The 72089-nt window shown below is 41.9% G+C and overlaps 2 protein-coding genes across 2 annotated transcripts; one reads left to right on the forward strand and one right to left on the reverse strand.

Annotated features, from left to right (window-relative positions):
* Positions 1-17445: 17445 nt before the first annotated feature.
* Positions 17446-20894, reverse strand: LOC121797599 (ubiquitin carboxyl-terminal hydrolase 2-like). Its single transcript, XM_042196253.1, has 6 exons — positions 20813-20894; positions 20538-20586; positions 19337-19383; positions 18747-18793; positions 18504-18606; positions 17446-18421 (listed from the first exon to the last, which is right to left on the reverse strand). Exons 2-6 carry the CDS (start codon positions 20566-20568, stop codon positions 17648-17650), a joined length of 1002 nt encoding a protein of 333 aa, XP_042052187.1. The 5' UTR covers positions 20569-20586; positions 20813-20894; the 3' UTR covers positions 17446-17647.
* Positions 20895-51015: 30121 nt separating this feature from the next.
* Positions 51016-59784, forward strand: LOC121760232. Its single transcript, XM_042155909.1, has 4 exons — positions 51016-51021; positions 51134-51742; positions 51911-52226; positions 59750-59784. The coding sequence occupies exons 1-4, from the start codon at positions 51016-51018 to the stop codon at positions 59782-59784; spliced, it is 966 nt and encodes a 321-aa protein (XP_042011843.1).
* The last annotated feature ends 12305 nt before the right edge of the window (positions 59785-72089 follow it).

The following is a 72089-nucleotide window of genomic DNA, read 5'->3' on the forward strand; positions in this document are numbered from 1 at the left end:
TCGCGCTCCTTCTCACTCTCTAGCTAACCATTCTAACTCTCTAATAGAAACGGAACTAAAACTATTGATAAAGAAAGGAAAAAGATAGATAAAAAGATCCTCTGGGCTATGGCGATTGATAAGTCTTATTCTAGGCCTTGGTTACTAGTCGGTATAACGTGGGTAATTGGATTATATCTGCAAAACAGTTGCTAAAGTGTGCAGGAAAAGGGTACCAGTCAGTATGAAAGGGGTCGGATAACTCAGGTGAAAAGAGCGCCAGAAGGGTGCAATACTGACCAGGATGCATGCCAAAAAGGCTCGAGACGGAGAAGAAGGATTGCTGGGAAGGATCAACCACAAACACGGGCAAAAGAGTCATTTCACGAAGAGAGTCTACCCTAAAAATCAAGGGCAGGCCTCCCTATAAAAGGAAGCCACTTGGAGAGAAGGATCATTATCTACATTCGCACTTAGTTAGAGTATTCTCTCTCGGTAGATCAGTTCCTTCAGCATCGTCCAACCATTCTCATTCCTCGCCACAACCATGGTCACTTGAAGTTCCCTCAGTCCACCGGAGAATCGTCTTCCATCGTTCCAACCAGTTCACTTCGTAGTCATAGCAGTTTCATCGCCCGGAGTGGCAAAACAATCTTTATTTGCTTTCCTAGTTAATCTTTACTTGTTTCCTTTCGTTGGATCTGTTGCATTTTCAGTACTTGTGATCTTTTGAAGTGTTTCGTTTAGATCCAAACGTTTTATGCAATGAAGTTATTTTTATGTGTCTCTTTCGGTTTGAATCTGTTTCATTCTGCCTAGGTAGCTTAGATCTAGTTGTAGCGGTCATATCTAACTGTTGAAGACATGATTTCATTTGGAGTTGCTTGATCTATGATTGTTAGTTAAGTTGCTGTTTAGATTTATTTTCTGAAGTGATTAAGTGCGAAATCTGAGTTTACGTGATTTTGCCATCTTGCATGTCGTCCAGTATGTGTAGTTCTTGATTTCTCTTGTTTAATCTTCGAATTTTAGTGAGTTAATTTGTGGATCTGAATTGTGGAGTTGTTAATCTGTAATTTCATCTATGGAATCTGAGTTTGTTTGATTTTGTTCATGCTTGTTGAAGAAGACAACATCCACATCCAAGTTTGAGACCACTTTTACTTTTTAGTTGCTTTTTGCTTTTGTCCTTTACTTTTTCTGCTGGTGCCCTACAGATCTGACAGTGTAGCCACCCAACCACCATTTTTTCTCTGATATTCCGTTTAGCCTTTTATAGTAACTACCTACTTTCCACATGTCCCTGAAACACCTTGTCCCCCACTCTCACGTACACAGCCACATGTCGATCACTTTCACACCACCCAGTCAGTAGAGTACCACCTTTAATTCCTGTCTAGGTAGAATCTCAACCCAAGCTAGGTAGCTAACCAAACCCCTCCAGATTATCACCACAATTACCAAAGCGTATCCATCTCTGTGGGATTCGACCCTTTCCTCCACTATACTAGCCAGTAGAAGTGGGTTGAGGAATTTCTTTGATGTCAGGTTCAGGTTGGCTTGGAATTCTATCCTTATCAGTAGGATACATCCTTTCTTAACACGACACCTGCAAGCCAGCGAGCTCTTTCAAATGGCGCCGTTGCCGGGGATGAATGGCGTGATTTACTATTCTTGTGTGTGATACTTTGGCGTATATATTGTGTATAACTCTTCTCTTTTCTTTTTCTTTCAGTTTATGAGAAGCAGTTCGGCTCCTGACCATTGGAGACCGAAGATACTTAAACGATGGACTATACTCGTGACCACTCGTTCTGGTCTGTCGACAGCCCTGTCTGACCTAGGCACGAGTAGTGACGAAGAGCAAGACACAATAGAAGGAGGAATACCAGAACAGGTGCTACAGTTGGAGGGTAACCTAAGGATAATGGTTGCCCATATAGATGAAGACCCGGAGATAGGGACGCTGAATGCGCATACCGAAGGAGAACCGCTGCAAGCTATAGTTGTCACCCCAGGACAGACGGCTTGTGATGTGAAGCCCCATGTTATTGCAATCCTGCCCACGTACTGTGGGAAGAGCTATGAAGGCCCTTACGAATTCCTTCACGAGTTCTGTAAAATTGGTAGGGCACAGAGAAGGCCAGCGGGGGCAACCGATGAAGACTACAGATTGAAAGCTTTGCCGTTCATCCTAAAAGGGGAGGCCAACACATGGTTCATGCGTCTGCCACCCGACTCCATTGAGAGTTGGGCCGATTTCATGTCAGCCTTCTTAGGTGAATTTTTTCCGTCATCTAAGACGAGTGCGCTGAAGAGAGAGATAACCAGGGTGAAGCAAGGTTACGATGAACCCTTGAGTGATTATTGGGCGAAGTATATGAGTTTTTTGGATGCATGTCGGAGCCATTGTATTGACGATATAGAGATACATCATACCTTTTATGAGGGGATGAACAAGGCAACAAAAGACTTAGCAAACTCCTCGTCAGGAGGAAGTTTCACGCAATTAAGGGTCAGTGAAGCTAAAAGGGTCCTAGGGAAGCTTTTGAGTGCAAAGAAGGAATACAACAATTCAAGGGACGGCTACAGCAGAGAATGAATTGCGATTGCTTCGTCTACTGATCAGGAGCAGAAGATAGAGCAGAAGATAGATTTGAAAATGGAAGAGCTGAAAAAGACACTCCTGAGCGCAATCGAAAAGAACGCACCACCACCTTCCCCCACTAGGAGCTATAAGGATGCAGAGCAGGGAAGTCAAGGGCCAGCCTACGATCAGCCGAATGACTTCGTCAACATGGAGCAAGTCAATGCTGCAGGGTACTATAACTCTAGTGGGAATTGGATCCAGGGGAGACAGTGGGACACACCATGGAGGGACCATCCAAATTTTCGATGGGGAGATGGAAACCAAAATCAGAACCAAAGTTAAGGTCAGAACCAATACAACCCCCACCCGAACCAGAATTCCAACCGTGGCCCAGCAAATCCCGACCACCAATCCAACTGGTCAGGAAAGAACCAACAACCACATAACCAGAACCCGCAAAACCAAAACTCAAACTCTATCTATGTATCACCCCACCAGAGAAACTTCCAAAATTACCAGAGTCAGCATAATCAAGGTTCCCAACATCAGCAGAACCAAAACCAGTTCCAAAACTAGAACCATTTCCAAGGCCAGAACCAGAATCAATATCACCACGACCAGTACAACCCTCCTGCCCAGTATAACTAATACCCACCTAACCAGAACCAGCAAAACATCCAAAATTTCTAGCCCAACCAAAACCCCCCAGTATAACCAGCACCAAGGGCCAAATCAATCCCAATATCCTAACAGGTCAAGGCAAGCTATGGAGGACATGATGGGAGAATTGCTCGCTTCGCAGCAGAGTATCAAAGGTGAGTTGCAGTCCAATAATGAAGTATGCAAGGGATGCAGAATGCCCAGAAGGAGCATAAGGCGAACATCAATATGACGAATAGACAATTGGCCCAGCTGGTAAATTCGATGGGTGAATTGAAAGGGAACTCAGGGACACTCTCGTCTACAGTCCATGTACCCGAAAAGGCAAACGTGAGCAAGGTCACGTTGCGGTCCGGTACTGCCTATGAGGGGATCCAACCGAAGAAGTCCAACGGAGAGCCTAGTGGGACGAATATACTGAAAGAAGTCGTCTCGGAAGAAGAGCTCAACAGACCTCTGCCCCAGATGCAGGATCCGTTTTTCTTGGACGAAACACCAGTGGAAAAGGATGAAACCAAGGGCATACAACCCAGGGAAGACCAGCCTAAAAAAGCAGAATCCATGCAAGAAACTCCAGCTCAGAATGTGCCCAAGAAAGATTCCGGAAAGACTGTCGGGGAACCGGTTGAAGAGGAGAAAGGAAAAAAACCATTCCTTTACCGTTTCGTGACCAAGAGGAAGAAGGAAAACCCAGTGGATTACATGTCAATTTTTGGGAAGCTGGATGTCACCATACCATTCCTCCAAGCCATGAAGCTACCCCCACTTGGAAAATTTATCAAGGAATTTATAGTCGGGAAGGCCCCGAAGGATGGAAAGATCATGGTGGAAGGAATAGCGTCAGCAATTGTGTAGGAAATGCTACCGCCCAAGAGAGCTGATCCAGGTATGTTCACTTTGCCTATAACTATAGGAGATTTAAAAATCGAGCATGCAATGTGTGATCTGGGAGCTTCTATAAATGTTATGCCATTGTCAGTTTATAATCGGCTGAAGGGAGTAGCATTATCGAGCACTAGGGTATTAATCCAACTGGCTGATAGGTCATGCATAAATCCTGAAGGTGTGTTAGAAAATGTGTTGGTGAGAGTGCATGATTTTACTTATCCTGCTGACTTTTATGTGATCAAGATGAGTGAGTCTGAAGCTAGGGAGTCTAGTGGTATTTTGCTAGGGAGACCATTTTTTAGAACAACTAAGACAATCGTGGACATGGCTGAAGGGACAATTTGCATTGATTTTCATGGGGAGAAATTCACATTTGATATCAATGAGGCCATGAAAAAGCCTATTGATTCTGAAAAACTATGCTATGTTGATGTAATTGACCCCCTAGTCCAAGATTTTCTTGAGACCGAATTATTACAGGAAAAACTCCAAGCATTGGAAGTGTATGGGCAGGCTAAGGTAGAAGCGGCTGCATGGTACGATCTGATCAGTAGCCAAGGGTTAACTGACGAAGAGATAGATGGAGCAATTAAGGATTTCTGTCAGAAATCAGAATTTATTGGAGCCGCAGGGGCTCAGCTACCAGCCAGTACAGATGAACTTTCAGATGCAGAGTTAGAGAAGGTGGGGGATGCTGCAAGGAGCATTCTACCAGCTGACACACTTCCTCCACAAGTTGAATTGAAGAAACTACCAGCAACACTGAAGTATGCTTTCTTAGGGGAGGAAAACTCGTACCCGGTGATCATTAGCAGCAGCCTTACGAAAGAACAAGAGGCAAGGCTACTGACCGTTCTAGGCAAGAACAAAAAAGTAATTGGATGGAGCCTTACAGATAGGGATAAGTCCCGATGTCTGTATGCATCATACCAGGCTAGAAGAAGGAGCGAAAGCACATCGATATTCATAGAGGAAGGTGAAGCCCAACATGCGGGAAGAAATATTGAAAGAAATCTTGAAGTTGCTGTCATTGGGAATTATCTATTCGGTACCCGATAGCGAGTGGGTCAGCCCCGTCCACATGGTCCCAAAGAAGTCAGGGATTCAAGTGGTTCAGAATGAGAGAAATGAGCTGATACCAACAAGGCTAGTCACTGGTTGGCGGATGTGCATTGACTACCGCAAACTGAACGCCGCAACCAGGAAAGACCACTTCCCCCTACCATTCATCGACCAGATGTTGGAGCGACTGGCTGGGAAGAAGTACTTTTGTTTTTTAGATGGGTACAGCGGGTATTTTCAAATCTACGTGGACCCTGAAGACCAGGAGAAAACCACCTTTACCTGCCCATTTGGAACTTACGCGTACAGACGCATGCCATTTGGTCTTTGCAACGCTCCAGGAACATTCCAACGATGCATGATGAGCATATTTTCTGATCTGATCGAGGAGTGCATAGAGATATTCATGGATGACTTTACAGTCTACGGGGACTCTTTCGACTCATGCCTTCATCACTTGGGCATAGTTTTAGGGATGTGTCAAGCAAAGAGCCTAGTTTTGAATTTTGAGAAGTGCCATTTCATGGTCACAGAAGGGATCGTCCTAGGACACGTGGTGTTAGAGAGAGGTATACATGTGGATCAAGCCAAAGTGGACGTTATTTCCAAACTGTCATTCCCTACTGACCAGAAGGGAATAAGGGGTTTTCTAGGGCATGCAGGATTTTATCGACGATTTATAAAGGACTTCGCCAAAATCGCCCAACCCCTTACTAGACTTCTTCAAAATGAAGTGGAGTTCGGTTTTTATGAACAGTGCAAGTCTGCTTTCAACCTTCTCAAGGAAAAGCTGATATCCGCACCAATCATCCGAGCCCCTGGCTGGGAGCATCCTTTCGAAGTGATGTGTGATGCCAGCGATTATGCAGTGGGAGCTGTTCTAGGTCAGAAGATCGAGGGAAAAAGGTATGTGATCTTCAATGCATCTAAAACATTGAATCAAGCTCAAAGGAATTACGACACCACTGAGAAGGAGATGCTAGCCGTGGTGTACTCATTCGAAAAGTTTCGGCAGTACCTGTTGGGATCCAAGGTCATCGTCTATACTGACCATGCGGCCATTAAGTACCTGATTACCAAGAAAGAGTCAAAACCCCACTTAATCCGATGGGTACTTCTGTGACAAAAGTTCGATACGGAGGTGGAAGACAAGAAAGGGGTCGAGAATAAAGTCGCGGATCATTTGAGCAGGATAGTGCAAGATGGGAGCAGCGAGGAGGTACACGACCGATTTCCGGAGGAACACTTATGTGAAGTGATTTTCGCCGTTAGAAAAATTGATTGGGAGGAAGTGATGAAGCTTACTGGCCAGGATGTGACAGAAAAAAGGGAAAGAAAAAGTAGGGCAGGAGCTATGGTATGAGGACTTAGCCAACTACCTAGTTTCGGGAGAGCTTCCAGAAGTGCCAAACGTCACCGAGGCTCAAAGAATAAAGATCAGAAGTGAGTCAAAATACTACTTTTGGGACGACCCATACCTGTGGAAAGTAGGAGTATATCAAGTGATAAGAAGATGCGTTCCTGACTGGGAGCAAAGGGGCATACTTACGCATTGCCATTCCTTGGCATTGGGAGGACACTTCGGTCCCAAGAAAACGGCAAGAAAGATTCTGGACAGTGGATTTTATTGGCCAACTCTCAACAAAGATGCTTATGATTTCTGTAGAAGTTGTGAACGTTGCCAACTGACCGGTGGGATCTCTACACGAGATGAAATGCCACAAGTTCCGGTTATTGTTTATGAGTTGTTCGACATATGGGGGATGGACTTCTTGTGTCCTTTTCCCTTATCTTATGGAAACTTGTATATTTTAGTCGTAGTTGATTACGTCTCTAAGTGGGTAGAAGCCAAAGCCACTAGCACGTGTGAAGCGAAAGAGGTGGCCAAGTTCCTCAAGAGTAATATTTTCAGTCAGTTCGGGGTACCAAGGGCCATCATATCCGATCAGGGAACCCACTTCTGTAACCGCACCATCGAAGCCTTGATGAAGAAGTACGGTGTTCACCATAAATTATCTAGCCCCTACTACCCACAAGCGAATGGCCAAGCGGAGATCTCTAACCGAGAGATAAAGAACATTCTGAAAAAAACTGTCAACCCTTCCAGGAAGGACTGGAGTGTGAGGTTAGAGGATGCTCTGTGGGCATATCGGACAACCTACAAACCTCCCATAGGAATGTCCCAATACCGAATCGTTTTTGGGAAGATGTGCCACTTACCAATGGGGATCGAACATCAAGCATACTGGGCAGTACAACAAGTTAATATGGATGCTAAGGCCTGTGAAGAGGAAAGGAAGCTGCAGCTACAGGAGTTAGAGGAACTTCGATTAGAGTCGTTCGATTCTGCCATGTGGTATAAAGAGAGAACTAAATTGTGGCACGACAGAAATCTAAGGACCAAAGACCTCCATGTTGGCCAGAAAGTACTACTCTTCCAGTCTAGATTGAAGCTAATGCCTGGGAAGCTCAAGTCGAAGTGGATCGGACCATATGTCATAACTGCACTCCGTTCTAATGGAGCAGTGGAGATTTCAGGGAGTACTCCTAACTCTGAATCCTTTATCGTAAATGGACATATGCTGAAAGTGTTTAGGGATAATAGTGATGTGGGTGTAGTGGAAGAGATTCCACTACAACCACATACTGGGGTTGCGTAATGATCAGTAGGATGAGAATTTAGAGTTCCACTGGGCTAGTTTTCTTTTAGTGAAGTTTGCATATGCTGGCCAAGTAGAATTCCAAATTACCTAGAGTAAAATGTAAATATTGTAAATACGTGATAATTAAAAGTTAAATTTTTGCATGCTTTTAAAAAATTAAAATCCAAAAATATTTTCTGGATCTTAAATATTAATTTGGAGTACGTACTGACCACAAGAATACCAATTCGGTGAAACTCCTAATTGTAGTGTCCTTTTTACTTTATTTCCATACTGAGAAAATAGGGGGGGGGGGGAAATGCTAAGGGGGAGATTTGAAAATGATAGGGTGAAATTTGAATTTGGTGTTAGGTGCAGCTTTGCAGGAGAGGACAGCGACTGGGAGGGCGCGTGGTGCAGAGACCGGGCAGGCGATGTCCAATCATAAGGAAGCGCTCCCAACCGTCTCCCACACGAAGCGGCGCGACCTGGAAACCGCCTATTGCCGGTTAAAACCCTCAACTGCTCCATTCCACTCTAAAAAGCCAACTGTCCATTCCCCTTCACCTCACAAACCCTTACCTGCATTCTCTCTTCCAAAATTCCCACCGTTATCACCCGAAATCAACACCCATACTACCACCAAAAATCAATGATTCAGACCATGGGGAAGATGAAAATGGCAAGAAAACAAACCACGGAGAAACCCCCTTCAATCCTCCGAGATGAATCCCCAGAATTACAACCGCAGACTAAAGAGCGACCGCCGAACCCACAACCACAACCACAAGAGCCAATTCCTCAAGCTCCGGCGATGGTTCCCTTGAACGTACTGGCAGAGTTCCTCAGGCAGCAAGACCCGAACAAAGATTGGGCAGCTGTGTTGGCGGGGTTTAGCCAAATCGGAGGTAGTAGATCAAGCATGACCGAAGAAACCCCCGGTAGTACTAACCCGAGAAATAAATGTTCGGCCCACGGTGCACCTACCAACCTCCATTCCGACTTCCTCAACAACCCTACCAGAAAATAAATCTCCCTCGACGACTGCACCATCAGAATCCTCGAAATCCCCAACTCACCAACAAATCGAACCAATGGATGTTGACCCCCTTTCTGCCTATTATGACTCGGACCTAGAGGAAACCGAAGGGAAACAAAGCGAAGGGAAGAAGAGCCGGGAGGAAGGAGATGAATCGGAGAGAACACCGGTAGCGGAACCCGTTCCCCAAGGAATGGGAAGAGAGGAGATAGATCTGAACGAAACGGCTAGAAAGCAGGGCCTTATGACTGATGATGAGTTTGAGGCGCTTTTAGATGAGGTGACCAGGATGGAAGATGGCACTGCCGAGATGGCTGAGGGTCTGGACCTCGCATCAAAGGTAGTAGGAGGAGATGAAGAAGCTAGCACGGTAAGCGACTCAGAAAGCATAGCCCACCAACCAGGAGACGAGGTGGAAGAGAAGCAGACCGAAGATGAAGAGCCGAAGTCAGTGACTCCCCAGCCAGAAGCAGGGGAGAGTGATACACACATCGAGGAGAAGGAGACCGAGGTACAACCAGCGGAACCAAATCAGGTAGTACCACCAGTATCGAAACCGAAAGAAGTTAAAACAAAATTGGTGTTGAAGGATGATCCGAAGGCAGAACGGCCAAAGCCAAAGACAGTGTCGCAAAGATGCCTCGGGAAATGGACATCCAACAAGGCAGGAGCAAACACGACAGCAAGTGCAGTGGAGATCTCTAGTGAAGAAGAAAGGACTATTCCTACAAAACCTAGGGAGGAATCCTTGTCGGCTACCAACTTGAAAGATGCCTCGACAGTGACGGAAGTGGTCTCGTCTCACCCACACCGAGTGACCAGAGAGAAAGAACTGACCAGATGGCTGAGGGTCTGGACCTCACATCGGAGTCAGTAGGTCACACAGAGCCAGTAGATGACAGTACCCATATTCGCGTGGAGACCCAGCCTGCTGCCCAGAAGGAGCCTTCAACACCAACAGAGGAGAGACTAGAGGGAAATGAAGACAAAGAAGAGAATAGATACCGCCAAGAAAGGAAATGGAAGGGGAAAGCCCCTGTTACGTAGAAGCGAAGCAGCAAGAAGCAACACACGGTCAACACCGGCGTAGTCATCAAGGAACGAGACCAGAGAGCCCCACCGCGCCGAAGGGAGCCGAGTGACAGTGAGTATACCGCAAGTGAAGAATCGGGGTCAGAAAGCGACGTCTCCCTAGAGGACGAGGAGTATGGCGAAAAGCAGCTCCCACACAACCATCGTGAGTTGATGCATCCTCCGGTGGAAAGATTAAAGTACCGGCGTTGGAAGGTGGAGCTCACTGATGAGCTAATAGAAGACATAAAGCACTTCAGCACTAAAAAGCTTCAGGATGCGTTTGATGACAAGGACGACGGCAGCAAGCAGATTAAGAGCGGGAAGGTACTCTATTTCCCATCACTTGATGAATTGAATGCCCGTGAACCATTCTTGTTGCATTTGCGTGCGTTGGGTTTTGATTGGTTGTTGGAGAATAGGGATCTGAGTATACCTATAAGGTTGGCAAAGGAGTTTTTCACTACCTTTAGATTCAAGGTCACTACGGATCTGCATGAAGAGTCCATAACCTTTAGGGTATTCGGGAGAGATGTGAGCATGAGCTTGATTGAGTGGACGGTCAGACTGGGAATGTGTAGTTTATGTTTTCAACTCTCCCACTTAGCCTATTGCATAGTCTAAGTGTGAGAAGTTTTTGACCTAAGTATGTTTTGTTCTTGTTTTGTTGCGTCTGTATGTCGGCTATACTAGCCATTCTCATTTTCTACTTCACAGCCATATCTGAGGGCAGACACTTGTGAAGTAGGAGGGGGGAGACAATGGCCAGTATGACATGTATATATGTGTGGTTTGTGTTAACTGTGTGTGCTAGTGTTTGTTTAGGTCTAGGATTTGTATATATGTGTTTATGAATGGGCTTAAAAACTCAATTGCCTCGAACTTACGGTGAGGGGAATTGAGGGAGATAAGGCATGCTGGACAATGGAAACCACCCCCCTAGTATCTCCTAGTCAGTATAGATGATGCAAGTATGAGAGAAAAACCCATCCTTAGAGCCAGATACAAAATCCCTCTTAAATGGTGAGTTACAAGCCTATGTGGAACAACTTTCCACCAATTCAGAAAAGAAAAGAGTGGCTGCCACATGATGCCTAGGGTAAGGTGACCGCGTGTAGCAAGTCCTGAAGGCAGTAGGAAACCCCCATCCAAAAAAAAACATCCCTTAGAACCCCTCTTTCTAGCCAAATCTATACCCAGATATAACCCACTAGCCACTAGGACTGTGTGTGTGCGAGGCATAAGGCAAGAAGGCGACTGGCCAGGAGGACATACAGGAAAAACCAACTGGAGAAAAAAGTCGAGGGGCAAGGAGAAAATCGACCAGGAAAAATCCCAGGTCCAAAAAAAATAAGAAGGAATAAGGGTGGCGAAGACACATATAAAAAATTAAAAAAAAATGTTGAAGAAAATGGTCGAAAACACTTGACCACAAAAAAGAAGGAAGAAGGAATAAGGGTGGCGAAGCCACAAAGAAGCTACTGACCAGTTGGAGTCCAATATCAGGAAACGTCCTGCCAAAAAGAAGCAACAGCCAAGAGCCCAAATGCACACAGTTCCCCCACATCAAAATAAAGTAATAGTTTTTGAACCTTAGAGCTTTAGGAACATCCACCCCAAGCACTACAAACCAATAGCCCCATTACAAGCCTTAAATCCCTTCAGGAGCCGCATGTGAGATCTAATCCGAAGCATTTGTGGTTCAGCATTTTGAGAGAAAGACAGTCCTAACATCCCCGGTGAGGAATGAGTGACTGAGCGAATCTGGTGTTTGGCCGAGAGTTTGGGTGTTCTTGACGAGCAGATATACTGACTAGGAAGAAAAGGGGGCGGCAGAAGTTCAAGGTTGTCTAAGGCCGGATTGCACTTGATCCCAAGGGGAGGGATGGTTGAAAATATAGCCCGTTCAATGTGTTTAAGTGCTTGTGTGTCTGTTTATATGTGTTCATCCGTCGTGTATGTTTTTTTTCTTTGCGTCATGGTTTAGAGTCTAGTTTAGGATAGAGTCGGTCATGGGTGTAACTAGGCTAGAATTCGACTATTTTCCTTTTGTTTGTTCTTCACGCTTGAGGACAAGCATGTGGTAAGTGTGAACAGTTTGATAAGTCGCATTCTAGGCCTTGGTTACTAGTCAGTATAACGTGGGTAATTGGATTATATCTGCAAAACAACTGCTAAACTGTGCAGGAAAAGGGTACCAGTCAGTATGAAAGTGGTCGGATAACTCAGGTGAAAAGAGCGCCAGAAGGGTGCAATACTGACCAGGATGCATGCCAAAAAGGCTCGAGATAGAGAAGAAGGATTGCTGGGAAGGATCAACCACAAACAAGGGCAAAAGAGTCATTTCACGAAGAGAGTCTACCCTAAAAATCAAGGGCAGACCTCCCTATAAAAGGAAGCCACTTGGAGAGAAGGATTATCATCTACATTCGCACTTAGTTAGAGTATTCTCTCTCGGTAGATCAGTTCCTTCAGCATCGTCCAACCATTCTCATTCCTTGCCACAGCCATGGTCACCTGAAGTTCCCTCAGTCCACCGGAGAATCGTCTTCCATCGTTCCAACCAGTTCACTTCGTAGTCGTAGCAGTTTCATCGCCCAGAGTGGCAAAACAATCTTTATTTGCTTTCCTAGTTAATCTTTACTTGTTTTCTTTCGTTGGATCTGTTGCATTTTCAATACTTGTGATCTTTTGAAGTGTTTCGTTTAGATCCAAACGTTTTATGCAATTAAGTTATTTTTATGTGTCTCTTTCGGTTTGAATCTGTTTCATTCTGCCTAGGTAGCTTAGATCTAGTTGTAGCGGTCATATCTAACTGTTGAAGACATGTTTTCATTTGGAGTTGCTTGATCTATGATTGTTAGTTAAGTTGCTGTTTAGATTTATTTTCTGAAGTGATTAAGTGCGAAATCTGAGTTTACGTGATTCTGCCACCTTTCATGTCGTTCAGTATGTGTAGTTCTTGATTTCGCTTGTTTAATCTTCGAATTTTAGTGAGTTAATTTGTGGATCTGAATTGTGGAGTTGTTAATCTGTAATTTCATTTATGGAATCTGAGTTTGTTTGATTTTGTTCATGCTTGTTGAAGAAGACAACATCCACATCCAAGTTTGGGACCACTTTTACTTTTTAGTTGCTTTTTGCTTTTGTCCTTTACTTTTTCTGCTGGTGCCCTACAGATCTGACAGTGTAGCCACCCAACCACCATTTTTTCTCTGATATTCCGTTTAGCCTTTTATAGTAACTACCTACTTTCCACATGTCCCTGAAACACCTTGTCCCCCACTCTCACGTACACAGCCACATGTCGATCACTTTCACACCACCCAGTCAGTAGAGTACCACCTTTAATTCCTGTCTAGGTAGAATCTCAACAAAGCGTGGTAGCTAACCAAACCCCTCCAGATTATCACCACAATTACCAAAGCGTATCCATCTATGTGAGATTCGACCCTTACCTCCACTATACTAGCCAGTAGAAGTGGGTTGAGGAATTTCTTTGATGTCAGGTTCAGGTTGACTGGGACTTCTATCCTGATCAGTAGGATACATCCTTGCTTAACACGACACCTGCAAGCCTGCGAGCTCATCAGCGATGCGTCATCTATTTATAGGCTCTTCATAACAACCTCCAGCTGTGATAACAACTTTGGCAGCGAATCTTCGTCCTTGCTGGAATTGCGCGTCTTATCAGTCGATACGTGTCCCCTTTTCTGTTTCACTGTGCTCCTTGGATTACTGATTGAGGATCGCTTTCCAGCGCATCGGCTATACGTGCCCTCTTTCTGTTTTGCAGTGGTCCCCGGCTAACTGCTTGACCATCAACTTGATCAACCCACACTGTTTTGGATCTTTTTCGCATTCTGCGCCAACATGATCAGTTTGGCCTTGTTGCCTTGGTCAAGCAGCATTCCTGCACAATTAACACTCGTTTTCCGCGTAAAACTGATCAAGTAGCCTACATTTTACCCTCTAAACCAATGCATGAAATAGGCCTTATCACCCATTCACATTCTCTTCTTCTTCAAAGGGTTCATCTTCCTCATCCTCCCCTAGAGGTGATGTGATGGTCATGAGCTCATTCTCGAACTCCTTGTCCACCTTTGGAGGATTTGAGGGAATCCCGAGCCTTTGCTCTTTTGGGAGCGCGGGAGTGATGTGTCTCCATATCATACCGAAACTTCCAGAGACGAGCTTGACCACGCGGTTGGGTCAGCGGTGCAGGGTAGGGTGGCTGCCCGTCGAGCCAAGACAATAGTGTCGGAATAAGGACCCCTAGTAGGCCGCCCAAGTCTCCTCGCGGAGTGTACTTTGGCGGGCTATGTCATATGTAGGGCTCTGCCGCCTTCTCGAGCCATTGGCTCCATGGTGTCGGTAAGGTGTGGATGAGTTTCATGATATCCGTGTAGTGGGTGGCTCCCCCACACGCATATGCGTCCATCCAATATTCAACGAACAAGGATATACGTATATGCATGTGGTCGCCACCCACTACGCGGGCATCATGAAACTCATCCACACCTTCCCGACCCATGGAGCCAGTGGGTTGAGAAGGAGGCGGAGCCCTACTTATGGCATAGCCCGCCAGAGTACACTCCGCGAGGAGACTTGGGCGCCCTATTAGGGGTCCTTATTCCGGCATTATTGGCTTCGCTCGACGGGCGCCACCCTACCTGCACCGCTGACCCGACCGTCTGGTCAAGCTCATCTCCGGAAGTTTCGGTATAATATGGACCACATCGCACCCAAAAGAGCAAGGCTTCGGATTCGACCCTCAACTCCTCCAAAGGTGGACAAGGAGTTCGAGAATGAGCTCATGGCCATCACATCATCTGTAGGGGAGGATGAGGAACCATTCGAAGAAAAAGGGAACACAAATTGGGAGAGTGTTGGACAAACCGAAGAAGATGGATAGATCTAGAGGCTATAGTTCGTGGAAGTGATTGTTTTTTTTTGTTTCCTATGTTTTGCTACTATATTTTTCACTTGACATTATTACCATTGTCTTTCCACATTTTGTATTTCCCTTTTCTTCGATGTGTTGATACTAAGACCTCTTTTGAGGTAAAGTTTTTGACCTGCTATGAGAAGTTTTTATCTTTTACTATCATTTAGCGCATTTGTCCTTGATCCCTATTTATGATATGATGCATGAATATTTCAACTGTATGACATAACAATTAATGGATATGAACAACTGTAATGACTTGTACGATAATGAATCAGAATGCCGCCAAGGCGTGATGAAAGACGTGAGGGCAGGGTGGCTACACCTCAACCTTAGATAGATGAAAGTATAGCACAACCAATTCCGCCACCATCACCTCCTTCACTTCAGGCAGAACGACGCATTAAAGAGTTGTTCCTAAAACAAAATCTTCCTGTCTTCGATGATATGGGAATCCAGTGAGAAGCAACATTGCTTTGCACCCACTTTGCGCAGTCAGGTCAGTAGGTTTGACTGCGGTCGCTGACCTCCCACCGTTTCCTCTTGCTCACCGGCAGCTCCGATTTATTCCGAGCAGTCCCGATTCACCCCCGTGCAGCCTTGAACAGCCCCGATGGTAAGTTCTTAAGTTCCAATTCTTTAAAAATTTGTTCTTTAATTCAGTTTTCGACGCGGGGTTGTTCGATTTACTCGATTAATAGTTGGTTTCATTTACTACAAAAGATAGTATGCACACTTGTATGAAAAATATATTGAGACCAAAGGTTATACCTCAATAATTTGCTTGGTTGGATTAGGAGTTCAATCTGTGACTGATCTTTTATTTGTTCACACGTTTCTGTCAAAAGAAAAGTACCAGAGATTGATTGGTAGGAAGAAACAGTATTAGGCGAGGCAGATCGTGGAGAATGGTAGCGTACATGGATGCGGTGGTATGAAATTGGAATTTGGTGTTGGGAGTGAGGAGTGTATACTTCAGCTTGCAGATTGTGAATGAACAAATGATATCTTCCTCCTTTGAGTTTGATTCTCGGTTTCAGACAAAGAAGTTTAATGAGTTACTTCTAGACTTGTAGGATGTAGAGGGAAGATTATGCGTACGAAGTTACCTTGAATTCAATTGGATTGGACAAGGAAGAAAATTAAGAAGCTTGAGTTCGGTTCTAATATTTGAACTTGGGATTGCAGCTTGTATAGAAATAGAAGTTTATAAGTACATAGAATTCGGTATGGATTAAGAGGAATCAGCCTTGTTCTTGTGAGAGTCTTGAAAGTGGATTGCATAACTGAGAGTGAATTTGCGTGTGTATTTAGAGCATGTAATTGAAAGCTGATTGAGGTTTAACATTGGAAGAGGTTTTGCAGATTGAGGTTTAGAATTAACTTCTGATTGACTGTTTTTATTTTTTGGGACTTTAGAGAGAAATAGATTTGATTATGGTGCATATCATATTGAAAGAAGTCTTTGTATTTAGATAGTGTAGGATTAAATTAATATGGGCTCAAGACTCCTTTCTATTTTATTTAAATTGTGTAGCCCACATTTTGTATTTCACAATATTGGACTTCTATTATTTATTAAATTTCTCGTACACAACACGGAATTAGGTACAATAAATAATTCTCAAGGAAAGAGATTATTAAATTTTAAATTTTAATTTTCTCATCACAATTCAAAATGGTAAAACAATTCATCGTTGGTGTTATCGCAAGCACTTAAGCCACAATTAAAATCTATTTTGTTCGAAACACAAAAGCACCAAATTATTCGATATGCCTCATCGCAAAATTGAAGAAATTAATTTGGTCAATCACACAATCAACCATCAATCGATTTAGGTCACAATACACCAAATAAACATTTTACTCGTCATTTAAGTCACATGCATGACATTAAAAGCATTAAATGCAAAAAATTGGATTCGAAAATTAGGATTCAAAAAGCGGGACGTTACAAAACACTAGTAATTCAAGATTTAATGATTTATGTGTGTATTTGATTATTTGTCTTGCGGCACTATACATAATTCTGGAGGCACATCTAGTGTTAATTATCAATAACGAGATCGAGATTATTATGGGTGTCGAAACGGGTTCCGGCGGGTATCGTAATTTGCATTTTTTTAATCACGGATTTGGGAGATTCACTAAAACGATATTGTTTCATCCACAGAAGCATTTCAATGTTTTTTTAATCACAGATTTAGCGGAAGATGGGAGTTTTACCAAACGATGTTGTATGATGGAAGAAAAAACGTCACTGTTTCAACCACAACTTCTGCTATATGTTTTAATCACAAAAGAGGATCCACTCCCACAAAATGACCGAAGATTGATACTTTGGAATCAGGCATTTAAAATTTAATTGATAAATACTTAGTTTTGCCTCAAATTTGATATCTACCAATAGTCCAACATATATATTGCCTACGGGAAGACTGATTTCTACAATTTCTAAAAGAAGTGTTCTTTTTCACCTATTTTCCTAGTCCACTCAAATGTAACACTCTATAGTAGATAGAGTAGTCTGGTTATATTAATACACAGTAGTCTTGAGCCAACTAAGTAATCAATTTTGAAAGAAATAGGTTTCAATGTATTAAATAGAATCTGTAGGTAACATCCATAAAAATCTAATACTGTAGTACATAACCACATAAATAAAAGTCATGCATGCAAAAAAAAAAAGCAAAACCATAAACAGTGAATAAACTTAAGAGTTAACATTAGCAGCTTTTTCCAAAGTTCACCTGTACGGATAGCCCCCCTCAAGATTTGGAGGATTTCTGTTTGGCCTTTTCTATGAGAGGTCTCAACTGCTTCTTTTCAGCAAGGATCTTTAAGAAGTTGAAGAGAAAGGGTATGTAATTGTGCTTTCGACGGATGTTTTCGGTTCTCCATTTCTTGAACTTCTCCTCCTCCATCACTATCTTCTCAGTCTCAGCTTCAATACCAGCGTTTATCTCTGAAAGCGACATGTTAAGCGCGTGCACAGTTCCTTCTACCATTGTCTCTGACTGCAACACACTAAGTTGTTGGAGGATTCGTTCCCTCTTCCTCTGGAGTTCTTTGAGCTCAGCTGTGTAAATTTCTTTCCTGTTCTTTATTATGGCCAACAGATTGAATCTTATTTCATTTTGGGAATACCTCTCGATGCGCTCCTGAATCACAGGTTGTACCAAGCGTAGCCATTCCATGTCGCCTTGTCCCCCAACAGGGCACGCCCCCAGGCTTATAGGTCCCTCTTTCAGCCCATCAAGCTCGTAAAGTACCCCATCAACTGGTATATAGCTTATGAAGTGATATACATCATCGTCTTTCCCAGATGCTCTCTGCTCTTCGGGTACAAAGGGCTCGGGTCTTGCGAAACTATTGTGCGCTGTGCGGATTGCTTCGCTGTTATTGATAGCCAACCCCTTAAGCTCGGGCGGAAAGTTTTTTGTGAATTCTTTCAGCGCTGACAGCTCTGGCCCAATATCAACATCAGAACTGTTCAGCAGAATTGACAGGATTGCTTGGGTTGCACATGCATTATTTATTACCTGCAGTTTTATATGCCTATATATATTGAAGCACTTACAAAAACTTTTTTGACTAGCTGAGATTCTCGTTATGGATACTAACCTGGCTGGCAAAAAACAAGTTCGGGTTTGGATCTTTTATTACAAGACGGTCATCCTTTTCTCCAGGGCGCCATTTAAAGAGGAATATTAATCCATAAACTGGCCTGAACACGCAAGAGACAGAAATGAAATTCAGAACCAATAACATAAAAGTGAAACTTTGAAAGCATTGCTTAACCAAAAGCAGGAGGATGAAAATAGAATCATGATATTAAATGAACAACTTCATAAGCACGATGTTTACCTTAAATTGTCTAGTGAATCCAGATCTAAAGAATACAACTCCTCAACCTGTTTGAACATAGCAATTGGAATAAAGACTTGATTGCTAAAAGAGTCTGCTATGTGAATTACAAAAGTGACAACAGCATCTAAACCCACTTCTCTGAGAGAACAAAATAAGACCAAAACTTCGGGCTAATGAGCAATACAACCTTGGGATAGGACAACAAGTGACAACAGTATCTAAACCTACTTCTACTGAGAGAACAGATAAGGCCAAAACTTTGGGCAAGTGAGCAATACAACCTGTGTGATAGGATAGCAAACATTATTATCAATTATCAAATATCCTAGAAACTGGAAATGACAAAGCATTAACTTACGTCATATAATTTAATTAGCCATTCTTCTTACCATTAGGAAAAGCTGGACAACCAGCTAACAAAATATGGCAAGTCATAAAGGACAATTAATCAATTGCCAAGCACGATCAGTTACAAATTGCTTGCATTCAAAACTCATTTGAAGTTATGAATTTGACACGTGGACGGTACACCATTAAATTCAATATAAATGAACCATGCCTGAATGCATTTATTGGCAGAATAATACCTGAACACCTTTCACTTGCATCTGCTGTATAAGTTCAGTGAAAACACCTGTAGTGCAAGACAAAATTTAATTTACTTCATGTACAGGTAAAAGAAATTGAAGAGCGTGAAAGTATTTAGTTTTCCATATTTCAGAATATCTCCTGAATGTACTCAAATATGTAACACATAAGAAGAGATAGAAATAACATATTCCCTCCGTCCCAAGGTAGTTGAGTCATATTCTTTTTTGGGTTGTTGCAAGGTAGTTGGGTCGTTTCCTTTGTTGACAAAAAACTTTATTCTCTTTTTCTCACTCATACTTTTATTCTCAACCATACTTTATTCTCTCTCCACTGTAACCTTTAAACATCAATTTCTTAAATCTAGTGCTCAACAGAAATGCCTCAATAACTTGGGGTGAAGGGAGTACATATACAAACACCTTAATAGATATGTACAATGCATAAGAAACTTTAACATACTTCATGAGCTTTTATTAAAGAACATCATACAAAATGGGGGTTATTTTCATAAATGTAAGCACTAAACTTTCAAATTAGTTACTGAACATTTATTTGTTTCAAATTAAGCACTAAACTTTCAACTTTATATTTGAGTTTGAATTCAATTTTCTTAATTAGTTTATTCCACATGGCAATTAAAATGCCTCATAATCTTTACTACTACTATTACTACTATTTAAGTTAATTTAACAACCTACTTAATAAACATAGTAGAATCCAAAAAAACTGAACAGTTCCAACATGTTTCGATCGATCACAATAATTAATTAATTAAGTAATAAGGGCCCCAAATCAAGGTGTTTTAATCCCATGACTATGATATGTGGCGGGGGCGGAGGTGGTGGCGGGAGGGCGTAGACATGGATACGGCCACAAGTTAAATGTATTTGAAAGTGGTGCCTCCAGAGACGACAGAACCATGGAAGACTGTCCCCCCCCCCCAAACAGCAATTATGCATAAAGAATAAAACCACAGTTGCATCTTCATCCAATCCATAAGCCTCAGATAAAAAACTTATTTTTCATATGATTCAGAAAGAAAAAGGAACGAATTGTTATCTTCGTTTCTACATGTGTTTTGATGAACCTAATGTATACAAGACGGGTTAAGGAAAGTAAGAAATGCCATGCTAGTCACAGTTCTCTTTCCAACATCATACAATGAGTTCGTCATTGAATTGCGAAATCAAAACATACCTGGATCGGATTCAATAGTGCACCAAGACATGATTGTATATCAAAATGACTGCAAAATAACAAAATAAAGTTAGAGGAACTCAAAAATTAGGTTTTCGAAAAAAAGCAATCACGGTGATTACATACAATTAACGAATCGCAAAACAAATTAAGGAGAGCAAAACATTATCCAAACTTTGACTCTAGCTAGAAAACAGTCCGTGCTAATATTTGGAATTTGTTTCAAGTGAGAACAAGGAGTGTAGTCGTGGTGAATTGGAGAAAAAGGAGCATACCTAAAGTCGGCGGAGGAGGTGCTTCGGCGACGACAATGAGCTTTACTCCTGTAGAAACAAACTAGTGTTGGCTTACCAACAAAAAAGTCGGGTCGGGTACGTCTTATCGGATCGGATCGGATCGGATGGGCTCTGGTTTCCTACTCGGGTTCGAATTTATTTTATACTTTTTTCTTTTTCCTTTTTTACCTTGCTCGTTATTGTGCATATTTGTGTAGCACACTCTATGTAATTTGAAAGCCTATTTTCATAAATAACTATCCATATTTTCAAGGTCCGACAACACATCCCAACGTATGTCAAGATATGCATGGATAAAATTTTTTTCATTGTTTGATAGAAAATAAATTATCTAAATTTGTATAGTATAAAATAAAAGTAACTTAATTTGACAAATTGATAGGTTACATAAACATGGTTAAAGTTATAATTTTGGCAAAAATAATGCAAGCATTTTTCTTATGTAGGCTTTAAGTTAAGCTTAAATATGATATCAAACAACTAATAATGTCCAAATATAATTCTCTATCTTGGTATTACTAGATAATATGGAAACTAAACCCAATTCGATATGGAATTTTTCTCAAACTTTTCAGCCTTTATTTATTTTACTGAAATTTTTTATGCATATAAAATTAAAGTTTTCTTCCATCTTTAATATTTTATTTTCTTATTTTGAAATTTACTTTGATATTTTTTCTGAAATAAAAAATATTAAAAATTATGATCAATTAATTTGCTAATATGCCAACAAAGTTTAAATTGTGGCCATACTTTATTATTTCTGCAGATTTTTTGTAATATTAAAGATAAAGTGTCATTTTCAGAATATTACCTTATTATATTGATAATTTAAATTCTCTTATCATATAATTGATTAATATGCATCGAAAAAAAAATCCACCTTTAATATTTAGTACTATGTTATTGAATATTTTATGTATATAAAAAATTCTTTTCCGTTGCAAAAAATAGAAGTTTTATTCCACCTTTAATATTTATTTAGGTAATATTATAGCGGATCCAGAATTTCAACTTTGGGAGCCCAAATTATTATTAACAATTAGGAGATCTTTTTGTGTCACCTAAAGTAGTTATGGCATGGGTGATATGAAGTAGCAAGAGATAGATGAACAAAGAATGACAAATAATAATAGGCTATTGATGGTAAATATATATATATAGGGGGCGTTAATCTCCTATGCCTCCCTTAGATTTATGTTTCTTCTTAATTAGGAGCGTTAGATTAGATGGATGGAGGGACTGGATGGAATCTTATTTTTTGACCTCGTGTTGCATTATAGGGGGGATTCTGTACATTATAAGGGTAAACTAGTAAAACCAAAAAACTGAAAAACCGCCCAAAACAAAAGGAGCGAAATTTCAGCGGGATTTTGATACAACCTTCCATCTACTCACCCCCTCTCTCACTCCAAACGTCTATCCCTCAATCCACGTCTCTACAAATCGTCTCCCCATATTCCACACTCTTCCAACCCTAGCCGCCACTGTTTTCGTCGGATATCTCCAGAAATTGGTCTTTTTTCGTCAGTTTCACCGTCCACATCTCACTCCGGTAGCGCGCGACCAAATTGTTGAAGGCGTCGACAAGGTAGGGTAGGAAAAAGTTGTTTTTTAGTAATAGCAACTAGTAGATGCCGATATTCACCGTCTACTAGTCGATTCCGAATTTTTCATCCAAAAAATCAATGTTTTTAACCTTGTCTTGGTCGCGATTTTATGTAATCACATATGGGTTTTCGTTTTGGTTAGGGTTTTGTCTTATATAGAATGTGTAATTATTATCTGGTTTACAAGTGTGTATTCGGCGATTATTTAGATGAAATGTTTCCGGGATTTGATTTGTGGTTCATCTCACATATTTAACATGATGAAAAGAGGCCGACCGTCAAGATCTCAACCTACCCTGGCTGCAGGTAACCAATCTATTTCAGTTGCATGTAGAATTCCTTGAGTAGTTGTACATCAATGTCTTCCTTTGTGCATTAATCGACAGATCTTGTAAATGGGTGGATGGGTAATTGTAAAACTCTTCTGTGCATTATTTGTCTGCTTTGGTACATGATTAATTAATGGTTATACATTATTTATCATGTAATATCCATTATTTGACTGCTTGTGTACACGAGAGATTTAGTCAATGCAGTATTCATGTGCGCATTATTTGATTGAAAATGTACACTATTTATCTGGTGGTATACATTATTTGTCAAGTATTTGACATTATTTGACTGCTTGCTGGGTGATGTGGGTGAAATGGTGAATGCAATATACCTATGTGCATTATTTGATTGAATCTGTACATTATGCAACTAGTAGTTTATATTATTTACCAGGTATTAGGCATTATGGGACTCATTGTGTACATGGGTGAATGGGTGAATGTAATATTCTTTTGTGCATTATTTGATTGCTTGTGTACATTATTTATCAAGGATTATACATTATTTATCATGCATTAAGCATTATTTGTATGCTTGTGTACATAGGTGAATGAGTGAATGTAATATTCCTTTGTGCATTATCTGATTGCTTGTGTACATAATTTATCTAGTATTATACATTATTTATCAACTATTATGCATTATTTGACTGCTTGTGTATATGAACCCAATGGGGGAATGTAATATTCCGTTGTGCATTATTTGATTGCTTCTGCACATTATTTAGCAACTTTTATACGTTATTTATCAAGTGTTATGCATTCATTGACTGCTTGTTTACATGGGTGAATGGTGCATTATCTAATGTAATTGCGACACAATATTGATAGCTTCGGTTATAATCATGTTATGATGTTGTATGTTGGACAGCAGCGAAGCAGCTTAGATTGGACATTGACGAACCGATCGATGATATAATTCCAGTTGCGATTGCCCAGAAATTCCAGGAGAGATTGGCCGAGGCCGAGACAAGTACCGCTCAGGAAGAGGCTGAGCATAGGAAACCGAGGGGGAAGAAGGTCGACCATCTATAATAATGTACATTGACAGATTCGTAATGCAATGTATAATATACAAAATGTGTTTAATAATGAATTCTACTTGGAAAAATTGTGTGCAGTAAGTTAAGTGCTAGTAACCAATAATGTACAAATTCAGTAATGATAATGTACGTCAACAGATTAATAATGCAATAATATTATGTATAAAATGTTGACAGTGGTAATACTAATAAGACTAAGACAATGAATTGAATCATAAGACTAATCCGTAAAAACAAAATCAAAAATGTTGTGAGGTGCAAAATACATCAAATTTTCCTCTTGCCCTTCAGCAACTCTTTCTCCATCGCCATCTCTTTAGCATTGGACAATCTGACCGACAACAGACTTCAATTCTGGAGAACATTCAGGTACAACCACCATTGTATAAAATCGCAAAAAAACGGCTCAGTAAACATTTACATTACAGATCATAAATCGTCCATTACTGAACATAAAAAAACCATTACAGAGTAATATATGTACGTTATGTGTATCAGTAAAAACTACTCCCTACCCGAGATGATATCTAAACCCTAGGTGAATGACTGAAACTCGTGGAATTTGGCGACGGTTTTGTTACTGAATACATACTACACCCTGGCCCCAAGGATTGTTAAACCCTTGGGGAAAACATGAAACGTGCGCCGAACAATCAAACACAGCCAACCTTAAACTAAACTGCTCAGCAAACATTTACATTACAGATAATAAATCATCCATTACTGAACATAAAAAAACCATTAAAGAGTAATATATGTACATTATGTGTATCAGTAAAAACTACTCCCTAGCCGAGATGATATATAAACCCTAGGTGAATGTCTGAAGCTCGTGGAGTTTGGCGACGGTTTTGTTACTGAATACATACTACACCATAACCCCAAGGATTGCTAACCCTTTAGGGAAAACATGAAACGTGCGCCGAACAATCAAACACAACCAACCTTAAACTAAATTGCTCAGCAAACATTTACATTTCAGATCACAAATCGTCTATCATTGAAAATAAAAAAACCATTACAGAGTAATATATGTACATTATGAGTATCGGTAAAAACTACTCCCTAGCCGAGATGATATCTAAACCCTATATGAATGCCTGAAACTCATGGACTGTGGCGACAGTTTTGTTATTGAATACATACTACACCCTAGCCCCAAGGATTGCTAAACCCTTGGGAAAAATATGAAACGTGCGCCGAACAGTCAAACACGGCCAACTGATAAGGCTCGTTTCATGCATCTATTTTAGATATAAATTCTGTGTTTTCTACAATGCTAACGCGCATTTATAAGTCTAGGTGCGTGAAAAATCTGCCAGACCCAGGAAGGAAGAGCAATCACCAGGGCAGATGAAATAGAAGAAAAAAAGTGAAGAAAAAGAGCGAAATCCTCAAGGGAACAATTGTCAATTCACGAAGTCTGTTGCCATAGGGATTTGAGCCACGTCTATAAATACAAGGAAGCTTGCGATAAGAAGGAGGCTCTTAGTTAGAAAATTTCCTTGGGTATTTCGGCCCGCTCTCTGAATTCACACACTTAGCTCGCGCACTCGGTTCTATGGGAGATCTGGGGTAGTATAGTGTGGTGTTTTTTTCAGTTTGGAAGTGTAACACCGCTCCGATAAGGAGCGAAGAAACAATTTACTTTTTGCACGTACTATCTTTCGCCGATTTCCTTGCCGGAAATTCGACGACTGTTTTGTGACTTGATTTGCAGTTTATGGTTAATCTAGTTTCGTTTTCAGTTTGTTTTGGATCTGATGCTTACTGTTCTGTTTACTGAGTTGGATGCTTTTCGCAATTGAATTATTGATCGGAGTTGATCTATTGAATTGAGGTTGAATCGGAGTCGGAATGGTATAGAACGTTGTGGATCGGGTTTAGTTGGTGATGAATCTGATAGATCTAGCTTATATTTTCTTCTGATTGTTCGAATCTGAGTACGTGAGTTTGGATCTGCATGGAAATCTCTATTGTCGCGGATTTACTTGGTCTAGTAGATTAGATCTGATAGTTCTTAGTTTAATTTTAGTGTTCGTTGTTTGATTTGAAGTATGCTCTGTTTTTATGTTCTGTTTTGTTCATTTCGTGCCCGCTTGTTGAAGAAGATGAAGTCGATCAGTAGTTATAGTCGAGTTTGCTTTAGTTTGTTAATTACAACTTTCTGTCAGTAGCTAGTTAGGGAAATCTGTTTTGTCGTTACTTTTGCATGTCTTGTGCCTAGCTATTTTAGGAACTCATTTACTTGACCTAGGAAGTTTGGTGAATATTCTAAATTGAATTTCGTTCAGAACCATGCATGCATTTATATTCTACATATTTTCAATTCTCCAGATCTGGTAGTTAGAATAGATTAGATTTAATTTCCCAGGCCTAGTAGTTAAAACTCAACCCTCATGTTGCGTGGCAGCAGACGAACCATCCAAAAGTTCCCTCAATGCATTCTAACCCTTTCGTTCTCGTGGATTCGATCCCGACTTTCCTATACTAGCCAATAGTGTAGAGGGTTGAGGTTTTGAAGCGGGGGTTGCTGCGACAACGACTGCATTCTGAAAGTTCATGATCTCCTAGACCCTGTGCTCTTGCGAATCCTCTGGACCTAGGAATTCACCATCAAAAGAATCATACAGTCAGCAAAAAACAGAGATGAAGTGAAGAATAAGAAAAGAAAAGGAAAAGAGAAAAAGAAGAAGTATGAGGCAGAAAAAAAAACAGACAAGGAAGAAAAAAAAGAAGAAAAAAGAGAAGAAGAAGAAGAAGAAGAAGAGAAGGAAGCACAAAAAGCAAGAAGGAAGTTGACGTGCGACAAAGCCACATTTGAAGTTCATAAGTTTGTCATATTTTGGTTTTGATTTTTGTGAGTGTGTACACGTTTCAAATGCATAGTTTCACTCTCTACATAAAGCTTAGGACCCCTAGGATCCATCCAATGCAATTCCAAAGGTCCGAAAGCCCCGCTACAACCCTCTCAAAGCCTCTTTCGAGCTATTTTGACTAAGTGATATCTTTTTGAGTGCTTGTGGTGAGTTTTGAGTGAAACACTTTACACTTTACACTTTGAGAGTTGACTTGAGGAAACTTGAACTTATGTGTAGTGCTTAACGATCTTGACAAAACTGACAACATGAACCATATTTTGAGAAAATTCAGTTGGGCTGCATTCTTGCTTGAATTTCGGGGAGGTTGAGTATTGTTTGTGTTTCATAAGCTTGACCCTTGTGTGTAGTTTTGTGCGTTTTCAACTGAGTCTTCTTATGTGTTTGTGTCTTGTACATGTTTGTATAGTGTTGTTTTAATTAGTATGTGTTGAGAGAGGGGGTGACTTAAGCTAGCATTGGAGTAAAAAGCTCAACCACATACTTGGGACAAGTATGAACCAAGTGTGAGGAGGTTTGATAGGCTAGCATTCGTCAGCATTTTAGAGTCACTTTTCATGCTATATTGTTGAAAATTTGCATATAAAGATGCATGTTTTGGCAGGAAATGAACAGAGTGGTACGACGAGCATGATAATGGAATGGATTCTAGACTACATGCAAAAGTAGAGGCAAATTGGATGCAAATTCAGTAGTTTGAGAAAGAAGGAATCCACAAGACACAAACTGCCCAGTTTGATGGATTGGCCAGTGTCCAAGCAATGTTGACAGCTCTTCAAAGTCACATTTCAAAGCTAAGTTGATGAGTCTTTGTGCTACCAACGCCCACAAGTGACACTTTTGAAGGCAAAAGAACCCAACTACCATCATGGGGAGTGGAGAAGACTTCCACCTCAGATTGGTTGGAAGATGTGTAATAAAAAACAACAAAACTTATCTTTTGGAAAAACTTTTCATTCACCACTCTTTAGCTAGCTTTAGTTAGTTTTATTTTCTCTCTCTAAGCTTAGTTTTCTGTCATCCTTGAAGCAAATTTCGAACCATAGGCAGCCATTGCCACTTTTGCTCACCATGGGGTGAAGCTTGTAGTTGTGTAGTGTTTTAATGCTTTGAATGTAACATCCCAAACTTTTGTGACTTCTTTTTATGTAATTGGAATTTTGGAATTTTAGAAACGTTTGCTTCTATGTGATTTAAGTGACCTTACGTGGAATGAATTATCGTGTTTAATGTGATTGATGAGCTTGAGTTTTATACTTTTCCAATGTGGGGAAATAATTAATAGGATCATGCATTTATCCTTTCTCGAGTCGATTCATTGAAATATTCGGCCCTTCCTAATTATTGAAATAATACTTCTTCTTGTGGATTTAATTAATTATTTTGGGATACTTATCCAAATTAAATCCAAACCAAATGACCCCTAAGTTGTACTACATGAAATTCGAACTCCATTTTATTTTTCCTTGGGAGTTTTCGAAAATTTCCTATAGGAGAAAGAATTAATTTCCTTTTGATTTAATTGGTGCTTTATTGACTCCCTTCCTTTGAATTTAATCCAATTAAATCATGTGATAATGTATTTCTTCACCCAAAATAAATAGAGAGTTGAGATATTTTTTCCTTGGCTATTTAGCCTAGCATTTTCGGCCCCCCTCCAATAAAATTGGAGAATATTTTAATTGTTTCCTAATTTGTGGGATCCCTTTTTATTCAAATAAATTCCTATGTCTAATTAATTGGGGATGTGAATATTTTTTTTCTATTGTTCCTCCATATCACACGCCCCTATGCATTATTTCCTTTGTGGGGATTTAATTAATTATTGCCTTTTTATGGGAGCCTTTTTCCATAAAGAAATTACCTAATTTAAATCCTATTCTATTTAATTGAGGATTTAAATAATTTCCTTGTACAAATTTCCTCTTGAAATTTTCGGCCCCCACCATATTAATTCCTACTTGGAGATTTAATTTATTTTGTTCCCTTGTTTATGGAATATTCACCTTTAATTCCTAATTTGTGAATATTCTCTCCAAGTAAATATTGCTATATCTCTTTGTAATTAAATTAACAAATTTTGACTTCCCCACCATTCAAACCACACGCCTACTTCTATACTTAATTGTGGGAATTTTATTCTTTTTTTATCTACCACAATTTAATTAATTCTTGAGGTGTGGATAATTTTTAACCTAGGCTATAAATATTAATAACATCAACCCTAGCCCCCATTACTCAAAAAAAATCGCCCACTCCCTTCTTCCCCTCTCCCACACGGTTTTGTCATCTCTCCCACTCTCCCATCTCCAAAAACCTTCCATTCAAGCTTTGATCTTGCTTCCGTTGAAGTTATCTTCGAGAAACTCCGACGAATCGCTCCATTCCACGTTGCTACCGTTTTCGTTTTGTCAAAAGGAAGGTATAATCGCACACTTTTCCTCCTCCTTCGTTTTTGAACCATGTTTTGAGTCCTACATGCATGTAGAGAGTGTAGGTTTGATAGATCGCGAGTTTTAACGGGGGAAATCGTGTGTCGTAAGAACTTGTTTGATTTTGCAATTGTAGGTTGAATTCACGTGTGATTGGATCGAAATAATTGTGAAAAATATGAGTTGGTATGCAAATATGTGTTTGAGGAATGTGTAAGCATGATGATGTGTTTTCGAGCATGAAGAATCGGTGTTTTCGTTGTGGAAATTTAAAAACCCTATTTTCGAATTTGAACCAGAATTCTGTGATGCTCGACCAGTGACTTATGATCTGTATTCGACCCATCAAACGAATGCATTTTGCTACGAAATATTTACTGAGTAAACTTCAAGATGTTTTCTGTGTCTCGTGTGAATTTCAGCCTGTTTTATCGAAAAATGAATTTTTAATAAATATTTGAAGTCGACTACGCAAATCTGCCAGAAACATGAGTTCTCGCCATGAATGTTTCGTTTTCTGTTTGACTGACCAAATGAACTCCGATTGATGTAACTCTTGAACTATATGAAAATTTGAAGTGTCTTCTGTGTTTTGTTAAATTTTCAGCCTTTTTGGGCATTGTATGAATTTATGGTGAATTTTTCAAATGAACTGCGCAATACTGTCAGAAATTGTATGTTCCGACCAGAGAGTTCAATATGTGATATGACTGACTAAATGACGTGATTTCGATATGAAAATTTTTATGGATGAACTTGAATGTGTCCTCTGTATCGTGACCAAAATTTAGCATGTTTTGAGGTCGGGTGAATTTAAAGTGATTTTTACAAAACGATCGCGCATTTCTGCCAGTTTTCTGCCTTGATTAAATGACACTTAGTTTCAAGTTTAAAAGTGTTATTTGATGCATGTATGTGCAAGGAACGTGTTTAATTGTTGAAATCACTTGCGATAAGTTGAAAGGTGTTACGTGTGTTTTTATACCCTTGTGATGCATGTTGGGTTTTGGGATTGAGGAGAACGATGAGAGAGAAACGATAGGACATGCATAGTAGTATGTTTTTGTGTGAGGCTGACTTGTGTTGTCGTTGACAAGGGTGTTGTGTCTTCGTGAACTCGAGGATCGAGAGTTGCTAGGTTGGGTTGTGATTTTGCTAAGAGAACGAGGTGGGCTTTCTTTTCAAACCTTTTTATTTTTCCGAAAAATATTATGTGGAGATACAAGGGTGGTTTAACTGTTATGTCATGCCATTGACTGTTTTTGTTATGAGATTGTGTGCCTGATGCCTAGTTCGTATGAGTTTACTCCGTTAGGCTATATGGCTGTATTGTGAAACGAATTCGGGTCCGAGTAGGGCCGTAAACCCTATCGGGCTGTGTACACTGGTGGGATCGTGAGCCGTCCTTGCAAGTCGGCCGGTCTCGTGGGCGAATAGTGTGGCCACACTTTCGTCGCACTGTGGTTGTGACTGTTGGATTGATGTGAAAAGTGGGGATATTATTTGACTGGCCAGTCTATGAAACATTTTTGTGTTCTCGTGATATTTTCTTTACTACGTATAAAACTCGAGATCACTGGTATGGATGACATAACTTGATAAATGTTTTCGGCATGAGCCCATTGAGTACAACAAGTACTCAGCCCTGCAATTTCTTTTAAAAATTTTGCAGGTTGAGCGGGATGTTGCAGTGGATGTTGAGCTGGCTAGAGACCTTAGGATACGTTGTGTCGTCATACATAGGCGTGATCCTTGACTCTCCTTGAACCTTATATATCCGCTGCTATGATTTAATTTATGTCTTAAGACCGTAAGCTTTTCGTTTTGGTGTTGGGACATGTATGGTGGTGTTAGGATTTAAACGTGCATCTACGTTGTCTTTTGAAAATGGTATTCTCCGAATTTAAGTTAAGTGCTTGTTCTACTTTAGTTTTTAGTTATTATATTTCTTAAGTCTTTTTTTTTTTCCTTTGTCTTTTTAAAGGTATTTTATCTTATGTCTTTTCAAAAAAAAAATATAACCTTAAAATCTTTAAACTAAGTTGTTTTCCTTTCTTCAAATCAATTAAGTTGTTCTTTTTAAATTGTAATCCATGCATGTCGGTCACGATCGCCGCGTTTGTGGTACCCCTTGTATGGGCGGTCGTGACAGAGTGGTATCAGAGCTTTGTTCTTTCGCTCTGGTCCGAGAGTCTTCTTTCACTTTAAGTCTAAGTTAGTGAATCCTTATTTGACTAGAAGTGTCATGAAGGCTCAACATCCAAAGCATCACGCTCAACCGATGAAAGAGAGGTATGTTTAAATTGTTGGAAGTATGGAAGAGTAGTGCATGAAAATGTATGATGATATGATATGACGTTGACAAGTTTATGCATGTGAATGAATGATATGCATGAGGATGAGTTGTAATGGAATGGTTATACGAGCATGATTGACATAATACCTTGAGCATGTGCTATGTTTATGATTATGATGTTGTAATAGCATGGTTTCGTGGAAGTACAAGTATGATTGGCATGATAATTGAGACATGTATTGTATGTGCAAAGGTGATATCGATGTGGCATGAATACTTGTGAGTATGAACTAAGTGATGTTGCTAAATGTGTTTTATGCGCGAAAATACTACAACGATAGCATGCAAAGATATGAAACGTTAAGACAACGACAAACTTTCGAACTACGCGACAAACTTAACAACTTTTTCAAACAATAATACAATTTGGTGTTTTAAAAGAAATTTTCGTCTCCGCGTAGATGGTACGAACGAAACGAACCGCACTTAAGAGCAGTCAGTATAGTGCTAGAATGCGACAAGCGATTTACGATTACGACCACTATGAGAGAGAGGAAGGCAAGGCCTTGAGAGAGGTTGTCGCCCGTTTTGAGACCCTATGGCGAGATGTCTGTGGGTACCATGTAACGGCCTATGGTGGCATAAGAAGACTAATTGAGTTGATGCCCGACAATTGGGAGTCTTGGTTGGAAACAACAGCCAGTCGGTTCACGTGGTACGAACCAAGAAACCAGATGATGGCCGGCGACATGAAAGGTTATCTAAAGGCCTTAACCTGTGCTTTGATTGACTCATGTTCCGAGCGACCACCATCGACAGAGAAAGAAGAAGATGAGACCTTTTGGGAAGACAAAGATGTGATCGAGGTTAAACCAACGGCAGTAAGAGAAGCCGTACCACAAGAAGGCATGGTCCCGGGTTTCAAAGATGACTACGTGGATGTTAACACGGATGATAGTATGGATGACGAAGAAGATCTCCGTATGATTGATGAGTACCACGTAGAAGAGGAAGAGGACCCGGAAGAGGAAGAAGACCCGGAAGAGGAAGAAGACCCGGAAGAGGATATTAGCACTAGATAGATGTGTGATGTTGTTTTCTTTTCCTTAAGTTGTTAAGACAGTGGAAGTAGCACCTTTCTGTTTTTCCGAACGAATGCTTTTGTTTTTCCTTTCCACGTTGTTTATGGAAGTTTCCCTTTTCACGTGCTTTTAAGTAAGTGTTTTATCGTATCGTACGCGTGCATGAAAGCGATGATGTTTTAATAACGATGTACTCACAACGGTGCTAACCTGTGTTTTAGATCAACATACCCCCGAGACGTAGACGTGGTCCGCGTGTGGAGAACAATGTGGGGGAGCAGACAGAAGGAAGTGTCGGCAATCCACCCCCGCCTCCACCACCACCTCTACCCCAACCAAACGAAAGGGAGTACATCAAAGCCTTTCGGAAAGAGAACCCACCTAAGTTTGATGGATTGGGAGAGCCCCCGAAGGTGGAGGCATGGGTGCGCGATATTGAGCGTATCTTTGAGTTCATGGGATGCACGGACAGAGAACGCCTGGCCTGCGTGACTTATCAGCTGACAGGACCCGCTGACTTTTGGTGGGAAACAAAGAAGAGAACCATGGACCCCGCTCGCCGTGAGGCGCTTACTTGGGAGGATTTTAAGGAAGAGGTGTACAACAAGTATGTTCCGGAAAGTTATCGGCGGGCGAAGGTAGTGGAGTTCCACACGTTGAAGCAAGGAAGTATGACGGTCACAGAGTACGACCGCGCCCTATGTGAGATGACTCGCTATGCGCCAGAATTGGTGGATACAGACGAGAAGAAGGCTGCGAAGTTCCGTTCTGGCCTTAGGATAGAGATAAGGGTCGCAGTGGCTAGTCGGAGGGGAATTCCTTATTCCGAGGTGCTGGGCTGTGCCTTAGATGTGGAGGAAGCACTGCCCAAGAATGAGAGGATAACAAATCCTGCACCGTCTGCACCCCCAGCGAACTTTAGAGACAAAAGGAAGTGGGAGGGAAACCGAACTCCTTTTGACAATAAGAGGCGTTTCTCCACTTTTCGGCAACCACAGAATCATGGGCGCCAAATTGTGCCACATCAGAGGGGAAACCCACAGAGAACACCCTACTGTAATCGGTGCTCCAAGCATCATGTTGGGGAGTGCCGAGTTGGAGGCATTCGGTGTTATGCCTGCGGTGGAAACGGGCACATGTCTCGAGAATGCCCAAAGAATAACAAAAGTGGAGTGAAGAATGGGCAAGGACAGAGACCACCACAGCAGCCTCAACCAATCCGACAAGTGGCCCCACAGCAAGCAAGGGCATATGCACTCAAAGGGAATCAAGGACAGGAACCCCAAGCCAGCAAGGGCAAAGAGAATTTGGCAGGTATGGGAAAGCTCCAACAACTGCCTATTATTGTGATGTTTGATACGGGTGCTTCGCATTCTTTTATTTCCATGTCATGTGTGAATGCCTTAGAACTCCCTACTGCTATGCTTGAATCGAGTTTGAATGTGTCCTCACCGGTTGGAAGATTGATTGATATTGTGAGAACTTGCTCGAACATAGAGTTTGTGTTAGGAGAACTAGAAGTAGTGGCCCAACTTTTGCACGTTATGCCTTTGGAGAATGTGGACATAATTTTGGGAATGGATTGGCTTACCGAGAACCACGCAACGATTTACTGTAAACAGAGGCAGATTTTCTTTCAAGCCCCGGGCGAAGAGCCGACTATCTTGTATGGGATCTCCATGAACCGACGAACCTCCATAATCTCCGCATTGCAAGCAACTACGATGATAAGGAAAGGACGTCCGGCGTATCTAGTATACTTGAATGGGGAAGAAAAGAAAGAATTGAGGGTGGAAGACGTGGCAGTGGTGCGAGATTTTCCCGAGGTGTTCCCTGAAGCTTTACCAGGACCGCCACCCGATAGACAGGTGGAGTTCACCATTGATTTAGAACCAGGATCAGCGCCAGTATCAAAGGCGCCATACCGAATGGCCCCTAAGGAGTTGGCCGAGTTGAAGGTCCAGTTGCAGGAACTGTTGGACTTGGGTTTCATTCGACCCAGTGTGTCACCATGGGGAGCGCCAGTTCTGTTCGTTAAGAAGAAGGACGGAACGATGAGAATGTGCATCGACTATCGTGAGCTTAACAAGATGACTTTGAAGAATAAGTACCCACTGCCAAGGATTGACGACTTGTTTGACCAACTTCGAGGAGCGGGCGTATTCTCGAAAATGGATTTGAGATCAGGGTATCATCAACTAAAGGTCCGACGAGAGGATGTGCCTAAGACTGCTTTTCGCACTCGCTATGGCCATTTTGAGTTCGTCGTGATGCCATTTGGGCTGACCAACGCCCCAGCCGTTTTCATGGACTTGATGAACCGAGTTTTCCATGAGTATCTTGACAAGTTTGTGTTAGTCTTCATCGACGACGTGTTGGTATACTCGAAGAACGAGGAGGAGCATGGACAGCACCTACGAACAGTGTTGGAAACGTTGCAAAGAGAGAAACTTTATGCCAAGTTTAGTAAGTGTGAGTTTTGGTTGACTCGAGTGAACTTCCTTGGTCATATTGTGACGGCAAATGGGATTCAAGTAGACCCAGCAAAGGTCGAGGCCGTACAGAATTGGAAATCGCCGAAAACGCCAAGTGAAATCCGCAGTTTCTTGGGATTGGCGGGATATTATCGACGATTCATCGAGGGATTCTCTAAGATTGCGAGACCGATGACGCAACTACTAAAGAAAGTAATTAAGGTAGTTTGGACGCCAGAGTGTGAGGCGAGTTTCCAACTGTTGAAAGAAAAATTGACTACTGCACCAGTCCTAGCGGTACCAGAACCCGACAAGGACTTCGCCGTCTATACGGACGCGTCGAAAGTAGGACTAGGATGTGTGTTAATGCAAGATGGGAAGGTGATAGCATATGCTTCCTGACAGTTGAGACCAAACGAGTTGAATTTTCCGACGCATGATTTGGAGTTAGCAGCAGTGGTGCACGCGCTGAAAATTTGGAGACATCATCTCTATGGAGTGAGATGCGAAATCTATACGGATCACAAGAGTCTCAAGTACTTCTTCGAACAGAAGGAGCTAAACATGCGACAACGACGTTGGTTAGAGGTCGTGAAAGACTATGACTGTGGTATTAACTACCATCCGGGCAAGGCGAACGTGGTCGCCGATGCCTTGAGTAGGAAGAACCAACCTCAACTAGCTTATTTCCTAACGCAAGAGGAAGCTTTGATTCACGAGTTTGACAAGATGAGTTTGGAAATAGTGAAAGCGCCCGAGACAGTAGGTGCAAAATTGGCGACACTAGTGATTGAGCCAGATTTGAGAACCAAACTCATAGAAGCCCAGCGACGTGATGGGAAGTTGGAGGAATTACGCGCGAAAATGAGAGCCGAGAAGCTTGATCATTACCTCGAGGAGGCGGATAATGCCTTGACGTACGATGGACGATTGTGTGTGCCCAGCGATGAGGTGCTAAAAGAGGAGATTTTGAGTGAAGCGCACGACACGCCTTACACCGCACACCCCGGAAGCACGAAGATGTATCGGGATTTGAAGCAACGGTTTTGGTGGAATGGGATGAAAGGGGATGTAGCGTCATTTGTGGAACGATGTCTAGCATGCCAACAAGTGAAGGCCTTACACCAACGGCCATATGGGAAGTTACAACCACTCGAAATTCCCGAATGGAAGTGGGAGCATCTAGCTATGGATTTCGTAACGGGTTTGCCAAAGTCACAGAAGGGCAACACTGCGATCTGGGTGATCATTGATCGACTTACTAAAAGCGCGCACTTCTTACCGATTAAGATTACTTATGGCGCGGACAAACTAGCAAAGCTCTACGTGAACGAGATTGTGCGATTGCACGGAGTACCAAAGACCATTGTATCCGACCGCGATACGAAGTTCACATCAAAGTTTTGGATGAGTATGCAACGCGAATTGGGCACACAACTGAACTTCAGCACCGCATATCACCCGCAATCGGATGGGCAGTCCGAGAGGACGATTCAGACACTTGAAGATATGTTGCGAGCAGTTGTCTTAGATCGAGGGGAAAGTTGGGAAACGGTTCTACCATTGGTTGAATTCGCCTACAACAATAGCTATCAAGCGACGATCGATATGGCTCCGTATGAAGCCTTGTACGGCAGGAAGTGTCAATCCCCACTATATTGGGATGAAGTTGGCGAGAGAAAGATGTTAGGACCCGACGCCATAAAGGAGATGACCGAAATTGTGCATCAAATCCGTGCAAGGATCAAGGAAGCTCAAGATAGGCAGAAATCATATGCTGACGTGCGTCGAACGGAAATCAAATTCGACGTTGGTGACAAAGTGTTTCTGAAGGTGTCCCCGATGAGAGGAGTTGTGAGATTTGGAGTGAAAGGCAAGCTGAAACCGCGTTTTGTGGGACCGTACGAGATCATCGACGAAGTAGGTCCTGTGGCGTATCGTTTGGCGTTACCTCCCAGCTTTGGGAACGTGCACAACGTGTTCCACGTGTCGCAGTTGCGCAAGTACGTGTTTGACCCCAAACATGTGATTCATCAGGAGGAAGTGATCCTAACCCCCGACATGAGCTACGAGGAAAGGCCCGAAGCAATCCTAGATCGAAAGGTACAAGAGCTACGAAACAAGTCGATAGCGTCCGTGAAGGTGTTGTGGAAGCACCATGGTCCCGAGGAAGCTACGTGGGAGTTAGAAGATAAGATGAAAGAAAAGTTTCCCGAGCTGTTTGTGTGATACGTTTAAATTTCGGGACGAAATTCCTGTTTAGAGGGGAAGGATGTAACATCCCAAACTTTTGTGACTTCTTTTTATGTAATTGGAATTTTGGAATTTTAGAAACGTTTGCTTCTATGTGATTTAAGTGACCTTACGTGGAATGAATTATCGTGTTTAATGTGATTGATGAGCTTGAGTTTTATACTTTTCCAATGTGGGGAAATAATTAATAGGATCATGCATTTATCCTTTCTCGAGTCGATTCATTGAAATATTCGGCCCTTCCTAATTATTGAAATAATACTTCTTCTTGTGGATTTAATTAATTATTTTGGGATACTTATCCAAATTAAATCCAAACCAAAGGACCCCTAAGTTGTACTACATGAAATTCGAACTCCATTTTATTTTTCCTTGGGAGTTTTCGAAAATTTCCTATAGGAGAAAGAATTAATTTCCTTTTGATTTAATTGGTGCTTTATTGACTCCCTTCCTTTGAATTTAATCCAATTAAATCATGTGATAATGTATTTCTTCACCCAAAATAAATAGAGAGTTGGGATATTTTTTCCTTGGCTATTTAGCCTAGCATTTTCGGCCCCCCTCCAATAAAATTGGAGAATATTTTAATTGTTTCCTAATTTGTGGGATCCCTTTTTATTCAAATAAATTCCTATGTCTAATTAATTGGGGATGTGAATATTTTTTTTCTATTGTTCCTCCATATCACACGCCCCTATGCATTATTTCCTTTGTGAGAATTTAATTAATTATTGCCTTTTTATGGGAGCCTTTTTCCATAAAGAAATTACCTAATTTAAATCCTATTCTATTTAATTGAGGATTTAAATAATTTCCTTGTACAAATTTCCTCTTGAAATTTTCGGCCCCCCACCATATTAATTCCAACTTGGAGATTTAATTTATTTTGTTCCCTTGTTTATGGAATATTCACCTTTAATTCCTAATTTGTGAATATTCTCTCCAAGTAAATATTGCTATATCTCTTTGTAATTAAATTAACAAATTTTGACTTCCCCACCATTCAAACCACACGCCTACTTCTATACTTAATTGTGGGAATTTTATTCTTTTTTTATCTACCACAATTTAATTAATTCTTGAGGTGTGGATAATTTTTAACCTAGGCTATAAATATTAATAACATCAACCCTAGCCCCCATTACTCAAAAAAAATCGCCCACTCCCTTCTTCCCCTCTCCCACACGGTTTTGTCATCTCTCCCACTCTCCCATCTCCAAAAACCTTCCATTCAAGCTTTGATCTTGCTTCCGTTGAAGTTATCTTCGAGAAACTCCGACGAATCGCTCCATTCCACGTTGCTACCGTTTTCGTTTTGTCAAAAGGAAGGTATAATCGCACACTTTTCCTCCTCCTTCGTTTTTGAACCATGTTTTGAGTCCTACATGCATGTAGAGAGTGTAGGTTTGATAGATCGCGAGTTTTAACGGGGGAAATCGTGTGTCGTAAGAACTTGTTTGATTTTGCAATTGTAGGTTGAATTCACGTGTGATTGGATCGAAATAATTGTGAAAAATATGAGTTGGTATGCAAATATGTGTTTGAGGAATGTGTAAGCATGATGATGTGTTTTCGAGCATGAAGAATCGGTGTTTTCGTTGTGGAAATTTAAAAACCCTATTTTCGAATTTGAACCAGAATTCTGTGATGCTCGACCAGTGACTTATGATCTGTATTCGACCCATCAAACGAATGAATTTTGCTACGAAATTTTTACTGAGTAAACTTCAAGATGTTTTCTGTGTCTCGTGTGAATTTCAGCCTGTTTTATCGAAAAATGAATTTTTAATAAATATTTGAAGTCGACTACGCAAATCTGCCAGAAACATGAGTTCTCGCCATGAATGTTTCGTTTTCTGTTTGACTGACCAAATGAACTCCGATTGATGTAATTCTTGAACTATATGAAAATTTGAAGTGTCTTCTGTGTTTTGTTAAATTTTCAGCCTTTTTGGGCATTTTATGAATTTATGTTGAATTTTTCAAATGAACTGCGCAATACTGTCAGAAATTGTATGTTCCGACCAGAGAGTTCAATATGTGATATGACTGACTAAATGACGTGATTTCGATATGAAAATTTTCATGGATGAACTTGAATGTGTCCTCTGTATCGTGACCAAAATTTAGCATGTTTTGAGGTCGGGTGAATTTAAAGTGATTTTTACAAAACGATCGCGCATTTCTGCCAGTTTTCTGCCTTGATTAAATGACACTTAGTTTCAAGTTTAAAAGTGTTATTTGATGCATGTATGTGCAAGGAACGTGTTTAATTGTTGAAATCACTTGCGATAAGTTGAAAGGTGTTACGTGTGTTTTTATACCCTTGTGATGCATGTTGGGTTTTGGGATTGAGGAGAACGATGAGAGAGAAACGATAGGACATGCATAGTAGTATGTTTTTGTGTGAGGCTGACTTGTGTTGTCGTTGACAAGGGTGTTGTGTCTTCGTGAACTCGAGGATCGAGAGTTGCTAGGTTGGGTTGTGATTTTGCTAAGAGAACGAGGTGGGCTTTCTTTTCAAACCTTTTTATTTTTCCGAAAAATATTATGTGGAGATACAAGGGTGGTTTAACTGTTATGTCATGCCATGGACTGTTTTTGTTATGAGATTGTGTGCCTGATGCCTAGTTCGTATGAGTTTACTCCGTTAGGCTATATGGCTGTATTGTGAAACGAATTCGGGTCCGAGTAGGGCCGTAAACCCTATCGGGCTGTGTACACTGGTGGGATCGTGAGCCGTCCTTGCAAGTCGGCCGGTCTCGTGGGCGAATAGTGTGGCCACACTTTCGTCGCACTGTGGTTGTGACTGTTGGATTGATGTGAAAAGTGGGGAGATTATTTGACTGGCCAGTCTATGAAACATTTTTGTGTTCTCGTGATATTTTCTTTACTACGTATAAAACTCGAGATCACTGGTATGGATGACATAACTTGATAAATGTTTTCGGCATGAGCCCATTGAGTACAACAAGTACTCAGCCCTGCAATTTCTTTTAAAAATTTTGCAGGTTGAGCGGGATGTTGCGGTGGATGTTGAGCTGGCTAGAGACCTTAGGATACGTTGTGTCGTCATACATAGGCGTGATCCTTGACTCTCCTTGAACCTTATATATCCGCTGCTATGATTTAATTTATGTCTTAAGACCGTAAGCTTTTCGTTTTGGTGTTGGGACATGTATGGTGGTGTTAGGATTTAAACGTGCATCTACGTTGTCTTTTGAAAATGGTATTCTCCGAATTTAAGTTAAGTGCTTGTTCTACTTTAGTTTTTAGTTATTATATTTCTTAAGTCTTTTTTTCCTTTGTCTTTTTAAAGGTATTTTATCTTATGTCTTTTCAAAAAAAAAATATAACCTTAAAATCTTTAAACTAAGTTGTTTTCCTTTCTTCAAATCAATTAAGTTGTTCTTTTTAAATTGTAATCCATGCATGTCGGTCACGATCGCCGCGTTTGTGGTACCCCTTGTATGGGCGGTCGTGACAGAGTGGTATCAGAGCTTTGTTCTTTCGCTCTGGTCCGAGAGTCTTCTTTCACTTTAAGTCTATGTTAGTGAATCCTTATTTGACTAGAAGTGTCATGAAGGCTCAACATCCAAAGCATCACGCTCAACCGATGAAAGAGAGGTATGTTTAAATTGTTGGAAGTATGGAAGAGTAGTGCATGAAAATGTATGATGATATGATATGACGTTGACAAGTTTATGCATGTGAATGAATGATATGCATGAGGATGAGTTGTAATGGAATGGTTATACGAGCATGATTGACATAATACCTTGAGCATGTGCTATGTTTATGATTATGATGTTGTAATAGCATGGTTTCGTGGAAGTACAAGTATGATTGGCATGATAATTGAGACATGTATTGTATGTGCAAAGGTGATATCGATGTGGCATGAATACTTGTGAGTATGAACTAAGTGATGTTGCTAAATGTGTTTTATGCGCGAAAATACTACAACGATAGCATGCAAAGATATGAAACGTTAAGACAACGACAAACTTTCGAACTACGCGACAAACTTAACAACTTTTTCAAACAATAATACAATTTGGTGTTTTAAAAGAAATTTTCGTCTCCGCGTAGATGGTACGAACGAAACGAACCGCACTTAAGAGCAGTCAGTATAGTGCTAGAATGCGACAAGCGATTTACGATTACGACCACTATGAGAGAGAGGAAGGCAAGGCCTTGAGAGAGGTTGTCGCCCGTTTTGAGACCCTATGGCGAGATGTCTGTGGGTACCATGTAACGGCCTATGGTGGCATAAAAAGACTAATTGAGTTGATGCCCGACAATTGGGAGTCTTGGTTGGAAACAACAGCCAGTCGGTTCACGTGGTACGAACCAAGAAACCAGATGATGGCCGGCGACATGAAAGGTTATCTAAAGGCCTTAACCTGTGCTTTGATTGACTCATGTTCCGAGCGACCACCATCGACAGAGAAAGAAGAAGATGAGACCTTTTGGGAAGACAAAGATGTGATCGAGGTTAAACCAACGGCAGTAAGAGAAGCCGTACCACAAGAAGGCATGGTCCCGGGTTTCGAAGATGACTACGTGGATGTTAACACGGATGATAGTATGGATGACGAAGAAGATCTCCGTATGATTGATGAGTACCACGTAGAAGAGGAAGAGGACCCGGAAGAGGAAGAAGACCCGGAAGAGGAAGAAGACCCGGAAGAGGATATTAGCACTAGATAGATGTGTGATGTTGTTTTCTTTTCCTTAAGTTGTTAAGACAGTGGAAGTAGCACCTTTCTGTTTTTCCGAACGAATGCTTTTGTTTTTCCTTTCCACGTTGTTTATGGAAGTTTCCCTTTTCACGTGCTTTTAAGTAAGTGTTTTATCGTATCGTACGCGTGCATGAAAGCGATGATGTTTTAATAACGATGTACTCACAACGGTGCTAACCTGTGTTTTAGATCAACATGCCCCCGAGACGTAGACGTGGTCCGCGTGTGGAGAACAATGTGTGGGAGCAGACAGAAGGAAGTGTCGGCAATCCACCCCCGCCTCCACCACCACCTCTACCCCAACCAAACGAAAGGGAGTACATCAAAGCCTTTCGGAAAGAGAACCCACCTAAGTTTGATGGATTGGGAGAGCCCCCGAAGGCGGAGGCATGGGTGCGCGATATTGAGCGTATCTTTGAGTTCATGGGATGCACGGACAGAGAACGCCTGGCCTGCGTGACTTATCAGCTGACAGGACCCGCTGACTTTTGGTGGGAAACAAAGAAGAGAACCATGGACCCCGCTCGCCGTGAGGCGCTTACTTGGGAGGATTTTAAGGAAGAGGTGTACAACAAGTATGTTCCGGAAAGTTATCGGCGGGCGAAGGTAGTGGAGTTCCACACGTTGAAGCAAGGAAGTATGACGGTCACAGAGTACGACCGCGCCCTATGTGAGATGACTCGCTATGCGCCAGAATTGGTGGATACAGACGAGAAGAAGGCTGCGAAGTTCCGTTCTGGCCTTAGGATAGAGATAAGGGTCGCAGTGGCTAGTCGGAGGGGAATTCCTTATTCCGAGGTGCTGGGCTGTGCCTTAGATGTGGAGGAAGCACTGCCCAAGAATGAGAGGATAACAAATCCTGCACCGTCTGCACCCCCAGCGAACTTTAGAGACAAAAGGAAGTGGGAGGGAAACCGAACTCCTTTTGACAATAAGAGGCGTTTCTCCACTTTTCGGCAACCACAGAATCATGGGCGCCAAATTGTGCCACATCAGAGGGGAAACCCACAGAGAACACCCTACTGTAATCGGTGCTCCAAGCATCATGTTGGGGAGTGCCGAGTTGGAGGCATTCGGTGTTATGCCTGCGGTGGAAACGGGCACATGTCTCGAGAATGCCCAAACAATAACAAAAGTGGAGTGAAGAATGGGCAAGGACAGAGACCACCACAGCAGCCTCAACCAATCCGACAAGTGGCCCCACAGCAAGCAAGGGCATATGCACTCAAAGGGAATCAAGGACAGGAACCCCAAGCCAGCAAGGGCAAAGAGAATTTGGCAGGTATGGGAAAGCTCCAACAACTGCCTATTATTGTGATGTTTGATACGGGTGCTTCGCATTCTTTTATTTCCATGTCATGTGTGAATGCCTTAGAACTCCCTACTGCTATGCTTGAATCGAGTTTGAATGTGTCCTCACCGGTTGGAGGATTGATTGATATTGTGAGAACTTGCTCGAACATAGAGTTTGTGTTAGGAGAACTAGAAGTAGTGGCCCAACTTTTGCACGTTATGCCTTTGGAGAATGTGGACATAATTTTGGGAATGGATTGGCTTACCGAGAACCACGCAACGATTTACTGTAAACAGAGGCAGATTTCCTTTCAAGCCCCGGGCGAAGAGCCGACTATCTTGTATGGGATCTCCATGAACCGACGAACCTCCATAATCTCCGCATTGCAAGCAACTACGATGATAAGGAAAGGACGTCCGGCGTATCTGGTATACTTGAATGGGGAAGAAAAGAAAGAATTGAGGGTGGAAGACGTGGCAGTGGTGCGAGATTTTCCCGAGGTGTTCCCCGAAGCTTTACCAGGACCGCCACCCGACAGACAGGTGGAGTTCACCATTGATTTAGAACCAGGATCAGCGCCAGTATCAAAGGCGCCATACCGAATGGCCCCTAAGGAGTTGGCCGAGTTGAAGGTCCAGTTGCAGGAACTGTTGGACTTGGGTTTCATTCGACCCAGTGTGTCACCATGGGGAGCGCCAGTTCTGTTCGTTAAGAAGAAGGACGGAACGATGAGAATGTGCATCGACTATCGTGAGCTTAACAAGATGACTTTGAAGAATAAGTACCCACTGCCAAGGATTGACGACTTGTTTGACCAACTTCGAGGAGCGGGCGTATTCTCGAAAATGGATTTGAGATCAGGGTATCATCAACTAAAGGTCCGACGAGAGGATGTGCCTAAGACTGCTTTTCGCACTCGCTATGGCCATTTTGAGTTCGTCGTGATGCCATTTGGGCTGACCAACGCCCCAGCCGTTTTCATGGACTTGATGAACCGAGTTTTCCACGAGTATCTTGACAAGTTTGTGTTAGTCTTCATCGACGACGTGTTGGTATACTCGAAGAACGAGGAGGAGCATGGACAGCACCTACGAACAGTGTTGGAAACGTTGCAAAGAGAGAAACTTTATGCCAAGTTTAGTAAGTGTGAGTTTTGGTTGACTCGAGTGAACTTCCTTGGTCATATTGTGACGGCAAATGGGATTCAAGTAGACCCAGCAAAGGTCGAGGCCGTACAGAATTGGAAATCGCCGAAAACGCCAAGTGAAATCCGCAGTTTCTTGGGATTGGCGGGATATTATCGACGATTCATCGAGGGATTCTCTAAGATTGCGAGACCGATGACGCAACTACTAAAGAAAGGAATTAAGGTAGTTTGGACGCCAGAGTGTGAGGCGAGTTTCCAACTGTTGAAAGAAAAATTGACTACTGCACCAGTCCTAGCGGTACCAGAACCCGACAAGGACTTCGCCGTCTATACGGACGCGTCGAAAGTAGGACTAGGATGTGTGTTAATGCAAGATGGGAAGGTGATAGCATATGCTTCCTGACAGTTGAGACCAAACGAGTTGAATTTTCCGACGCATGATTTGGAGTTAGCAGCAGTGGTGCACGCGCTGAAAATTTGGAGACATCATCTCTATGGAGTGAGATGCGAAATCTATACGGATCACAAGAGTCTCAAGTACTTCTTCGAACAGAAGGAGCTAAACATGCGACAACGACGTTGGTTAGAGGTCGTGAAAGACTATGACTGTGGTATTAACTACCATCCGGGCAAGGCGAACGTGGTCGCCGATGCCTTGAGTAGGAAGAACCAACCTCAACTAGCTTATTTCCTAACGCAAGAGGAAGCTTTGATTCACGAGTTTGACAAGATGAGTTTGGAAATAGTGAAAGCGCCCGAGACAGTAGGTGCAAAATTGGCGACACTAGTGATTGAGCCAGATTTGAGAACCAAACTCATAGAAGCCCAGCGACGTGATGGGAAGTTGGAGGAATTACGCGCGAAAATGAGAGCCGAGAAGCTTGATCATTACCTCGAGGAGGCGGATAATGCCTTGACGTACGATGGACGATTGTGTGTGCCCAGCGATGAGGTGCTAAAAGAGGAGATTTTGAGTGAAGCGCACGACACGCCTTACACCGCACACCCCGGAAGCACGAAGATGTATCGGGATTTGAAGCAACGGTTTTGGTGGAATGGGATGAAAGGGGATGTAGCGTCATTTGTGGAACGATGTCTAGCATGCCAACAAGTGAAGGCCTTACACCAACGGCCATATGGGAAGTTACAACCACTCGAAATTCCCGAATGGAAGTGGGAGCATCTAGCTATGGATTTCGTAACGGGTTTGCCAAAGTCACAGAAGGGCAACACTGCGATCTGGGTGATCATTGATCGACTTACTAAAAGCGCGCACTTCTTACCGATTAAGATTACTTATGGCGCGGACAAACTAGCAAAGCTCTACGTGAACGAGATTGTGCGATTGCACGGAGTACCAAAGACCATTGTATCCGACCGCGATACGAAGTTCACATCAAAGTTTTGGATGAGTATGCAACGCGAATTGGGCACACAACTGAACTTCAGCACCGCATATCACCCGCAATCGGATGGGCAGTCCGAGAGGACGATTCAGACACTTGAAGATATGTTGCGAGCAGTTGTCTTAGATCGAGGGGAAAGTTGGGAAACGGTTCTACCATTGGTTGAATTCGCCTACAACAATAGCTATCAAGCGACGATCGATATGGCTCCGTATGAAGCCTTGTACGGCAGGAAGTGTCAATCCCCACTATATTGGGATGAAGTTGGCGAGAGAAAGATGTTAGGACCCGACGCCATAAAGGAGATGACCGAAATTGTGCATCAAATCCGTGCAAGGATCAAGGAAGCTCAAGATAGGCAGAAATCATATGCTGACGTGCGTCGAACGGAAATCAAATTCGACGTTGGTGACAAAGTGTTTCTGAAGGTGTCCCCGACGAGAGGAGTTGTGAGATTTGGAGTGAAAGGCAAGCTGAAACCGCGTTTTGTGGGACCGTACGAGATCATCGACGAAGTAGGTCCTGTGGCGTATCGTTTGGCATTACCTCCCAGCTTTGGGAACGTGCACAACGTGTTCCACGTGTCGCAGTTGCGCAAGTACGTGTTTGACCCCAAACATGTGATTCATCAGGAGGAAGTGATCCTAACCCCCGACATGAGCTACGAGGAAAGGCCCGAAGCAATCCTAGATCGAAAGGTACAAGAGCTACGAAACAAGTCGATAGCGTCCGTGAAGGTGTTGTGGAAGCACCATGGTCCCGAGGAAGCTACGTGGGAGTTAGAAGATAAGATGAAAGAAAAGTTTCCCGAGCTGTTTGTGTGATACGTTTAAATTTCGGGACGAAATTCCTGTTTAGAGGGGAAGGATGTAACATCCCAAACTTTTGTGACTTCTTTTTATGTAATTGGAATTTTGGAATTTTAGAAACGTTTGCTTCTATGTGATTTAAGTGACCTTACGTGGAATGAATTATCGTGTTTAATGTGATTGATGAGCTTGAGTTTTATACTTTTCCAATGTGGGGAAATAATTAATAGGATCATGCATTTATCCTTTCTCGAGTCGATTCATTGAAATATTCGGCCCTTCCTAATTATTGAAATAATACTTCTTCTTGTGGATTTAATTAATTATTTTGGGATACTTATCCAAATTAAATCCAAACCAAAGGACCCCTAAGTTGTACTACATGAAATTCGAACTCCATTTTATTTTTCCTTGGGAGTTTTCGAAAATTTCCTATAGGAGAAAGAATTAATTTCCTTTTGATTTAATTGGTGCTTTATTGACTCCCTTCCTTTGAATTTAATCCAATTAAATCATGTGATAATGTATTTCTTCACCCAAAATAAATAGAGAGTTGGGATATTTTTTCCTTGGCTATTTAGCCTAGCATTTTCGGCCCCCCTCCAATAAAATTGGAGAATATTTTAATTGTTTCCTAATTTGTGGGATCCCTTTTTATTCAAATAAATTCCTATGTCTAATTAATTGGGGATGTGAATATTTTTTTCTATTGTTCCTCCATATCACACGCCCCTATGCATTATTTCCTTTGTGAGAATTTAATTAATTATTGCCTTTTTATGGGAGCCTTTTTCCATAAAGAAATTACCTAATTTAAATCCTATTCTATTTAATTGAGGATTTAAATAATTTCCTTGTACAAATTTCCTCTTGAAATTTTCGGCCCCCACCATATTAATTCCAACTTGGAGATTTAATTTATTTTGTTCCCTTGTTTATGGAATATTCACCTTTAATTCCTAATTTGTGAATATTCTCTCCAAGTAAATATTGCTATATCTCTTTGTAATTAAATTAACAAATTTTGACTTCCCCACCATTCAAACCACACGCCTACTTCTATACTTAATTGTGGGAATTTTATTCTTTTTTTATCTAGCACAATTTAATTAATTCTTGAGGTGTGGATAATTTTTAACCTAGACTATAAATATTAATAACATCAACCCTAGCCCCCATTACTCAAAAAAAAATCGCCCACTCCCTTCTTCCCCTCTCCCACACGGTTTTGTCATCTCTCCCACTCTCCCATCTCCAAAAACCTTCCATTCAAGCTTTGATCTTGCTTCCGTTGAAGTTATCTTCGAGAAACTCCGACGAATCGCTCCATTCCACGTTGCTACCGTTTTCGTTTTGTCAAAAGGAAGGTATAATCGCACACTTTTCCTCCTCCTTCGTTTTTGAACCATGTTTTGAGTCCTACATGCATGTAGAGAGTGTAGGTTTGATAGATCGCGAGTTTTAACGGGGGAAATCGTGTGTCGTAAGAACTTGTTTGATTTTGCAATTGTAGGTTGAATTCACGTGTGATTGGATCGAAATAATTGTGAAAAATATGAGTTGGTATGCAAATATGTGTTTGAGGAATGTGTAAGCATGATGATGTGTTTTCGAGCATGAAGAATCGGTGTTTTCGTTGTGGAAATTTAAAAACCCTATTTTCGAATTTGAACCAGAATTCTGTGATGCTCGACCAGTGACTTATGATCTGTATTCGACCCATCAAACGAATTTAAAGTGATTTTTACAAAACGATCGCGCATTTCTGCCAGTTTTCTGCCTTGATTAAATGACACTTAGTTTCAAGTTTAAAAGTGTTATTTGATGCATGTATGTGCAAGGAACGTGTTTAATTGTTGAAATCACTTGCGATAAGTTGAAAGGTGTTACGTGTGTTTTTATACCCTTGTGATGCATGTTGGGTTTTGGGATTGAGGAGAACGATGAGAGAGAAACGATAGGACATGCATAGTAGTATGTTTTTGTGTGAGGCTGACTTGTGTTGTCGTTGACAAGGGTGTTGTGTCTTCGTGAACTCGAGGATCGAGAGTTGCTAGGTTGGGTTGTGATTTTGCTAAGAGAACGAGGTGGGCTTTCTTTTCAAACCTTTTTATTTTTCCGAAAAATATTATGTGGAGATACAAGGGTGGTTTAACTGTTATGTCATGCCATGGACTGTTTTTGTTATGAGATTGTGTGCCTGATGCCTAGTTCGTATGAGTTTACTCCGTTAGGCTATATGGCTGTATTGTGAAACGAATTCGGGTCCGAGTAGGGCCGTAAACCCTATCGGGCTGTGTACACTGGTGGGATCGTGAGCCGTCCTTGCAAGTCGGCCGGTCTCGTGGGCGAATAGTGTGGCCACACTTTCGTCGCACTGTGGTTGTGACTGTTGGATTGATGTGAAAAGTGGGGAGATTATTTGACTGGCCAGTCTATGAAACATTTTTGTGTTCTCGTGATATTTTCTTTACTACGTATAAAACTCGAGATCACTGGTATGGATGACATAACTTGATAAATGTTTTCGGCATGAGCCCATTGAGTACAACAAGTACTCAGCCCTGCAATTTCTTTTAAAAATTTTGCAGGTTGAGCGGGATGTTGCGGTGGATGTTGAGCTGGCTAGAGACCTTAGGATACGTTGTGTCGTCATACATAGGCGTGATCCTTGACTCTCCTTGAACCTTATATATCCGCTGCTATGATTTAATTTATGTCTTAAGACCGTAAGCTTTTCGTTTTGGTGTTGGGACATGTATGGTGGTGTTAGGATTTAAACGTGCATCTACGTTGTCTTTTGAAAATGGTATTCTCCGAATTTAAGTTAAGTGCTTGTTCTACTTTAGTTTTTAGTTATTATATTTCTTAAGTCTTTTTTTTTCCTTTGTCTTTTTAAAGGTATTTTATCTTATGTCTTTTCAAAAAAAAAATATAACCTTAAAATCTTTAAACTAAGTTGTTTTCCTTTCTTCAAATCAATTAAGTTGTTCTTTTTAAATTGTAATGCATGCATGTCGGTCACGATCGCCGCGTTTGTGGTACCCCTTGTATGGGCGGTCGTGACAGAGTGGTATCAGAGCTTTGTTCTTTCGCTCTGGACCGAGAGTCTTCTTTCACTTTAAGTCTAAGTTAGTGAATCCTTATTTGACTAGAAGTGTCATGAAGGCTCAACATCCAAAGCATCACGCTCAACCGATGAAAGAGAGGTATGTTTAAATTGTTGGAAGTATGGAAGAGTAGTGCATGAAAATGTATGATGATATGATATGACGTTGACAAGTTTATGCATGTGAATGAATGATATGCATGAGGATGAGTTGTAATGGAATGGTTATACGAGCATGATTGACATAATACCTTGAGCATGTGCTATGTTTATGATTATGATGTTGTAATAGCATGGTTTCGTGGAAGTACAAGTATGATTGGCATGATAATTGAGACATGTATTGTATGTGCAAAGGTGATATCGATGTGGCATGAATACTTGTGAGTATGAACTAAGTGATGTTGCTAAATGTGTTTTATGCGCGAAAATACTACAACGATAGCATGCAAAGATATGAAACGTTAAGACAACGACAAACTTTCGAACTACGCGACAAACTTAACAACTTTTTCAAACAATAATACAATTTGGTGTTTTAAAAGAAATTTTCGTCTCCGCGTAGATGGTACGAACGAAACGAACCGCACTTAAGAGCAGTCAGTATAGTGCTAGAATGCGACAAGCGATTTACGATTACGACCACTATGAGAGAGAGGAAGGCAAGGCCTTGAGAGAGGTTGTCGCCCGTTTTGAGACCCTATGGCGAGATGTCTGTGGGTACCATGTAACGGCCTATGGTGGCATAAGAAGACTAATTGAGTTGATGCCCGACAATTGGGAGTCTTGGTTGGAAACAACAGCCAGTCGGTTCACGTGGTACGAACCAAGAAACCAGATGATGGCCGGCGACATGAAAGGTTATCTAAAGGCCTTAACCTGTGCTTTGATTGACTCATGTTCCGAGCGACCACCATCGACAGAGAAAGAAGAAGATGAGACCTTTTGGGAAGACAAAGATGTGATCGAGGTTAAACCAACGGCAGTAAGAGAAGCCGTACCACAAGAAGGCATGGTCCCGGGTTTCGAAGATGACTACGTGGATGTTAACACGGATGATAGTATGGATGACGAAGAAGATCTCCGTATGATTGATGAGTACCACGTAGAAGAGGAAGAGGACCCGGAAGAGGAAGAAGACCCGGAAGATGATATTAGCACTAGATAGATGTGTGATGTTGTTTTCTTTTCCTTAAGTTGTTAAGACAGTGGAAGTAGCACCTTTCTGTTTTTCCGAACGAATGCTTTTGTTTTTCCTTTCCACGTTGTTTATGGAAGTTTCCCTTTTCACGTGCTTTTAAGTAAGTGTTTTATCGTATCGTACGCGTGCATGAAAGCGATGATGTTTTAATAACGATGTACTCACAACGGTGCTAACCTGTGTTTTAGATCAACACGCCCCCGAGACGTAGACGTGGTCCGCGTGTGGAGAACAATGTGGGGGAGCAGACAGAAGGAAGTGTCGGCAATCCACCCCCGCCTCCACCACCACCTCTACCCCAACCAAACGAAAGGGAGTACATCAAAGCCTTTCGGAAAGAGAACCCACCTAAGTTTGATGGATTGGGAGAGCCCCCGAAGGCGGAGGCATGGGTGCGCGATATTGAGCGTATCTTTGAGTTCATGGGATGCACGGACAGAGAACGCCTGGCCTGCGTGACTTATCAGCTGACAGGACCCGCTGACTTTTGGTGGGAAACAAAGAAGAGAACCATGGACCCCGCTCGCCGTGAGGCGCTTACTTGGGAGGATTTTAAGGAAGAGGTGTACAACAAGTATGTTCCGGAAAGTTATCGGCGGGCGAAGGTAGTGGAGTTCCACACGTTGAAGCAAGGAAGTATGACGGTCACAGAGTACGACCGCGCCCTATGTGAGATGACTCGCTATGCGCCAGAATTGGTGGATACAGACGAGAAGAAGGCTGCGAAGTTCCGTTCTGGCCTTAGGATAGAGATAAGGGTCGCAGTGGCTAGTCGGAGGGGAATTCCTTATTCCGAGGTGCTGGGCTGTGCCTTAGATGTGGAGGAAGCACTGCCCAAGAATGAGAGGATAACAAATCCTGCACCGTCTGCACCCCCAGCGAACTTTAGAGACAAAAGGAAGTGGGAGGGAAACCGAACTCCTTTTGACAATAAGAGGCGTTTCTCCACTTTTCGGCAACCACAGAATCATGGGCGCCAAATTGTGCCACATCAGAGGGGAAACCCACAGAGAACACCCTACTGTAATCGGTGCTCCAAGCATCATGTTGGGGAGTGCCGAGTTGGAGGCATTCGGTGTTATGCCTGCGGTGGAAATGGGCACATGTCTCGAGAATGCCCAAACAATAACAAAAGTGGAGTGAAGAATGGGCAAGGACAGAGACCACCACAGCAGCCTCAACCAATCCGACAAGTGGCCCCACAGCAAGCAAGGGCATATGCACTCAAAGGGAATCAAGGACAGGAACCCCAAGCCAGCAAGGGCAAAGAGAATTTGGCAGGTATGGGAAAGCTCCAACAACTGCCTATTATTGTGATGTTTGATACGGGTGCTTCGCATTCTTTTATTTCCATGTCATGTGTGAATGCCTTAGAACTCCCTACTGCTATGCTTGAATCGAGTTTGAATGTGTCCTCACCGGTTGGAGGATTGATTGATATTGTGAGAACTTGCTCGAACATAGAGTTTGTGTTAGGAGAACTAGAAGTAGTGGCCCAACTTTTGCACGTTATGCCTTTGGAGAATGTGGACATAATTTTGGGAATGGATTGGCTTACCGAGAACCACGCAACGATTTACTGTAAACAGAGGCAGATTTTCTTTCAAGCCCCGGGCGAAGAGCCAACTATCTTGTATGGGATCTCCATGAACCGACGAACCTCCATAATCTCCGCATTGCAAGCAACTACGATGATAAGGAAAGGACGTCCGGCGTATCTAGTATACTTGAATGGGGAAGAAAAGAAAGAATTGAGGGTGGAAGACGTGGCAGTGGTGCGAGATTTTCCCGAGGTGTTCCCTGAAGCTTTACCAGGACCGCCACCCGATAGACAGGTGGAGTTCACCATTGATTTAGAACCAGGATCAGCGCCAGTATCAAAGGCGCCATACCGAATGGCCCCTAAGGAGTTGGCCGAGTTGAAGGTCCAGTTTCAGGAACTGTTGGACTTGGGTTTCATTCGACCCAGTGTGTCACCATGGGGAGCGCCAGTTCTGTTCGTTAAGAAGAAGGACGGAACGATGAGAATGTGCATCGACTATCGTGAGCTTAACAAGATGACTTTGAAGAATAAGTACCCACTGCCAAGGATTGACGACTTGTTTGACCAACTTCGAGGAGCGGGCGTATTCTCGAAAATGGATTTGAGATCAGGGTATCATCAACTAAAGGTCCGACGAGAGGATGTGCCTAAGACTGCTTTTCGCACTCGCTATGGCCATTTTGAGTTCGTCGTGATGCCATTTGGGCTGACCAACGCCCCAGCCGTTTTCATGGACTTGATGAACCGAGTTTTCCACGAGTATCTTGACAAGTTTGTGTTAGTCTTCATCGACGACGTGTTGGTATACTCGAAGAACGAGGAGGAGCATGGACAGCACCCACGAACAGTGTTGGAAACGTTGCAAAGAGAGAAACTTTATGCCAAGTTTAGTAAGTGTGAGTTTTGGTTGACTCGAGTGAACTTCCTTGGTCATATTGTGACGGCAAATGGGATTCAAGTAGACCCAGCAAAGGTCGAGGCCGTACAGAATTGGAAATCGCCGAAAACGCCAAGTGAAATCCGCAGTTTCTTGGGATTGGCGGGATATTATCGACGATTCATCGAGGGATTCTCTAAGATTGCGAGACCGATGACGCAACTACTAAAGAAAGGAATTAAGGTAGTTTGGACGCCAGAGTGTGAGGCGAGTTTCCAACTGTTGAAAGAAAAATTGACTACTGCACCAGTCCTAGCGGTACCAGAACCCGACAAGGACTTCGCCGTCTATACGGACGCGTCGAAAGTAGGACTAGGATGTGTGTTAATGCAAGATGGGAAGGTGATAGCATATGCTTCCTGACAGTTGAGACCAAACGAGTTGAATTTTCCGACGCATGATTTGGAGTTAGCAGCAGTGGTGCACGCGCTGAAAATTTGGAGACATCATCTCTATGGAGTGAGATGCGAAATCTATACGGATCACAAGAGTCTCAAGTACTTCTTCGAACAGAAGGAGCTAAACATGCGACAACGACGTTGGTTAGAGGTCGTGAAAGACTATGACTGTGGTATTAACTACCATCCGGGCAAGGCGAACGTGGTCGCCGATGCCTTGAGTAGGAAGAACCAACCTCAACTAGCTTATTTCCTAACGCAAGAGGAAGCTTTGATTCACGAGTTTGACAAGATGAGTTTGGAAATAGTGAAAGCGCCCGAGACAGTAGGTGCAAAATTGGCGACACTAGTGATTGAGCCAGATTTGAGAACCAAACTCATAGAAGCCCAGCGACGTGATGGGAAGTTGGAGGAATTACGCGCGAAAATGAGAGCCGAGAAGCTTGATCATTACCTCGAGGAGGCGGATAATGCCTTGACGTACGATGGACGATTGTGTGTGCCCAGCGATGAGGTGCTAAAAGAGGAGATTTTGAGTGAAGCGCACGACACGCCTTACACCGCACACCCCGGAAGCACGAAGATGTATCGGGATTTGAAGCAACGGTTTTGGTGGAATGGGATGAAAGGGGATGTAGCGTCATTTGTGGAACGATGTCTAGCATGCCAACAAGTGAAGGCCTTACACCAACGGCCATATGGGAAGTTACAACCACTCGAAATTCCCGAATGGAAGTGGGAGCATCTAGCTATGGATTTCGTAACGGGTTTGCCAAAGTCACAGAAGGGCAACACTGCGATCTGGGTGATCATTGATCGACTTACTAAAAGCGCGCACTTCTTACCGATTAAGATTACTTATGGCGCGGACAAACTAGCAAAGCTCTACGTGAACTAGATTGTGCGATTGCACGGAGTACCAAAGACCATTGTATCCGACCGCGATACGAAGTTCACATCAAAGTTTTGGATGAGTATGCAACGCGAATTGGGCACACAACTGAACTTCAGCACCGCATATCACCCGCAATCGGATGGGCAGTCCGAGAGGACGATTCAGACACTTGAAGATATGTTGCGAGCAGTTGTCTTAGATCGAGGGGAAAGTTGGGAAACGGTTCTACCATTGGTTGAATTCGCCTACAACAATAGCTATCAAGCGACGATCGATATGGCTCCGTATGAAGCCTTGTACGGCAGGAAGTGTCAATCCCCACTATATTGGGATGAAGTTGGCGAGAGAAAGATGTTAGGACCCGACGCCATAAAGGAGATGACCGAAATTGTGCATCAAATCCGTGCAAGGATCAAGGAAGCTCAAGATAGGCAGAAATCATATGCTGACGTGCGTCGAACGGAAATCAAATTCGACGTTGGTGACAAAGTGTTTCTGAAGGTGTCCCCGACGAGAGGAGTTGTGAGATTTGGAGTGAAAGGCAAGCTGAAACCGCGTTTTGTGGGACCGTACGAGATCATCGACGAAGTAGGTCCTGTGGCGTATCGTTTGGCGTTACCTCCCAGCTTTGGGAACGTGCACAACGTGTTCCACGTGTCGCAGTTGCGCAAGTACGTGTTTGACCCCAAACATGTGATTCATCAGGAGGAAGTGATCCTAACCCCCGACATGAGCTACGAGGAAAGGCCCGAAGCAATCCTAGATCGAAAGGTACAAGAGCTACGAAACAAGTCGATAGCATCCGTGAAGGTGTTGTGGAAGCACCATGGTCCCGAGGAAGCTACGTGGGAGTTAGAAGATAAGATGAAAGAAAAGTTTCCCGAGCTGTTTGTGTGATACGTTTAAATTTCGGGACGAAATTCCTGTTTAGAGGGGAAGGATGTAACATCCCAAACTTTTGTGACTTCTTTTTATGTAATTGGAATTTTGGAATTTTAGAAACGTTTGCTTCTATGTGATTTAAGTGACCTTACGTGGAATGAATTATCGTGTTTAATGTGATTGATGAGCTTGAGTTTTATACTTTTCCAATGTGGGGAAATAATTAATAGGATCATGCATTTATCCTTTCTCGAGTCGATTCATTGAAATATTCGGCCCTTCCTAATTATTGAAATAATACTTCTTCTTGTGGATTTAATTAATTATTTTGGGATACTTATCCAAATTAAATCCAAACCAAAGGACCCCTAAGTTGTACTACATGAAATTCGAACTCCATTTTATTTTTCCTTGGGAGTTTTCGAAAATTTCCTATAGGAGAAAGAATTAATTTCCTTTTGATTTAATTGGTGCTTTATTGACTCCCTTCCTTTGAATTTAATCCAATTAAATCATGTGATAATGTATTTCTTCACCCAAAATAAATAGAGAGTTGGGATATTTTTTCCTTAGCCTAGCATTTTCGGCCCCCCTCCAATAAAATTGGAGAATATTTTAATTGTTTCCTAATTTTTTTTTTTTTTAATTAACTTCAAATAAATTTGTGGGATCCCTTTTTATTCAAATAAATTCCTATGTCTAATTAATTGGGGATGTGAATATTTTTTTTCTATTGTTCCTCCATATCACACGCCCCTATGCATTATTTCCTTTGTGAGAATTTAATTAATTATTGCCTTTTTATGGGAGCCTTTTTCCATAAAGAAATTACCTAATTTAAATCCTATTCTATTTAATTGAGGATTTAAATAATTTCCTTGTACAAATTTCCTCTTGAAATTTTCGGCCCCCACCATATTAATTCCAACTTGGAGATTTAATTTATTTTGTTCCCTTGTTTATGGAATATTCACCTTTAATTCCTAATTTGTGAATATTCTCTCCAAGTAAATATTGCTATATCTCTTTGTAATTAAATTAACAAATTTTGACTTCCCCACCATTCAAACCACACGCCTACTTCTATACTTAATTGTGGGAATTTTATTCTTTTTTTTATCTACCACAATTTAATTAATTCTTGAGGTGTGGATAATTTTTAACCTAGACTATAAATATTAATAACATCAACCCTAGCCCCCATTACTAAAAAAAAATCGCCCACTCCCTTCTTCCCCTCTCCCACACGGTTTTGTCATCTCTCCCACTCTCCCATCTCCAAAAACCTTCCATTCAAGCTTTGATCTTGCTTCCGTTGAAGTTATCTTCGAGAAACTCCGACGAATCGCTCCATTCCACGTTGCTACCGTTTTCGTTTTGTCAAAAGGAAGGTATAATCGCACACTTTTCCTCCTCCTTCGTTTTTGAACCATGTTTTGAGTCCTACATGCATGTAGAGAGTGTAGGTTTGATAGATCGCGAGTTTTAACGGGGGAAATCGTGTGTCGTAAGAACTTGTTTGATTTTGCAATTGTAGGTTGAATTCACGTGTGATTGGATTGAAATAATTGTGAAAAATATGAGTTGGTATGCAAATATGTGTTTGAGGAATGTGTAAGCATGATGATGTGTTTTCGAGCATGAAGAATCGGTGTTTTCGTTGTGGAAATTTAAAAACCCTATTTTCGAATTTGAACCAGAATTCTGTGATGCTCGACCAGTGACTTATGATCTGTATTCGACCCATCAAACGAATGAATTTTGCTACGAAATTTTTACTGAGTAAACTTCAAGATGTTTTCTGTGTCTCGTGTGAATTTCAGCCTGTTTTATCGAAAAATGAATTTTTAATAAATATTTGAAGTCGACTACGCAAATCTGCCAGAAACGTGAGTTCTCGCCATGAATGTTTCGTTTTCTGTTTGACTGACCAAATGAACTCCGATTGATGTAATTCTTGAACTATATGAAAATTTGAAGTGTCTTCTGTGTTTTGTTAAATTTTCAGCCTTTTTGGGCATTGTATGAATTTATGGTGAATTTTTCAAATGAACTGCACAATACTGTCAGAAATTGTATGTTCCGACCAGAGAGTTCAATATGTGATATGACTGACTAAATGACGTGATTTCGATATGAAAATTTTCATGGATGAACTTGAATGTGTCCTCTGTATCGTGACCAAAATTTAGCATGTTTTGAGGTCGGGTGAATTTAAAGTGATTTTTACAAAACGATCGCGCATTTCTGCCAGTTTTCTGCCTTGATTAAATGACACTTAGTTTCAAGTTTAAAAGTGTTATTTGATGCATGTATGTGCAAGGAACGTGTTTAATTGTTGAAATCACTTGCGATAAGTTGAAAGGTGTTACGTGTGTTTTTATACCCTTGTGATGCATGTTGGGTTTTGGGATTGAGGAGAACGATGAGAGAGAAACGATAGGACATGCTTAGTAGTATGTTTTTGTGTGAGGCTGACTTGTGTTGTCGTTGACAAGGGTGTTGTGTCTTCGTGAACTCGAGGATCGAGAGTTGCTAGGTTGGGTTGTGATTTTGCTAAGAGAACGAGGTGGGCTTTCTTTTCAAACCTTTTTATTTTTCCGAAAAATATTATGTGGAGATACAAGGGTGGTTTAACTGTTATGTCATGCCATGGACTGTTTTTGTTATGAGATTGTGTGCCTGATGCCTAGTTCGTATGAGTTTACTCCGTTAGGCTATATGGCTGTATTGTGAAACGAATTCGGGTCCGAGTAGGGCCGTAAACCCTATCGGGCTGTGTACACTGGTGGGATCGTGAGCCGTCCTTGCAAGTCGGCCGGTCTCGTGGGCGAATAGTGTGGCCACACTTTCGTCGCACTGTGGTTGTGACTGTTGGATTGATGTGAAAAGTGGGGAGATTATTTGACTGGCCAGTCTATGAAACATTTTTGTGTTCTCGTGATATTTTCTTTACTACGTATAAAACTCGAGATCACTGGTATGGATGACATAAATTGATAAATGTTTTCGGCATGAGCCCATTGAGTACAACAAGTACTCAGCCCTGCAATTTCTTTTAAAAATTTTCCAGGTTGAGCGGGATGTTGCGGTGGATGTTGAGCTGGCTAGAGACCTTAGGATACGTTGTGTCGTCATACATAGGCGTGATCCTTGACTCTCCTTGAACCTTATATATCCGCTGCTATGATTTAATTTATGTCTTAAGACCGTAAGCTTTTCGTTTTGGTGTTGGGACATGTATGGTGGTGTTAGGATTTAAACGTGCATCTACGTTGTCTTTTGAAAATGGTATTCTCCGAATTTAAGTTAAGTGCTTGTTCTACTTTAGTTTTTAGTTATTATATTTCTTAAGTCTGTTTTTTTCCTTTGTCTTTTTAAAGGTATTTTATCTTATGTCTTTTCAAAAAAAAAATATAACCTTAAAATCTTTAAACTAAGTTGTTTTCCTTTCTTCAAATCAATTAAGTTGTTCTTTTTAAATTGTAATCCATGCATGTCGGTCACGATCGCCGCGTTTGTGGTACCCCTTGTATGGGCGGTCGTGACATTGAATGATCTAGTTCCTTATTGTACTCATTTTCCAACATCTTAACTCTCTAGTTAAGGTTGTTGGGCTGATATTAAAGAGCTTTTGGTGTCTTTAATTCTCTAAGTGTTTAGCATTTATGTTTGATTGTTGATGTTCTTGCTTGTTTAGTTCAAAAACCTTATTTTCAAGTTTGCTATTTTAGGTTTGTGTTAAGCTACTTTATTGAGGTGTATTTCCTTGTTTATTTAAGTTATCTAAGCATGTTAGGAGTCATTTTAGGGGTTGTTCATGGTTGAAAAATGTTCCAAAAAAGAGAAGTAAAAGTATGTGCAAGTAGTCGGTTGTTGTGTGATTTTTGTCGCCTAGTTGGGGTTTCGTTTTTCATGCATTTGTATGATCTTGTTGATTTCGTTCTTCTAGCTTTTCTTCACCATGTTTAAGTGTTCTTGAAGCTTATTTCATCTTGTTTAAGTGTTAATGTTTTTAGCTTTTCATTTGGTGTTTTTAATGCATATTTAGGATAGTTTAAGTGTTGATTTGGTGTTTCTCTTGCTTGGTTGGTTGTGTAGCAGCCAATTAGTCTTTCCTTACTCATAATTTCGTGCCTTTTGGTGTAGATTTAGGAGAGATATCAGCTTTTAGAAGTAAGTGAAAGAACCATTAGTTGTAATCTTTTATGCAATGGTTTTACACCTTGGGTAATTGAAGTTGGGAGACAATAAGTACATGATTCTTTTTCACTTTTGGCAGCCCTTTTAGCTTAGTTAATATCTGCACTCAACCTCCATTTACATCTAATTTAGTTTAGCTTGCTTTAGACAACCTTTTGCATGTCACAATCCTAGTTTCTAGCTTCCTTTAGGAGTTAACACTTAGTTTATTTTCCTTAGCTTTTAACTTAGTCTCTTTTGCTATCTGAACTTAGGAGTACTCATGCAAGTTGTTGATCTATTTTTATTTTCAAATGTTCTTATTTTACTAAGTGTTGTAATTTTCTCGCCATTGTTCTAATCTTGCTGCTAAGCTGCCCAGTTTATTAGCTTGCCCAGTTTACGTTCCAGTTTAAATGCCTTCTTTTACTCGCATGTTATTTTCCCTTTTAGTTCTCAATATTAGTTTAAGTGTTATTTATATTTCGTAGTTCAGTTCCCACCCCCAATTTAGAGCGTGACGGCATCGCCAAAACAAACCTTTCTAAGTGTGGAAATACATAACGGATGCTACCGTTCCTCGTGGGTTCGACACCCTAACTTTCCATATGCTAATTAATAGTATTTTGGAAAGTGGGAACTTATAAATATTGTTGAATAGGAAGGGACACGTGCCTACGACAAGCATGCAAAATTCCTTCCTTTCAATCACCCCAGCTCAGAGGTTAATAGACATCAAGACCAATGTACTGGTGGTTATGCCACACTTCTATGGCCGCAAGGTAGAATGTCCCTACGAGTTCCTACACGAGTTTTGCAAGCTCTGCAGCAATCAGAAGAGGCCACCCAACTCAACCGAGGAAGACTATAGGCTACGTGCTCTTCCTTTCACACTGAAGGGAGAGGCAAATACCTGGCTACTGAGGCTGCCGGTAAACTCTATAAGCTCGTGGGAGGATTTCAGGCTATTATTCTTGGACTATTTTTTCCCGCCGAATAAGATGAATGCAATGAAGAAGGAAATTCTGGCATGTCGACAGGATTATGATGAGTCTCTAAGCCAGTATTGGTCGCGTTTCAAGGGATTGCTCGATTCATGCCCGAACAACCGAATGTGTGAAGCAGAGGTTTACAACATCTTTTATGAAGGGGCGAATCCAGAATCCAAGGATTTACTAAACTCTTCGAGCAGGTAAATTTCACCAAGAAGCGCGTCAGCGAGGCCCGAGATATTTTGGGTAGGCTGATCGATGCTAAGAAGGCGTACGACTCACCTCGCACCATCCTTAAAAGGGGGAGTGTAGAGGCAGTGAATGTGCAGAGTGAAGAATGGATAGATGCAAGGATAGATAAGCTGGAGAAAGCAATTCTGATTGCCTTAGGGAAGAACAATCCCTCAGACCCAGGAGAAAAGAACAAGCAAATGTCGGGTCTAGAGGAAGTATACTAGTGCTATGGTCAGCAAAGCGAGGGAGATATCCAAGCTCAGGAAAATGCCACGGGGAGCTGGAATCCTAACGAAAGTTAAAACCCAGGCAGGCAAAGGGATGCTCCCTAGAGGGACCACCCAAACTTTAGATAGTCCGACAATGATCTGAATCTGCCACCCCAACAACAGAGCAACAACTATTCAAATCCTCAGGAGCGGCAACCGAACTGGGTGAACAGAAATCAGGAGGGGAATAATTGGGGCAGCCGGCAGTAAAATGACCATCCCAACTGGGCAAACAGGAATCAGAATAACCCAGCAAGTTCATATGTGCCGCCATATCAGAGGAATTATCAAAGCAACACTCAGAATTCTCAGCCCAACCACCAAGACCATCAGGGACAGAATCCTCAATACAACAACCCTGGAGGTCCAGAAAACTTCCGCCCAAATCAGGGGAATGGTCCAAACCACCCTCAAGGGCCGAATACCAGCCATGGACATGTCTAACAATAACGTGGTGCATAAGCTTCAAGATGCGCAAACTGAGCAGAAGGCGGCCATGGACATGTTAGCGAAACAGCTCTCTCAGATCGCGACTTCTTTGAGCGAGATGCGCGGGAACGAAGGAAGGATCCCTGCCTCGGTTAAACCACTAGATAGGGAAAACATCAGCCAGATAACCCTAAGATCGGGGCGTGGATATGGCGGACCGAGTGTGAAGAAAGATGAAGGACCCACTCCAACTTCACTTGGGAAGGAAACCGAAACAGAGGAAACCGGAAAAGGGGAAGCTGAAACAGGGGAGATCAGAATAGTGGATGATGATCAGGACAAGAACAGTGAAAAACCAGTCCCCCAAGAAGCTGACCAACACTTCTCAGGCCCAGGATTTGAGGTGGAGATAGAAGAGATCCGGAAAGAAATTGGAGAATCTTCCAAGGGAGACGTTCACAACAATGAAAGGCAAGTGAAACCCTTTCCCTACAAAGGGGAACTTAGGAAGAAAAAGGAGGATCCAGCGGACTTCATGGAAATTTATAGGAAGCTGGAAATTAATCTACCGTTTCTCCAACCTTTAAAGCTGCCCATCTTCAGCAAGTTTATCAAGGAGTTTATAGCTGGAAAGACTAAACCCAACGGGAAAATAATGATTGGAGAAACCATGTCGGCAGTGATTCAGAAGAGAAGAATGTCCTCCAAGCATACTGATCTAGGTATGTTCACTCTCCCCAGTTCTATTGGGAACATTAAAGTCAAGCATGTTGTGTGTGATCTAGGTGTATCAATAAATGTTTTACCGCTTTCGCTTTATAAGAAACTGGAAGGAGTGAGAATGGTTTATACGAAAGTGGTAATTCAATTAGCTGATAGGTCGTGCATCAGTCCCGAGGGCGTGTTAGAAAATGTAATAGTCAAAGTGCATGATATTTTGTATCCTGCTGATTTTCACGTTATCAAGATGAGTGAGTACCATTCTGCTGAGTCTAGCGAAGTGCTCTTAGGAAGACCATTTTTACGCACCGCTAAGACAATCATTGATGTTTTTGATGGAACTATTTGCTTAGATTATCAAGGAGAGAAGTTTACTTTTAACATTTATGAGGCTATGAAAAAGCCACTGGATATAGAAAATATGCATGTTGTAGATGTGATTAACCTCCTGGTCCAAGAATTTCTTGAGACAGAATTGATGTAGGAACAGGTGGAAAATTCGGAATTGAGTCACTCCATTGACAAGGAGGTGGCCAATTGGTGCAGTGCAGTAAACACACTGGGAATGACAGATGAAGAGTTAGCCAAAGCAATTCTGGATATCTGTAAGAGCCCTGAATCTGCCGGGTCTAAGGGGTCAGCTTGTGTAGCCAAGGTGGAAAATTTACCTGAGCCTGGAGGATTAATCACCAAGGAGGTAAAGAAGAACTCATTACCCCAGGATACAAGTTCAGCAAAGAAAGAACTTAAGACATTGCCTCCAGGCCTCAGATATGCTTATTTGGATGAAAACGAGATATTCCCGGTGATCATCAACAGCAACCTGACCAGGAAGCAGGAAGAGGAATTACTGGAAGTGCTTAGGAGGAATAAGACAGCAATAGGATGGACTCTGTCAGACCTGGTGGGAATCAGTCCTGACCTCTGCATGCATCACATTCGTTTAGAGGAAGGAGTGAAACCCCACCGAGACCCACAGAGAAAGTTGAACCCTAACATTAGAGAAGAGGTTCTGAAGGAAGTGCTCAAGCTGCTGTCATTGGGGATCATATACTCCGACAGTAAATGGGTAAGCCCCGTCCATATGGTACCAAAAAAGTCAGGAATCCAAGTGGTGACGAATGAGAAAAATGAGTTGGTGCCTACAAGACTAGTAACCGGTTGGCGGATGTGCATTGATTACCGGAAACTAAATAAGGCCACGCGGAAAGACCATTTTCCGTTACCATTCATAGACCAAATGTTGGAAAGGTTGGCATGCAAGAAGTTTTACTGTTTCCTGGACGGATACAGTGGATACTTCCATATTTACGTTAATCCAGAAGATCAGGAAAAGGCAACCTTCACTTGCCCGTTTGGGACGTACGCATATAGAAGGATGCCTTTTGGATTGTGTAACGCACCAGGCACTTTTCAGAGGTGCATGATGAGTATTTTCTCAGACCTGTTGGAGGAATGTATCGAGATTTTTATGGACGACTTCACGGTCTACGGAAATTCCTTCGAAGCCTGCCTCGCCAATTTGGATCTGGTATTACAAAGATGCAGAGAGAAAAATTTGGTGCTGAACTTTGAGAAATGCCACTTTATGGTACATGAGGGAATTGTTCTAGGACACGTTGTCTCGGAAAAGGGTATTCAGGTAGATAAGGCAAAGGTAGACGTAATCTCAAGGCTCCCGTACCCTACAAATCAGAAGGAGATTAGGGGATTTTTGGGCCATGTTGGGTTCTACCAAAGGTTTATCAAAGACTTTGCAAAGATCGCACAACCACTTACCCGCCTCCTGCAGAATGACGTAGACTTCAACTTTGACGAGGAATGTCAAGGGGCCTTCGACCTTCTGAAAGAAAGACTTGTATCAGCCCCCATTATCAGAGCTCCAGATTGGAATTATCCCTTTGAAGTAATGTGTGACGCCAGTGATTATGCAGTCGGAGCAGTCCTAGGTCAAAGAATTGAAGGGAAGAACTATGTGATTTTCTACGCATCGAAAACCCTGAACCAAGCCCAGAAGAATTATGACACCACGGAAAAAGAGATGCTGACTGTCGTGTACTCCTTAGAGAAGTTCCGACCATACTTGTTAGGGTCGAAAGTAATAGTATTCACTGATCACGCAACGATCAAGTATCTACTAGCAAAGAAGGAGTCCAAGCCACGGCTGATCCGATTGGTGTTATTACTTCAAGAGTTCGACTGGGAAGTGAAAGACAAGAAAGGCACCGAGAACAGGGTAGCTGACCATCTCAGCAGAATTTTTCAAGGAGATACTGAAGTAGCTATACCAGATGCGTTCCCAGAGGAACATCTATACTTTACAGGGGAGACCTCGAGCCTGAACCGTTGGGATAAGGTGATGGCCGTAACTGGAGCAGGAGTTTCTGACAAAGGAAAGTACCAGCTGAATGCAGAACCATGGTTCGCTGACTTAGCAAACTATTTAGTCACGGGGGAACTGCCCAGTGCTCCAGAGATTTCCCGGGCCCAAAAGATGAAAATCAGAAGCGAGGCCAAGCACTATTTTTGGGATGATCCGTATCTATGGAGAATGGGATCCAACCAAGTAATCAGGAGATGCATTCCAGAATGGGAGCAAAGAAACGTACTAGACCACTGCCATGCATTAGCGTGCGGTGGACATTTTGGTCAAAGGAAGACTGCTCGGAAGGTTCTAGATAGCGGATTCTATTGGCCGATATTGAACAAAGATGCTTACGAGTACTGCCAGAATTGTAACCGATGCCAGCAAACCGGGGAAATTTCCACTCGAGACGAGATGCCCCAGATTCCTATGATCATCTGCGAGGTGTTCGATGTTTGGGGGTGGACTTCATGGGTCCATTCCCATCTTCCTATGGTAACTCTTACATATTGGTGGCAGTATATTACGTGTCAAAATGGATAGAAGCCAAGGCAACGGCCACGTGTGAGGCGAGGGAGGTCACGAAGTTCCTCAAAGCGAATATTTTCAGTAGATATGGGGTACCAAGGGCGGTCATTTCAGACCAAGGAACGCATTTCTGCAATCGGACGATGGAAGCGCTTATGAAGAAATACGGGGTACATCACAGACTCTCCACCCCGTATCTGTTAGGGTTTTGTATACTAGAAATCACCTTTCGAGTGATTGGATACTGTAAAACTCTAATTGTTATTTTCCAATAAATGCAACAGATTATTTTTTTTCATAATGTTGTTATGTTTTACATTTAATGGTTGTTTATTGCATATTTAAATGTATAAGCAAACGTAACAAAGTCTAAGTCTTTGTTTTAGTAGACCGGTTGTGGGCGTCGTCCAATTTAAGGTAACACGGTCAGTTCTAAACAAAGAAAAATAAGAATTTAACAACCTAGATAGACCTAGACTACCTATCGTGAAAGGTTGCAATGTCAGTCCGATTATTTCTAAGCCTTATTGAAATAAGATGACGTTGGTGTGGTATAGCACTGAATGGATCTAACAGCAAGACGAGTCTTTATGCTATCTACTGAAAGACGAGGTTTTGATAATTAATTTCTTAATCAATGTACGTTAGCATTGAGCATACGATATTGAGTATCTACTACTTTGACTTACCAAAGGTGCGGGTTTTTCGTCACCCAACGATCCATGTATATTGGGTAGTGGCGATCATTATCTAGCGGTGCTAGGATTGCTATTACGTTGAATCGTGCGCGAGGAGAGTCTCGTTTGATAACATCCACAAGAGGAGCTCGAAACAAGGTTTTGTTATTCGGAGCCTAGCTTGTTGGAGTTTAATTACTCTATGAATAATAAATAAGAGTTTCTTGCTAAGTCCACTCTTGGAGATTAAAATATGTTAATTAATTAAGTCCATATCAGACAATAATTAATTAATGGATGTTTCTATCTTAAGCGCGGGAAATAAATTAAATGCAATTAAAGGAAACCCGGAATACTTGTAATTTCGGATTTGGAAGGCAGTGCAATATTACTTATGTAGTGGCTTCTTGTAATATTCCAATATAAGCTTATATTAAATTGTGGGTTCAATTTAATTAGTAAAAAGCTAATTGGGCGAGGCATGTTCCAAATTCTTCCTTAGATCCCTGACTGGGCCCAATATGTGACTTAATATAAATAGGAGAATAAAGGAGACAGAAAACACATTAATTTTGGTTGAGAATTTTCGTCCCCCTCAGAAAAAGAAAGAGTTCGAAATTTTGCCTCCTCCGTGAGCTGAGTTCTGTCTTCGTTATTCAAGTCCTAGTATGTTGGTGAGATTTGCCCACACAAATATCAGTGTATAGTCCGGGACACTAGTCAGAAGGTCCGAGGTCAAGTACCGAAGATCATCACGTGGAGAAGACGCAAGCCATCATCGATTCTAGATTGAATCAACAAGGTAAATTGGCTAATTCCGTAGTAAGCATGTTTTAGGGATTTTATATGCTAAAGCATGTTTTAATTCAAGTTATGAGCATGATACATGTGATAATTACGCGAATAGAATTTGTCTAAATAATTTGTTAAATAGATCAAATTTATATGATCGGTAAATTCATGCACGCTTCCGCTGCCAACCCCTTCAGTATCACCCACAGAGCAACGGTCAAGCAGAAATCTCCAACAGAGAGATCAAGGGGATTTTGGAGAAGACTGTTAACCCATCAAGAAAGGATTGGAGCAAAAGGCTAGATGATGCGCTCTGGGCCTATCGAACTGCGTTCAAGACCCCAATTGGTATGTCGCCGTACAGACTCGTATTTGGCAAGATAGGCCACCTTCCGGTTGGAATAGAGCACAAGGCTTATTGGGCAGTTAGAGAGATGAACATGAAACCTCAGGCCTGTGAAGAGGAAAGGAAGCTGCAACTGCAAGAGCTGGAGGAATTAAGACTTGAATCCTATGATGCTGCAATGTGGTACAAGGAGAAAACCATGTTGTGGCACGATAAAAACCTTCGGGTGAAGGAACTGCAGGTTGGTCAGAAGGTGCTCCTTTTCCAGTCAAGGCTGAAGCTGATGCCCAGGAAACTGAAGTCTAAGTGGACTGGACCTTACACTATTGTGAGCCTCAGAGCTAATGGAGCTGTGGAAATTCAGGGATGTACTCCTAACTCTATCTCTTTTCTCGTTAATGGTAGTAGAGTTAAACGGTTCAGGGATAGTTCGGAGCTGTGTGTGGTGGAAGAAGTTCCACTGCGCATGCTTCCCACTATCGCCTAGTTTGTTGAAAGTTTTAAGTATTCTTCGGAAATTCTTGGCTCAAAGAAATGGCATGAAGTTTGGAAATTTGAAAGATAAAACCATATTCCCAAGAATAGTTAAACAGTTTTTTGTAAATATTGTGAATATTTCTTTTAAGTTCTCTAAAGAAAACCCAAACAAAGGAAAAAAAATCATTTAACCCAAAAATATTTTTGAAATATCGAACAACCCTTGAAAGGTCAGATGAACTTTGAAATGTTTTTTTTATCTAATTCCTTCGACCTGGGAGTTCGATGTATCATTCTTTTGTTTAATATTTTTTTTAGTTTCGTGGATGAAAGAACAAGCAGGAACACGATTGTTAATTTAAGGGGGGGGGGGACTTCAAAATTTTGAAATTCAAAATTCAAAATGAAGAAGATATATAATATTTTCAAATCCTTTTGTAGAGGATGTACGGTCGCTCACGTCACACGCAACCGTTCCTCTGCCTTCTTATTTTTGAATTTTTTATTTTATTTCCCCTACTTCTTATTAAAACTTTTCCCTCACGCTTGTTCCTCTCACCACGCTTTTCAAACTTTCGAAACCTTAACTTCAAAATTCCCTATTTTTTATGTGTAAGCTTCCAGCGGTGCCATCACCAGTCGCCAAATTCCGATACCATGGATACCCGGAGCGGACAAAACACTAAAAGAGGGAAAGTTGTAGAAGGTAGAGCAGCGGCGAGACCACCGGTGAACCCTGCTGCTAAACGACCAGCCACATCTCAACCAGAACTCACCAATCCCCCGACTGCACCCGCAAAAATAAAGCTTGAGATGCCTATCGAACCACCACCCACATGTGCTTCACTTGCCCCCGAGGCCGAACAAGAACAAATCGTGAGGGAATTCTTGCAAAAATTTGGTTGAGGGGCAAAGGCCAGTGCAATCTACGCCCGTCTTGCAGAGGTTTGCAGATCTGGAGAGACAACCTCTACTCCATCTCAGACAACCTCACTGCAACCTCCCATCAGCGAGACACCTGCTCCCCACACTGAGTCTACAGAAGCAGGGGACCCCGAACAACCACAAATGGCCATGACTCCAATCTAGGAGTTTTCTTCCCCACCGACGCACGCCGCTCCTCCGGCGACGATATTACTTTCAGCTCCAGATTCGACACATGCTGACGAAGTAAGTGACCATGAGGAGGACAGGAAAGATGAGATCCATGACGAAGGGAACCCGGCTGTTGACGGTGAACCAGATGAGGAAGGAGATGATTTTTGCAGAGGATGAAGGTTTAGTGGAGATCGGCAGAGAAGAAGAGACTGAAAAGGAAGTGATAGAAGAAGAGGAAATTGAGAAACCGGAGAGCGAGGAGGCTCCGGAGGACGAAAGGGAAACGCAGAAGAATAGACAAGTGGAAGAGGTAGTAGCGGCCACGAAGCCGAAGAAATCGAGATCTGATCATCCGGCGAGCGAAGAAGAGGTAAAGGATAATGCGTATAAGAGCTATGGCACGAAGAACAATCACAAAGGGAAGCAACCGACGATAGCCACAACCAAGAAACCGATAAGCTCCGAGAAGACGAGCGCACCCACTACCAAGCCAATCAAGGTACCTTTCGCTCAATATACCGAAGAAGATGCAGGAGAGGACAACGGAGACTCTGGGGATGACAGTACCGAGGATCCCATATATTTGCCGGAAGAAGTTGTAGTTACGCAGAAACTCTTGGGAGAGATGGCCTATTTCAGTGATCCTAAGAAGGCCCGAACGTATGCAGAGCGAGAAATTAAGGGGAAGCAGGCTAAGTCAGGGAAAAGTTACCATTCCGAATCCCTTCAAGAAATCAAGTCAGAGGAAGAGTTCAACTCTTATATCAGCGCTATAGGGTTTGAATGGCTGCTGAGCCATACCACAACGGAGGTGCCGGTAGTCCTTGCTAAGGAATTCTTCACATCATTCAAGTTCAAGTCCACTACGGACACTGAAGCTGACTGGATATCATTCCGCATGTTCAATGTTGATACCACGATGAGCATCAGAGAGTGGTCCTTGAGATTGGGGCTGCTGACAATGGAGGATGGGACGAAAGACAAATTGGTCCCCCTGGGAAAACATCAGGATTTGACACGCAGCAGGCTTGGGAGCTCGTCACACACAAACGTAGAGGGCGTTTCAAGACTAGCATATCACGGGGAGTCAACATCACCAATCACCTCCTCCGTTTTGCCCAGATTTTCATTGGTTATAATTTGATGGGGCAGGTCAGCTCCACCCTAACAACACCGGAACTCTATTTCACATGGTGTATGTTGAAGGGTGTGAAAGTCCACCTCGGCTACTGGTTGGCTCAAGCGTGCCACTTGATGACTACCCACACGCCGTGCCATCTCTATACATGTCATCTTCTCGGGGCATACCTACAGCGGAACGTCACGATAAAAATCGCAAAGTCAGTACCACCTCTAGAAATGTGCGACACCCCAGAGCAGTTTAATGTGGATTTCTTCTTTAACAAAGGGTTGTTATACATGAAAGACGGCGAAGTCTACTTCTATGAGGTGGGGCAGACGGAAGCAGTCATTAGAGCGGAAGGGAGTTCGGTGGCGGAGACGGCCACATTGGAATGGAAGAAGGAGTTGGAAGGAGTGAGGGCCGACATACAGGATATCAAAACTGAGTTATCCGTGTTGATCTCCACAGTTCTAGGGCTGAAGGAGACATTGGGGGTGCACACCGATAGAATGACCGAAGCTCTGACCTTGATGATGAAGATGGTCAACTTCTTGGAACAGAGGACACCTCGACCCCAACAAGGCCCTTCCCTAGACACTTCCACACAGAGATCCGCCCCAACTGCCCGAGTGACTACGCTAGTAAAGAAGAGAAAGGAGCCCACCCCATCCACCACCAGTGATTCTACCGGAACATTAACCAAAAGACAGAAAGGAGAGGAAGGAATCACACCCACCACCACTATTCTTGTCAGAAAGGAGATCCCCAGGCCAAGCCAGCCTAAGGCCAGGATGGATGCAACACCACCACCACACAGAAGAGTAACAAGGAAGCTTGGCCCTTTCAACCAGGGACAGAATTGATCTGACACCCCCCAGTAACCAAGTAATTTTAATTTCTGCTTTATTTTTTATTTTAGTTTAGGTTCCATTTTAGTATGCATGCTAGGATGAGTTTTTTTTGTATGCCTTCTTCCACTTAGCCCATGGCTTGGCCTAAGTGTGAGAAGATTATTTTGTATATATTTTGTTGTGTTTTGCCTTATTACACTTAGCACAATGATTGGTCTAAGTGTGAGAAGTTTGTGCTTTGTGTTTTTCTATTTTTCTGTTTGTGTCGCCACTAACTGCCCTGCTTTCCACTTCATAAGGATTGCTTGGGGACAAGTATAAATGAAGTGGGAGGGGGGAAGCAGTTAGTGTCATGTACATATTTTGTTAGGTCTAAGAGTTAGTAGAAGTTTTTTTAGGATCTGTGTTTATGCATAACTGGTATAAGAAATAGCAAAAGCCCCTTAGAGAAAGTAATTGAAGAGAGAATACATGCCAATTTGTGATTCTCTTCTTCCTTAATAAATCAAAGCCAGTTGGATGAAGTAAGAACTATAGAAATTGCCTAAATTTTAAGCTTACTGTGAAACCCTCTTAAAGGTGAGTTATAAGCCTATAGTAGAACACTTTCTACTAAACACTTAAAAATTAAGAATGGCTGCCATTGATGCTAAAGGAAAAATGACACAGATAGTAAGGACTAAAGGCAATAGGGATAACCATTTTGAGCTTAATTCTTTCGAACTCGTTGAACCTGCCTCATTGGAAAGGCACCCCTTAGTGAACTCTTTGGGTCTGTACTAAACTGTATCCATTTATTGGAACCTTTAGCCTTCAAGCCATGTGAACAAGGGCCAGGGATGGAGTAGCTCGATGGCAGGGGATAGAAGAAGAAAATTGGGAAACAAGGGAAGTATGAAAAATAGAAGATGATAAACGGGCAAGGAAAGTTGTAACTTGACCCAAGAAAAAAGTTAGAATATGGGCACAAAAAAATATATACATGTTATTAGGCCCAGGAAAAATGAAGAAGGGTATGGGCAGAAACAGTTGTTACCTGACCCAAGAAATATATATATATATATATATATATATATATATATATATAAAGAAAAGAAGGGGTAGAAAAAGTTTTATGGCCCAATGGAAATAAAATAAGGCTAAGTAGCGAGGAAACATCTCCATAAGGTTGGGAAAGATAAAATCATACACGGGAGTTTGTTGCTAAGTTTTGTCCATAAGTTCACATGTCCGCATCATGCCTTTACTTATATTTCTGAACTTAGGTCCCTTAGGATTCTCACCGATATACACTATAATCCTCTAGCCCCATTACAACCCATTGAAAGACCTTGAGGAACTATTTTGTAGCATCAATCTTAAGGCATCAATGGTATGGCAAAATGAAGAGTGAATTATTCCTTACA

This window comes from Salvia splendens, chromosome 1, assembly GCF_004379255.2.
Source record: "Salvia splendens isolate huo1 chromosome 1, SspV2, whole genome shotgun sequence".
NCBI lineage: Eukaryota > Viridiplantae > Streptophyta > Magnoliopsida > Lamiales > Lamiaceae > Salvia > Salvia splendens.

Excerpts from the sequence above, each read along its gene's own strand:
- LOC121760232 (XM_042155909.1), top strand. Across the intron at positions 51,743-51,910 it reads GGGGAATTCCTTATTCCGAG|AATCATGGGCGCCAAATTGT; the intron begins GTGCTGGGCTGT and ends CGGCAACCACAG. Across the intron at positions 52,227-59,749 it reads GGGCAAAGAGAATTTGGCAG|ATTTAGGAGAGATATCAGCT; the intron begins GTATGGGAAAGC and ends CTTTTGGTGTAG.
- LOC121797599 (XM_042196253.1), bottom strand. The coding sequence starts at position 20,568 with ATGTCTTGGTGCACTATTGAATCCGATCCAG. Across the intron at positions 19,384-20,537 it reads CACTATTGAATCCGATCCAG|GTGTTTTCACTGAACTTATA; the intron begins GTATGTTTTGAT and ends CTTGCACTACAG. Across the intron at positions 18,422-18,503 it reads ACTTGTTTTTTGCCAGCCAG|GTAATAAATAATGCATGTGC; the intron begins GTTAGTATCCAT and ends ATAAAACTGCAG.